Source organism: Carassius gibelio, chromosome A2, assembly GCF_023724105.1.
Source record: "Carassius gibelio isolate Cgi1373 ecotype wild population from Czech Republic chromosome A2, carGib1.2-hapl.c, whole genome shotgun sequence".
In the NCBI taxonomy this organism is placed as follows: domain Eukaryota; kingdom Metazoa; phylum Chordata; class Actinopteri; order Cypriniformes; family Cyprinidae; genus Carassius; species Carassius gibelio.
This window is the reverse complement of record NC_068372.1, coordinates 9,316,278-9,388,366: the sequence shown is the minus strand read 5'-3', so window position 1 is coordinate 9,388,366 and position 72,089 is coordinate 9,316,278. Positions and strand designations below refer to the sequence as shown.

At 35.8% G+C, this 72,089-nt stretch overlaps 5 protein-coding genes across 5 annotated transcripts; 3 read left to right on the top strand and 2 right to left on the bottom strand.

Moving 5' to 3' along the window:
* The first annotated feature begins 15,786 nt into the window (after nt 1-15,786).
* LOC128026167 (schwannomin-interacting protein 1-like) lies at nt 15,787-24,212 on the top strand. The gene is made up of 7 exons (XM_052612979.1): nt 15,787-15,939; nt 17,500-17,618; nt 21,755-21,872; nt 22,016-22,216; nt 22,361-22,484; nt 22,823-22,916; nt 23,033-24,212. The coding sequence occupies exons 1-7, from the start codon at nt 15,910-15,912 to the stop codon at nt 23,121-23,123; spliced, it is 777 nt and encodes a 258-aa protein (XP_052468939.1). The 5' UTR covers nt 15,787-15,909; the 3' UTR covers nt 23,124-24,212.
* Nucleotides 24,213-30,530: 6,318 nt separating this feature from the next.
* LOC128026161 (thioredoxin domain-containing protein 12-like) lies at nt 30,531-34,873 on the top strand. Its single transcript, XM_052612966.1, has 7 exons — nt 30,531-30,699; nt 31,217-31,277; nt 32,202-32,254; nt 32,592-32,665; nt 32,770-32,839; nt 32,934-33,017; nt 33,985-34,873. Exons 1-7 carry the CDS (start codon nt 30,597-30,599, stop codon nt 34,062-34,064), a joined length of 525 nt encoding a protein of 174 aa, XP_052468926.1. The 5' UTR covers nt 30,531-30,596; the 3' UTR covers nt 34,065-34,873.
* Nucleotides 34,874-35,975: 1,102 nt separating this feature from the next.
* LOC128026156 (PDZ domain-containing protein GIPC1) lies at nt 35,976-49,778 on the bottom strand. The gene is made up of 6 exons (XM_052612952.1): nt 49,229-49,778; nt 40,313-40,498; nt 39,605-39,785; nt 38,984-39,102; nt 37,730-37,811; nt 35,976-36,978 (listed from the first exon to the last, which is right to left on the bottom strand). Exons 1-6 carry the CDS (start codon nt 49,493-49,495, stop codon nt 36,827-36,829), a joined length of 987 nt encoding a protein of 328 aa, XP_052468912.1. The 5' UTR covers nt 49,496-49,778; the 3' UTR covers nt 35,976-36,826.
* Nucleotides 49,779-50,158: 380 nt separating this feature from the next.
* On the bottom strand, nt 50,159-54,235 carry LOC128026151 (dnaJ homolog subfamily B member 4). Its single transcript, XM_052612938.1, has 3 exons — nt 53,758-54,235; nt 52,718-53,295; nt 50,159-51,177 (listed from the first exon to the last, which is right to left on the bottom strand). The coding sequence occupies exons 1-3, from the start codon at nt 53,966-53,968 to the stop codon at nt 50,944-50,946; spliced, it is 1,023 nt and encodes a 340-aa protein (XP_052468898.1). The 5' UTR covers nt 53,969-54,235; the 3' UTR covers nt 50,159-50,943.
* A 9,217-nt stretch (nt 54,236-63,452) lies between these two features.
* Nucleotides 63,453-67,862, top strand: LOC128026149 (coatomer subunit epsilon-like). Its single transcript, XM_052612925.1, has 10 exons — nt 63,453-63,619; nt 63,811-63,873; nt 64,160-64,260; nt 64,934-65,086; nt 65,178-65,231; nt 65,456-65,537; nt 66,562-66,717; nt 67,230-67,298; nt 67,429-67,503; nt 67,630-67,862. The coding sequence occupies exons 1-10, from the start codon at nt 63,518-63,520 to the stop codon at nt 67,675-67,677; spliced, it is 903 nt and encodes a 300-aa protein (XP_052468885.1). The 5' UTR covers nt 63,453-63,517; the 3' UTR covers nt 67,678-67,862.
* Nucleotides 67,863-72,089: the final 4,227 nt, after the last annotated feature.

Below are 72,089 nucleotides of genomic sequence, written 5' to 3'. Positions count from 1 at the left end.
CAAAGCGGGCCAGCTGGGGCTAGGAGGGGTTATGAACAAAGGTGGAGTTTCTCCACGTCTGGAGAGTGTCAGCCATGGATAATTTCAGAAAGATAACTCCAGTATTAAAGGCTTTTTAAAATAAGTTCAAAAATCACTCATAGGGCCGTTTCATAGTCAACGCATCTGTACGCATACGCGTCCCGGAGGCTACGCTTCGGCCGCCATTATGCGTCGGTGCGTAGCCAAATGTGTCGTCCTAGTTTTTGATACGCGACGTGCCGATTCACGCAATACTATGCGTTGTCGGTGGGGGCGACATTGCAAGTATTGTACATTAATTAAAGTATATTGTGTCTACAGAAGAAGAAGGTTTGAATGCAATGGCGGGCGAAGAGGAAAAATTATGCGAACTTATACGTATTCATCCATATTTATATGATAGTTCATCAGCAACAGAATACACTCCTCCTCAGTTGCCATTGTGATCTGAATATCACGCGACCCGACTCTACTAATATCACCCGACTCTACTACCCCCTGTTGTGTGCGCGGTGTATTGCATACACGCATCACCCGTGACGCTTGCGTTCACTGTTTAGACTATGAAAGGGAGCGCGTCGCTCGCGTTGCTTGCTCGCGTTACTCGCGTTGACTATGAAACGGCCCTTAGCAGCAAGTGTTTGAAATAACTTGATCCTATGTGGATTATAATCTCTAAACAAGGCTGAAATATAAGTGACGTAAAAGACTGTGCACGCTAAACATTAACGTTACCATGGTAAACATGGTACATGCAACCAGGAGAGATCAGACATCAGCTTCTTATTCTCTATCACAATTGTGTATTTATTTAGTAACATATTTTATCCCGTCATAAGTCACGTCTCAAGAATTAGCTCCGCGTAGCATATTTCATCAAAATATAATAATGATTTTTGTTCGGGAGCTTTTAAATATAAAAAATAGAGATATTATCATTCATTCTAAATTTGAAGTAGGCTAATGTTCCTGTGGCTACAAATAAACAGAAACAGACTCGACTGAATAAGCAGGCTTTTTCATAAGCGTGAAAAATAAATAAAATATAAATAAGTATTTCTGTGTGATAAATTTTGAGTCCTGATAGATTAATTCATTATGATCAATGTATCACTTATTCTATAGTAAAACATTGATGCTTTTGATTTTGAATATTTAACAAAGCATGCAAACAAACAGCCGCTTTTATCATGTTCGTGTGTGATCGCGCATGTTCCAGTGATTTATTTCTTATTCGTTTTCTGATAACTTCTCTTTGTTGGATGAAATGATGGGGTTTCGTGACGTTGTTCTGAGAAAGGGCGTGTTTTAGTGACGCGCAGCGGAGCTTCAGGCCCGAGATGGGTATAAACCAGGGGGCAGGGTTTCATTTTTTTTGAAGCACCCCTAGGCGCCACCATTGGCTAGCGGACCCCCACCTGCTGTTAGCATTCCATTGACTCCCATTCATTTTGGCGTCACTTTGACCGCGAATAACTTTACATCTGAATCGTTTAAAGACTCCATTTTTCCATTAATTATTTCTAAAGAAGCACTAAAATGTATAAAAGGCTCCATTACCTTGTATCTTACGTTATGGTCCCATAGGAGCAGTTTTTGTAAAGAAAATAGGCAAGCGATTGCGTCTTAACCAGCGACTCTCTGTCGCACAGTAGAGAAATTATTGTGTGGACAGGAGGAGAAGCTCGCAGACAATCTTTTACTGTCTATGAGGCTATCGGAGGGACGTGGAGGCATAAAGTCAAGGGAGAACATTAATCAGAATACTTAACAAAATTTGCTCCTGTTCACGCTTGCCTTCTCTGCAAGATTCGGTGGTTGATTCAGATTTTCTCTTGGCACAGCGGTTAGAAGACTTACAGGTTGCTCACGTGACATCTACGCCATCAAGCTCAGTTTGAGTCTGCGCAGTATGCCCGACCCCCAGGAAGTGCGTGCTTCTAATTTACTTCATTTTTCTCCGTTGCATCCAATGGGGTCGCTGTGTCCATTTCTTTTACTGTCTATGGTATAAACGGAGGTCGGAGCCAGCTCCAAATGGGCGGGTCAGCTCCAAGTGGGCTGTACAAACCTCCAGAGTCTTTTGATTGGTTTATTTAATGTCACGGGGATAATGCACACTGTGAAACACCCCCCCCCCCCCCCCCCCCCTCCCCCCAAGAAAGATGACGTCAACTTCTCTAGGCTTTTCAGCATCAAGAAAGATGAGTTTGAAGGGGTAAGTTTGTTTAACAGTTTTTAGACTTGTACAACATATTACAAGTTGTGAAAAAGTAGTGTATCTTGGCGGTTGATGTTTTAGTCTTGACGTAGTTAAATCATGATTATAAGCTCATTGTATTCAAGTTTGAAAATGGGAGGACATTCATGTGCAATTTTTACCTTCAAAACTCATATTTACGATTATTCCGAGAGCACGTGAAGAAGGCAGCATTAATAGCACAGATAAATTACATCTTCATTGTGTCTCACCATTTGTGCTAAATATTTCTGCAATACATATTACACTACAGATTATGGGCACTGAAGACCATAAGCAGGTATTGTGACTAACGTTACATAAAGTATGTATTGATTATAACTGCACTTATATTTAAACGATAAATTCAAACTTTTAATATAATTGGTACTGTGTTCCATGAGAATGAGTCTTAGTTAAAACTCTTAACTGATTATGCTTGACTGTAACAAAGCTGGTCATTGTTTCAAAACCTGCTATTATATTTTTAAAATGTTATCTATTTTTACGTGTAACGTTAATCCAAACAAAGTAATGCAATTGAAACATTTGGTTTAATTACCAAATTCATTTTTCAATTTAATGCTCATAACAGTGGATATATGAGGATAACTGCAGTGTGCATTACCATGCATTACATATCAACAGTATAATGTGTAGAATTAATTTTGTCATTGTAGGAAAAACAAACAAACAAAAACATTATGTGTAAACTTTGTGTTACAGAAAGTTCAAGTCTGGGTGGCCAAAAGTTACATTTCTGTGACCTGGTTACCGCCTCTCTCTGCAAACACAAAGTATCACTTTCCTGTAAGGTTTTTTTTTTTTTTTTTTTAATGCATCAAGATGTGCAATTTATTGTGTCTGAAGATTTTTGACTAATGTGTGTGTGTGGGTGGGTCTTTTTGTGGATAAATTATGTTCATACTTTAAAGGTGGACCTTTGCAACAGCGCTTCTCCCTAAAATTGCTCCAGGGGTATGGTCAGAGACTGTCCTAAATGACAAATGTTGGAAAGTAAATGACATTACATTCTGTGGACGTCTCACATAAATGTGCTTTGTACTATAGTCAATGTTAACTTGTCAACAGTGAATTATTTTAGGATGTCATTGGACTGAATGTTTAGTGACTAATGACACTTAATTCCAGTAAAAATTATAATCCATAGCCTTGGAGTGAAAGCAGCCGCAAAGTGTTCCAATGCTGATAAACATCAAGCAGGCTTAAACCTCCTTAAATATCTGTTCTACAGGACAGTTTGGGGTTGGACAGATTTTATTATGGTTTTGAAGTCTAATGCTAACCAGGCCTTCATTTATTTGTTCAGAAATGCAGTAGAAACAGTCATATTGTAATAATATTGTACAATAACTCTTTGAGGCAACTCTTCTATTTGAGGCAGCAGCGGATCTACCCCAATCATCATTAACGGGACCTAATTGGAGAGAGTGAGCAGCTTCAAATACATTCAGATGCCATGCAAAGAATAGCTGAGCACATCTCCAGAACATCTCTCCCCTCTCTACAAGACATCCACACCAGAAGATGTAAATCTAGGGCTGTTAAGATCCTTAAAGACCCCACACACCCTGGAAATCTACCGTTTCATCTGCTACAGTCAGGCAGACGCTTCTGCAGTCTGATGGCAAAAACTGAGAGGCTCAGGAGGAGTTTCTTCCCTCATGTTATCAGACTACTAAACATGGACATTAAACACACTGAACATTATAGACTGGTTGTTTAGGGCTACCCAATAACTCTGCAAACTGCACTTTTTAACTATGCAACTCGATCCTCACTGCACATTGTTTACATTTCTGCACATCATCTGTGTAGCAGTTTCTGTGTAGCATCTCTACAAATAATCTGTGTAGTAGTTTAATATATTGTGTATATTTCATTATTTGTGTTTAATTATCTCTAAAAAAAATTCCTTTTTATTTTTTCTGTTTCATTATTTGGATTTAATCTTCTCTTATTTTCTTGCACAGTCTAAAAAGAGTATGCCAGACCTACATTTCACTGCTTTTTGTATGTCATATAACAAATAAAACTTGAGTCTTGAATGGTGTGGAGCGTTACCTGTGATTGAGTTGGTGATAAAAAGGAGATGGGAAAAGTAGTGTCTTAAATTGGACTTAAGTACCATTAATGTTTTCCTCTTAAGTCTTGGAATGTTTTTTTTTTTTTTTTATAATAAATTTTTGTAGTACTTTTTTTTTTTTTTTTTTTTTTTTACAATTTTATATGTAAAATGTACTTCCATGTGTGGCCTTTTGTAATGTTGCTTCACCTAGAGCCAGGTAGTTCTAACAATCTAAACAAATCACCCTCAGATTTCAAACTTGCATTAAAGAAAAGCATTAAAAACAAACAACATACAGTAAACATTTTATTGCTCTAAATTACACATCCATTTTCTTGATACTGATATAATAAAAAAAAATATCATTTAATAAACTTCAATGTTTGCAGTTGTCACAAAATTATATAACAAGTACTTGTTAATAAAATTTTAACTAAAATGAAAAACAATAAGTCTGTTCCAAGACAATTCCAAGGGCCCCTGGCTGACAGGGGGCCCAACAAATAGGTAAAAACTAATTTAACTTTTTTATTATATTATACACTATATAAGCCATGCTTTCACATCTCTAGTTCGATTCATTTGGTCCGAACCAAGGGCAAAACAATTATACTTTGTAGCATTTTTCAGCTTTTTTGGTTCCTTTTCACAACACATTGATTGCTTTGGTCCGTACCAGTTGAAACGAACCAAAATGCAGTCACATGACAACATCCAGATCACTCATTTGCCATGACGTATTTCGTAAACTGCTTTTCGATTGGTCAGAATTTACGGGTGGGAAAATTCCAACATAAGAGACGAATAGGCAGCAAACAACATGGAGACAACACAACTACGCGGGCTGGTTTTGTCCCTGGCCATAATCTAGTACATTATTTGTATACACCACAATATGCAAACTACATTTCTATAATGAAGCGCGGATGCGGCTTGAAAACAACGTTCTAATGTACTGTAATCGGCGAGCGGGAATCGCTCGTAACTTCAAGCAGGGCGTGCATTGATTCTTCTTAACTCTGACATGCTCATGGTTATCTGACCAAATTTCTATGAGGCTCCGCACCTCCTCACTACTCCAAATTTGTCCACAAGCTACCATGCTAAAGTGCAAACTGTCAACAAACACTTCCTCATCCTATAATGCACAACGCAGCTGACTACGGCAGCTTGTTTAGTCCAAAAATGATCAGTACTTTTTGCAGTTGGGTCTGTTCGAGGTCGGATCACATTCTCACCATAAACGAACAGCTCCAGAGTTCATTTGAAAGCGTACCGAGATCACCTCTTCAAGCAGGTCTCGGTACGCTTGTTTGGTCCACTTTTAGTCCGCACCCGAGTGTGATTGCTGCTTTTTCACCTGCCCAATCGAACCGCACCAAAGGGGGAAACGAACTCTGGTATGATTCAACCGAACTAAATGCAAGTACTCCTCGCTGCAGACTGTAGCGCGGCGACGTCACGTATATACGTCACGTATGTACGTGACGTGTGTTTACCGCGCATGCGCAGTAACGTATATGTATTTACCGTAAATGACTGACTGTCATTAATGCGCATATCCAGGTTCATTTACTTCCGGATGTTCATAAGCTATGTTGGATATGAGATATTACTTTTGTTTTCTTAAAAAATTGCATTTAAATTGCTTTTAATTGTTAGAATGCTTTGTCAAGTCAAGTCAAAATTTATTTAAATAGCACCATTTATACAGACAAGCTGACCAATGTGCTTTACAAAACAATAAAATATCAAACGACAAACAGAGCCAAAAAAATAATAATAAATAAAATAAATAAAAACACAAGCTACAAGTTATTAAAGGCAATTGAATAAAAGTGTGTTTTCAAGCGTGGGGTAATATGTTCACGTTTGCGAGTGCCTTTTCGAAGTCTCGCTGTTGCATTTTGGACTATTTGAAGACGTGTTAGAGTTGTTGAATTTATTCCATATGAGAACTACAGTAGTCTAGTCAAGATGACAGGAATGCATGTATCACCCATTCAAATCCATTCAAAAGCCCTCCCTCCCTCTAAACTGTTTGATTATTTCCTGCATTTTTATTTAAAATAAATGCTTTTCTGATGTGATTTGACATTTGAAAAGGTAGGGGAAAAGGCAGATTCGTTTTACCATCTGCACTATTAGAGCCGACGACTATACTTTATCTGTTGTAATTTTGACTAGCTCAATAAGAAATATAAGGTGCCATTAAAGTGTAATATTACAATATACACAGTGAAGTAAAGTGCAACAGAATGTATTGTAAGATACTACACAGATATTACAGAATAAACTTTAATTCCGTATAATTTTACCTCAGATGAAACATGGTTAAACACGGTTGTTTTTTCCCGTCTTTTTTACACCTTATTGTTCTTTAATACTCTAACATTTTATTAGAGTTTTCTTTTTTAGTATGCGCATCGTTTTAATGCACGCACGACCCGAAAACAACTAACGTCATCACGCAAAGCAAATTACAAGCGCATGCGCGGTAAACACATACATGACGTACATACATACATACATACGTACGTGACGTCACCGCGCTACAGTCTGCTACGAAGGGTGTCTCACTAAATGAGGCAGGTGTGAAAGCACCCTTAGTTGCAGACAGTCAATCAATGCACGGCGCGCTAGCAGTGTTAATTTTGTTAACGAAGACAACGACGAGAAATATCCGTTAACGAACATTTTTAATGTTACTAAGATGAGACGTTGATGAGCTAAAAATAATATCTGATGACGAAATTATGACTAAATTTATGCAGCGTTTTCGTTAACTAGACGAGACTGGACTATAATATTATTTGAGGACTATTGGACATTCAAAATGCATCCTAAGGATATTGTCCTTCAAAATGTGTGTCCCTGTCATTGGCTTGCGATCAGATAAGTCAGTATAGCAGCCGCAGTGGATGGATAGACTATTAAAACGCAACTAGCGATCTGAAACAATGGCCTCAGCACCGAAGTAGTAGGGATGAAGTGACATAACGACACGTTTTTCCCGGGAGTCACAATTAGTGGTCGATTAACTTAAATTTTAAGTTTATTGTGTAGAGTATCTCATGTAAATACAGTAGGTTATGGATTAAGTGAACGTGAACAGGTGTGTGGAAACTGGAAGTGTGTCAGTATTTAGGCTAATGCATGCCTTCCGTCTGAAAAGGACAGCATTCCAAATTAAATACCTATGTCATTAATTTTAACCAACAAAAGACGTTAAATAAATGTATACATGTTAAATAAAACCTACAGTATCTGAAAAATGTTTTTAATTTGTATCTCTATTGTATTTGTCTTATTGTGCTTCTTTAATATATATATACATAAAAAAAAAATAAAAAAAACAATGTAATACAAACATTTTCGAGAAACAAGTAATCTGTACATTTACATAATAGGTAAGATACAAATACATTATGTAGCTGTGTATACACACCATGAGTTCAACTTTAATTTCGTGAATATGGAGCATTAATTAGTGTAATTAATTCATTCTCCAGACCCAAAACAAACACAGTTTAAAATCCACTGGCTCAGTTTAAATTTATAGTATAGTAACAATAGCAGTGTATATCTTATTTGCATTTGAAGTTATATATATATAAATCCTGTAAACATATTAAAGGTAATATTTGGATTTCTTCGGTTCTCTGCACTCTTACCACAACCGAATTTGCACACACAAGCAAGGCCGGAAATCCAAGATGGCGGAGATATGCAACTAGCTCATTCTGGCCTCCTGATACAGGCCCAAGGCTATGAGCCCTACCCAGGCAGCAAGGAAGTCGACCGGAACTTGAAGTCGGCCGCGTGCCGCCATCTTGTAACAGAACTTCACTTGCGTTAGCATCCCATTGACTCCCATTCATTTTGGCGTCACTTTAATCTGAGGCATTTAAAGACTCCATTTGTCCATTATTTATTTCTAAAGATACACGACAATGTATAAAGGGCTCCATTACCTTCTATGTTAAATTATGGCCCCGTAGAAACAGTTTTTGTAAAAATAGGCTAACGATTGCGTCATAACCACTCGACTCTCTGTCGCACAGTAGAGAAATTACCGTACAGACAGGAGGAGAAGCTCGCAGGCAATTAACTTAATATGGCGTACTGGCTTTACATTTTAAAATACTATACAAAATAATTAATCCGAATACTTACTCCTGCTCACTCACGCCAAAGAACTCCCCGCTCAAGTATAGGTCTCTGCAGGAAAGTAATGGGAGTTACCAGATCAGGGTGTTTTTACACCATTATACCTGATTGGTTGATGTAATACACTATAAGTACATGTTAGTACATGTACTGTAAAATAAAGTGCAACCCATATTTGTGCATTGAATTTAACGTGTATTTAAATTTATGTATATTGTTTGTGTATATTTGTTTTGAATTTAATGTGTATTTTGAATATTTGTACTTCAACATTTATTTGCCATGTGTTCCACATGTTCACTCGTGAATTTTGAATTCAATATACGCAAATAAGTGTGCATATTTATATTAAATACTAGGCTCACCAATATTGAGTACATTTGTCATTTAAAACTTAACCTGTTTTTAAAACAGATGTATTGTTTTCTACTTAATCTGTATTTGAAAATTGTGTCTTTTATTTATTAAAATAATCTCATGGATAAGAGTAAAGTTAATAGTTAATAGTGTCTTTTCTTGTATTTGCATCTGCATTTCAACATGGTTTCATAGAAAGCTAAGCAAAGGAAAGTCCAAGGAGCATTAAAATCAAAGAGCATAAAGTATTTCCCTGCACTACACTCAGCGGTGTATATTTCACAGAATATTTCCCCCCAGCATAAACCCTTAACTTAAGAGATACCACAGAACCAGTCTCTACCAGTCTACAGCCACTGAAGACTTCTTTTGAAGCCTATAGCCAATTTTTTCTTTGTATACCTTTAACCACAAAATTCTATTGCAAATGAAGAAAAGTTTAATGCAGAGCTTTCTGTGGGAAGTGTGCATCACTGCGGTTCACAGACGCTAAAAATAGAACTTTCACCCTTTCTTTCTCTTTTCAGTAAATTCTGTTTGAAGTTCTTATATTGGAGTTATGCTTAACAGTTTACTACAAAAAAAAAATGATTTATTTTCTCAAATAGCACTGATAGATTACAGGGCCTTGTTGTGTATTCCACCAATATCATTATCAATATCCATTTAGCAAACTACACAATATTGAAAATGACAGTGTGATTGTGTAAAATAGCAGTAAGCTGAACTCAGTCACGTAAATGAAATGTTCAAAATGAATATGTATGTCTCTCTCATTGCACCTTTTCTGCCAAACCTTTTTTTATCTAGTAAATTTTTTAATGCAAAAACAAAGTCAGACTACAAAATCTTGAATATACAATGAAAAGCATCGAAATAAAATGTCAACCACCACATTGCATGCATCTTTTAAGCCAAACACTTTTATTTTATTCATTTTTTTTTTAAATGCTTATTTCAGGTTAAAAATCTTGAATATACAATGAACAGCACTGAGATAAAAAGATCAGCAACAAACGTATTAATAAAAAAAAAACTACAATTAAATAAACAAACAAATAATCCTTCATCTTTTCTCACTTTTCTCCCACTCTAGGCTTCAGAATGGGGTGAATCTGCAGAAGCACTTTGTGAATGACAGCAGCAGTGGCAGGGACAGTGATGAAGAGGACAGCAGAACGGTCTGTGTACCAATCAGGGTAACAATTGTTGTCTGTAATAATGGGTTTTTCAAAGTCTTGGGTTTTTCACACAATGGATCTGTGACTTTGGTTTAGTTGGCAGAGAAAATAACAATTTTGTATGCCATCAGTTAGCTGGCCAATACTCAATATAAATTAATTAAACTCCTATTATCTAAAAAAATAAGAAAGAAAGAGATAAAATGTAGTAGAAATAAACACATTTAGAATCCATAGAATTGGAGGACTCTTATTATGCTTTTAAGGACTTTTTAAGGACTTTAAGGAGAAGGGCGTTTCATTCCCCCCAACATGTAGAGATCGAATATTCGTGTTGTTTATCTGTTTTCTGTCCCTGAACGTAAAAACGAGAATGAAGCCAAATTCTTAAAATCTGCTCTTTTTTAATTTTTCTGATTTCAATATTATTCAGTGTCCATTTTCACTGGGTATTTTTAACATAGCCTGTATTAAACAAAGTGCTTCTATATTTTGGAAATGTGATAAAAATGATGTGATTTAATTCATCGTTTTGTTTTTGTTTTTTTCATAGTTCATCTCCCTCTGACCTGGATACAGGAGAGAAAGACCTGGGTCCACAGTCCAAGGGGAAGGGAAGTCCGGGGAAGTTGTGGCCTAGTGGTTAGAGAGTTTGACTCTTAACCCTAGGGTTGTGGGTTCAAATCTTGGGTTGCAATACCACGATTTGCCCTTGAGCAAGGCATCGAACCCCCAACTGCTCCCCCGGGCGCACTGCTCCGAGTGTGTGTTCACAGTGTATGTGTGTTCACTGCTCTGTGTTTATGCACTTTGGATGGGTTAAATGCAAAGCACAAATTCTGAGTATGGGTCACCATACTTGGCTGAATGTCACGTCACTTTTTCACCTTTCAAGGTGATCAGTAACTGTCCACTCCCGGGTCCAAGAGGCACATCCACTTCTGACACCAAAATTGTTGTGGCAAATAAAAAGTAAACAATTCTGAATAAGAGACAGATATACCATTTGTCATTGATGAGTTTTATTTTCTTGCAAACGACTAGCAGTCATACCTCCACAGGGAGGGCTTTCTTCCTCTCAGAATGCTATCTCTCTAGGCCAGTGTTGGGATTTGGTCTTGCTTATAATATTCTAATCTTGGGTGGAGGCCCTCCTGTCACATACCAACAGCCTTTTACAATTTCATATTCCAATAAGAATATGTGTGCCCTTTTACTGTTACACACATCTTAAAGATCCATAGCTGTTCTTTGTTCTGTTAAATCAGCAAAGAAAAATAGCCATGCAGAACATTAATAACACACCCATCAATAAGCATATTAGGGGTGCACGATAAATATCGGCCGATAATTAATGCGCATCTCGTCAGTAAAGCCGGTTCTCTAATCAGCGGTAAATTCCATCAGGTGCAGGATTTCACACAGAGCCATTTCTAACTGACAAGCTGCGCAAATCCATGTACATTATCAGCGTGGATTTGTGCATTTTGTCAGTTGTGCAGCTTGTCAATTATCGGCCGATATTTATCATGCACCCCTAAAGCATATCATATTAATAACATGTAATATTCCATCCATTCTGACCGAGTTCTGACCATATTAGGGGAACATCTGGCAGAGGGATATCTCAACTCTGAGCAAAGGATAGACTGAACTCAATTACCTGTGTCTGAGGAGGCACCCACCATCATTTCACCATTTGAACCCAAGAAGAAATATACCTGTGTGGGCATGCATTTATACTGAGGTAGAGAGAGATAAGAGTACAGAGAGTAAAGACCGAGAACACAGAAGGGTGGAGGGAAAAGCACAAGGGGAGCAAAAGGGAGGGTAGAAAAAGGAGGGAGTGAGAGCACAGACAGGCGAATTCACAGAAATATTCTGCAGAGAACGTGAAATAGTCTGACAATAGTTAAAACCCAAAATAATTAAACTAAGGAAAACTGGAATAGTTCATACTTGATCTATCACAGAATGCCTTTTCCGTTACTAATACCATACTTCACAGATTTGCATGATTATCCAGATTTTGTTTTTTCCCTGTATTGCAAGCTTCAATCTATAATCTATTGCACTATTCGCTTGTTAAGTCTGACGTCACGTAGCAGCGCTTCCGTGTCCAAACGCTCTGCTAATATAAACTCATAATGTGATAGAATACTAGCGAAAAAGTTATAATCTTAACATTTAACTCCATACCGAAGTCCCAGATAGCCAGACAATGAAAATATAAATATAAAAAATATATATATAGTGTATACAAATGATTAGTGTTTGGGATGCTGTGAGCACGGAGACTGTAGTGTACACTGTAAGTTTGAAAGCGTGGTCCAACTCATGCATCAATTTATAAGAAATATTTGGGGGAACAAGGTTTACCATCAACACTAGTCTCAGCCTCAGACGTCACACCCACAGACCATTATCTAAACATCTGATGCATATGGGACACAAAAGAGGAAACACTTCAGGAGTGTCGAAGTCGTCGTTGGATTGTTTGAATTCTTTAACGTTCCACCTGGAAACAAATATCTTGTTCTTTTCAAATTGCTTTCAAGCTTTTTTAAACCAGTTTGCATTTTGGAAATGCACTATCATATTTCATAACAATATTAACTTAATTTGACTTAACATGTTCATAAGTGGTTCTAAAACTCCTTTCCAAATTTTTTTCACAAGATGCATTTTTGCTACTAGATTTCTTGTTGTTATAGCTACTTTGTTATATTACAGTTACACTGTTCCTCTATCAAATGGTTAGTCTGCAGATGCAACAAGCATTATCATTATTGTCTTAGTCCAACTTATCTCTACTGTTTTTCACAAAACCAATTATTATATTACTTATATCCCAATGCCCAAAAATGTTTGTTCTCTAGACATCTAATGTCATGCATCCATTTACTGGATGAAAAATAAAACTTTTCTTCACTACTCTAACCAGCACCTCTTTATTTTCCCGTCCACAGCCTGTGTTGGCTGACTTTGTCTGTTGGTTATCTCTTGGCTCGTCTAGATAATCTATTGGAGGTCTCCAATAGATATGATTTTTCACCTAAAATAGGTCAGGAAGAGCTCTGGGACTGACCCTCCAGTTTGCACCCAATTCATTTTTGGTCCTTGAACCCGAGTAGATGGTCCCCAACCTCGAGTTTTCTAAACTCACTATTCTTTTCTACAGATTTCAGTCAGCCAGCACAGTTCACTCTCTATTCCAAAACAGAGAGTGTGACAGTGAAGGGAGGGTTTTTTCCTCTCATGTAGTCTCTCAGAAAGTTATCTCTCTAGGCCAATGCTGGTATTTTCAACCACATTCTTGGAGTTGCTTATCATTTTCTATCCTTGGATGGAGGCCCTCCTGTCACATACCAACATGCTTTTACCATTCCATTACAATTCCACAATACAATAAGGATTGTGTGTGCTCTTTTACTGTCACACACATCTTAAAGGGATCATCGGATGCCCATTTTCCACAAGTTGATATGACTCTTTAGGGTCTTAATAAAAATAGTTTGGTGTAGTGTAAAAAACACTTTTTTTTTTTACCCTGTCAAAAACAGCCTTTTCAGGGCAAGCCATTTTGTAGCATTTTTCTTTAAATGTTAATGAGCTCAGTTTACCCCGTCCCTCTCTTCCAAGCTGCTCTTCAGGGAGTTTTTTAACTTCAGCTGCATTCATCGTAAAACTTGCTAATTATCACATTATTAGAAAAGGTGGTTTGCAAAAAATTGTTAAAAAAAACTAAAAAGCTTATACTCATTTTTTGTAGGTTAATAAAATGTCTTCCACAATAGACATCCTGTCTGCACGGTTTCATTAGAGATTAAAACTTTGCAATATAGACTATAACCAGAGTAATCTTTATTTTGTTTGTTCAGTGGGAGAATTCTGGTTCAGTGGCAACTAGGGCTTATAGAATAGATTTAGGAGGAGAAAACAATTTAGAAAAACACAGACTGGGGTAATGAATCTCAAGTAATCATTAAACGAAGAAGGTGTTTGACCTTTAAGTTGTGCCATAATTTAATATTAAATTTATGAGGTTGCAGCTCAGTGGTCCTGACATAGCACAAGTTGAGCTTTGTTGAGGTAAGCTGCCAATTCATTAAGTTGATTGAATTTGAGCACATAATATCTTACAGTTTGTTGTACTAGTTATTTTATGAATCCCCCCCCCCCCCCCCAGACCTTTTTTTTTTTTGTTTTTATGTTTATCACAGGTAATGGGGTAGCTGTTCCCCTCAGTGAGTTGCCATCTCACTGTGGATCTACCATACCCACTTATGGAGGTGTTACCTATGCTACCCCCTATGAAGGATGTGGTGTTACACAACAGGTATTGCTTTCTCTGTTCCATTAAGTATGAGCATAGAGTAAGGAAGACCAACCTGAGTGTTCATGTTGTCTTTCAGGGAGGGAGTTATGTGATGCATATGCAATGGCAGGGGAACCGTGCAGTCATTTCTTCTACTATGACCTCTACAACTGCAAATGAAACCTTCCTATACCTCATTCTCCTTCATATGACAGATTCCGCTGCCTCCCCTTTATTCTTAAAATACATTTACTCTACAAATAGCTACAATGCCAGAACCATCTGAAGCACTCAAACTTCCTCCTAATGGGTAACCTGAAGTGTTTCCACAAGGGTTATCCCACATCCCAGTCAGCAGAGGATCCTACAACAGATTCCCACAAGCCAATCCAGAAGCCTCGATTTCCAAAGTACCCCCATATGTTTTGGCCCAATCATCCTACAGCTAAGCCAGCAGGGAAGCCTCCATCAGGTGCCCAAGCACCAAACCACAAGCCTCAATTTCCAAAGTACCCCCCTATGATTTGGCCAGATCATTACCCTCATCATGGCAGACCAAAGCCCAATGAGAAACCAGTTCCCACCACCACATCAGCTGCCCAAGCACCACCTGAGAAGCTTCAACCTCCAAAGGACCCCCATGTATTTTGGCTGTTTTACTACCCTGATGACCATTATCTAGTCAGACCAAAGCCCACAGAGAAACTAGCACCAGCCATCCCCACTCCTCCCTCACCAGGTTCGCCAATAACCCAGAAACCGCAACCCCCATTGTACCCTGGAAGTCTATATCCTTAGTATGGCCATTACCCCAATTATCCTCTTTATTGAACAATATCCAGTGCAGCCTCACAAACCCCCTACTGCACCACCTTTAACCAACACTCCTCAACTCTGAACTAAAACTGCAGCTGCTGAATGCTAAATTTCTGCCAACCAGCCTCCCAAAGAGCCCCCACCCCCCAATACTATAAACCACCCACTTATATACATTTTGAAAAAGACCCCTTTGCACTTAAATTTGTGGATTTTTCAGATTTTGATCCCAAATCCTTTCCATGAAATTTTAACAAGGTTTAAGGATAGCTATTTAGAATTAGGATAGTAATGTGCTGCATGTGGCAAAAGATTGCCTCCTGATTGAATTCTAATATGGAGTGACTGCAATGTGATTCCTAATCTTTAATTTTATCCTTGTTCTCTCAAACATTCAAAAAATCATCAAACATCCTTCGTCTTTTTTTATATTTAATTATTTAATATGGGCCATTTATGTATCTGGTGAAATTGTATGTGAAATATTATGTGAGTTTCGAACATCTAGTGTGAAATTAATGCCAAAACACATCTAGTTTACTGCCTAATTTTATTTTGAGTGGCTGTGTTTCTTTGCAAGATGCTTGTGCTCCTCCTTTGCTTGCGCTCTTTTCCTCCTCCCCCTTCCTTTCGTGTGTGTGATGCTGGTCTCAAGGGTGTAGCTCACACACTGCAGTAGAAGGTAGGGCTTGGCTGCTGCAATACAATGAGCTGAAAGATGGTGCACCAGGAAAAATGTGTTTACCAGGTAAGACAGGTCAATATATCTTGTATTGTCTTAAGCACCGTGACATCGGTGTGCCTTATATGAATGTGTCTGTATATCTACATTTGCTTTTTTATTTTTATTTATTATAAACATATTTATGGTGCTATAAGAATTTCCTTCTGAGTGAAGGATGTTAAAAAGCCTGTAGATTTACTCTTGAAGAAAATGTGCTGCTTGAAATAGAATTGATTTCACCCATTCCACACAAGGTCATGTTTTTCATTTTTTTGGATGGCTGCATTTGCTTAGCATTAACTGCTAGTCTAGTGGCAACATCTCATCCACTAATGAAAGCAATCAAAGCTGTTAACATTTTTCAGAATGTACAGGAAACCTGGTTTGCAGATTGTTAATATTACATCACGAGCTGAGTTATTGATGACACTGGTGTTACGGGTGCCATCTGTATCCTTTTATCGAAATGTTAATATCAGTGGAACTGGCCTGCAATCAGCCTGAAAATGGAACATGGGCAGGAGCGTAGAGAAAAATAAGTGTGTCTATTGATATAGGAAGGGAAAGCTATTGACTTTCACCGTAATAAGCCTTATTATTATACTGTTTTTATTTTTTATTTTAAATGTTAGTCATTCTGAGCACCAGTAGGCAGCTGTGTTGCCATGGCAATAAATTGAGTGTAGTATGAAGATCTGAGAGAATATTTGATTCTTGCCAATATATAACATCACATCAGGAATGGTTGCACAGTTATGTATTTCCCCTCTAACAGAGAATGTTCTCAGAACTTTAGCTTATATTCCAGCAAGGATCTCTTAAATTTACAAATGTCCTGCTAGTAACATTAATATAGTGTTTGTACAAAGTTATCTGTTTTTTTTTTTTACATTTTTTTTACATTTTTTACATTACAAACATTAACACAAAAACATTATGTATCGTTTACGGAACTGTTTTTCAGAGGTGTTTTAGTTGGATGTTTTTTGTAACGTTTTTTTTTTTTTAAATGGTTTCAAAATGTTCAGGGAACATATCAAAAGTAACATTCCCATAATGTTTGCAAAATAATAACAGGAGTGTTTGCACATTTTTTTTAAATAAGAAAAAAAAAACACGTTTTGAACACTAAAAACATTTAGAAATATTATTTTCATAACGTAATGGGAATGTTAGAAAAACTCTTAGATCATGTTTTTTGTTAGTTAGCTGGTGTTTGTGTTTGTCGAGCGCCTGTGCTCTTCCCATGTGTTCTGGTTTTTCTCCTTTTTTTTCACTTCATCTCTGTAATTTGCAGTTTATTGAGGCAGCAGTGATTTTGACAGAAGCACAAAATCTGAATTTATATCATACATTCCCAACCAGACTCCGAGCAATAGCTTCTCTCTTCTTTCCACACCGATACCTTCATGCCCTTGAGATCCAGCACGTTATTTAAACGCTGTCATGAGCGTTCAGTAGCCGCTGTACGTAGCTGTATGAAAGTGGATGACATCTATTTTTAAATGCCACATCAAATATTTCTGCAGACTGTGTCTGTGAGCATTCTCTTCATTTATTGAAGTCGACAGTGTTTTTTTTCAGGCCCAGAGGAATGAGAGGGAGTCCATTAGGCAAAAGCTGGCCCTTGGCAGTTTCTATGACGACGGACCGGTTACCTTTACTGGCTGCAGCAAGAGCAGCAAAACCTGCCTGTCCTCACGGTCAGTGTGCACTTGTGTTCAGTGGATTGGGGTTGTGTTTTATGTAATTGTGACTATTGGGGGGGAGGGGAGAAAAGGGGGGATGACACTGTATGCACTTCTGGTCAGAGCTTTAGTGTAAGTGAGTGTTTTTTTTTTTTTTTTTTGGAAATAGTCTCTTATGCTCACCAAATCAGCATTTATTTGGTTAAAAATACAGTAAATGCTGTAATATTGTGAAATATTATTACAAATTAAAATGACACCTTTCTTTTTATGTAATCTATCCCTGTGATGCAAAGCTGAATTTTCAGCATCGTTACTCCAGCTTTGCAATCACAGGAATAACTTACATTTAAAATATATTAACATGAAAAAAAAAAACAGGCTAAATTGTAATAATATTTGACAACATTACAGTTTTTACAGTATTTGTTATGAAATAAATGCAGTCTTCTATCAACAACATAAAAAAAATCACAATTATTCCAAACTTTTGACAAATAATGTAGCTACTGGTAAAAAGAATAAAAAAAGTGAAAAATGTTATAAGGTTGAGCAGATAATATTTTTGGTGTTGTCCCATTAGCCACCAGATGATGAAGCACCATTTGTCCAGTGTGTTTCATCATGAGGCACTTCAGTCTTTGTGGGCTGGGCTTGTAATCGTCTCACTGTATCATTGCATATCAAATGTATAACTTGAGCAGTCAACCCCATTTCTCACTCGACATCTAAGTGTACTTTGTTTTAATGGTTTGATCAAACAAATGTTTGACAGAAGAAAAAAAATCTTGCTTTGTGGCTATTTTAGTCTGTTGTGCTTATTGTTTAATATTTGGAGAAAGAGAGTCTGTTGACTTGACACATTTTCTCAAAAATAACATAGGGAGGGAATTTAGATATTGCTGAGGCAAAGATGTTGTGGAGAGTGAAAACGTCAGCAGTTAATCTGCAAAAAAAATCTTTCTGCATAAATATACTCCTTAAGAGATCAGTGTCGATAGTTATCACTTATAAGTGCCATATATACATTTATATATATATATATATATATATATATATATATATATATATATATATGAAGAGTTCAGATGCAAAAGCATTTGAAATTTTCATCTAAAATTAGGATTTTTATCAGGCTCCTATATTTATGTTCAGTTATTTCACTTTAATAGCCTGGAAAAGAAATGACTAGGAGCTTGATAAAATTCCTAATTTTAGATGAAAATTTCAGATGGCACTAAACTTTAAACTTTAGGTTTTTCAAACTGGGGTAGGCCTAGAAAACTAACATAACTATATTGGTGGACTAACATAAGAAAGCTATCCTAAGCCATGAGATAGAGATGCTAGGACAACAGCCAGACACCTCTCAGAGGGCAAGAAGAAGATCTCTGGTACCAAGGTCAGGAAGGACAGGGCTTCTCACTGGTTAAAATGCAGTTTCTGCCCTTCATCCACCCAGAGACTGATCCCTAAGGTTCTGGTTTGTGACTGCCATACAAATTCCTTAATTCTGAGCCTCTGGCTCATGAGGGAAAAGGAAATAATGGATACCAAGTCCTGAGTCTCCAGCTTTTGAGGAAGCAACAGATAGAACCATGTTCTGAGCCTTCAACCTGTGAGGAAAGAGTTACTCTGTGTTCAGACTTTAGTGAGTGACATGACATACAGCCAAGAATGGTTACCCATACTCAGAATTCATGCTCTGCATTTAACCCATCCAAAGTGCACACACACAGCACACACCATGAACACACACGCGGAGCAGTGGGCAGCCATTTATGCTGCAGCACCCAGGGAGCAGTGCCTTGCTCAAGGGCACCTCAGTCGTGTTATTGCCGGCCCAAGACTTGAACCCACAACCCTAGGGTTAGGAGTCAAACTCTCTAACCACTAGGCCATGACTTCCACCTTCAGAGACTTATTCCACGACTTCAGAGTCTTGTCTCTTCAGAGAGACAAAGCAGATTGATGAAGTTTAGACTCTAGCCCTGAGAAGCAGAAGACACACAGACATTTGCAACAAGGTTAAGCTCTGACGAGCAAACCTTCACTTCAAGGTATTTTGTTTGCAATTCCAGACAAGGACCTTCTGCACCTACTCCAGGGCCACATCTGTGTGTTCCAGATGTTAGTACCCTTTGGTGCTCCGGGAGATCAGCATCCTCCAGCACTTCATGTTCAAGGCTGTTGAAACTAATTCCTGCTCCTTTCCCCACTGCATTGTTACCAGCACAACCAGTGGAAGAAGTCACCACCACTAGACTGCTCACTCGAATATCACTTATCCAAACCTATTCCAGAGACTCTATTGTTCTACTATTGAACTGAATGTAAAGAACACCGTAAATGGGAGAATATGACATTTAAACAGAGAGTCTGATATGTTGACTAAGGGAATGAAAAGCGAATACATGACAAATAAATATGCCTGGTATAGTGCTAATTTTTTTTTTTTTTTTTATCTGTACTAAACATTGAAATTACTGTATGTACTGTAGAGTAAAATTATTATTTTTAATGCTTTCTCTTAATAAAAACAGAAGCCTCTTATCATTGACCACTTACTTCATATTATGAAATTTTATTGCATCACAAATCCATGGACTGGCTATGGTTTTTAGTGTGAGAGTTGCTGATTAAAAAGAGCATACAGTATTTTCCTGCACTACACTCAACGGTGTATATTTCACAGAATTAACTTTAGAAGAGATACCACAGAACCAGTCTCTTCCAGTCTACAGGAGTAAACTCTGCCACTGAAGAGTTCTATTGAAGCCTATAGCCAATGTTTCCTTTGAATACCTTTAACCACAAAATTCTATTGCAAATGAAGAAAAGTTCAAGCAAAGCTTTCTGTGGGAAGTGTGCATCACTGCGGTTCACAGACACTAAAAATAGACTTTTTCACTCTTTCTTTTTCATTTCAGTAAATTCTATCTGAAGTTATTATTTCAGAGTTATACTTAACGGTTTATTGCACAAAGAAGTTAATTATTTTTTTCTCAAATAACACTGGTTATTAATCAAAATGCATTCTAAAGATTATAATTTAAGAGCCTTGTTGTGTATTCCACCCCATTGCAAATATCTACAATATCCATTTAGCAAACTACACCGTATTAAAACTGACAGTGTGATTGTGTAAAATAGCAGTAACCTGCATTGTTGTGCATTAGTTATGTTAATAACATTTGCAAAATTATTTTTTTATGTCTCTCACATTGCATTTTTTTTCTGCTAAACCTTTCTTTTTGAACATTTATTTTTATTTGTGCAACAACAAAGTCATACTATACAAAATTATTAATATACAATGAAAAGTGGCTAAATAAAAGACCAACAGCCAATGGCACATCAGTTACTATATGTAAATTATTTGTATTTTATTACTATTTCTCTCGGTATATATATATATATATATATATATAGCATCAACATTACAATCTGTAAGGTTATTAGCAAGAATTTAGCTAAACTTATCCAGCCACTCTTTACAAAAACCTTGTTACATTAGCTAAAAGTCCAATGCCCATAATGATCCTAAATGATTAGTAATTGTATATATGCGTTAACAAATGATGGATAGTTTCAACTTTAGATCAATCTTTGCAAAAACATGATCAAATGATAAATAAATGATTAGTAAAGATGTGTGAATAGAGTAAATGCCGGTCTTTCATGACACTTTTTACCATCGAGTTGACTGCTCATAAAGGTATTAATGATTATTTAACATTTGTAAATACTGAATAGTTTCCACTTTAGTTTGGGTACTGCAAAAACATAAATAAAACATGAATAGATCATTTGTTAAGATGTGTAAATAGAGGTCTACACAAAAAACAAAGACCCACAAATGAAGATCATATGAACTGAAAATGTACTGACATTTGTAAACTCAAATGCTAATCATTGGGTAATAGTAAGTTCATTAGTAAACATTAACAAGAACATTATTTCATATTTTTAGGTATGAGAATATATATTAACTAAAGAGTTGTTAAGCATTATATAATGTGTGTTAATGATTTATAAATGAAAGTTATTATAAAGTGTTACCAAATCTTGCATGTACAATGAATACAGTGAAACAAACTTTTAATTTTGAAAAATACAAAATAAAAATTCTCACTGCACTCTCACTCTAGGCTTCAGAATGGGGTGAATCTACAGATGTGCTTTGTGAATGACAGCAGCAGTGACAGGGACAGTGATGCAGAGGACAGCAGAACAGAGACCAGCTTGGACACCCCATTGTCACCTATGGTATAAACCCTAGATTTTTAACGTATATAAAACAAAGTGCTTATACATTTTGGAACTGTGATGATAATGTGATTTACTGTTTTGTGTGTGTGTGTGTGTGTGTGTGTGTGTGCTTTTTTTTTTTTCGCCCTGTCTCACTATAGAGTAAACAGAGTTCCTCACTCTCTGACCGGGATACAGGAGAAGAAGACCTGGACTCAGAGGATTCAGAATTCTGGCGGCTACAGCGGCGGCTGCAGGAGGAGGCCCGTGTGGCTCTGGCGTTGGCCCGTCCCATGGCCCGCATGCAGGTGGAGGTGGAGAGACAGATTCAGCTACACCGCAGGTCCCCCGTGGCAGACCTGGTCAGTCAGACAACAGTCCAAAAATAGCGTTGTATTGTTTTATCCGCCTGCAGGCTGTAAGAGCCTTCACTTCATCTCAGAGCACTTGCTAATAAGAAAAACTAAATCAATACATTCAGCATCACTTAACTTTTTATGTTACAGTTACCACATCTGCCACACATCAGTGAGAGCCTAATGAAGAGGAATCTGAGGCCTGCGGACCTGAGGGACATGAGTCTTGGACAGTTACAGGTCATCACCAATGACCTACACTCTCAGATACAAGGTAAAAGCAGCAGACAGAAATATTCCAACTAAGCAACCAGTTTGCTATTTTATTATTTTCTGAGAGTTTTTTTTTTTTTTTTTTTTGTCTGGGTGTACTTCAAAAAAAAAAAGTTAACAGAAATAATGCAAAGATAACAAGAGCAACATTACATTTTATATATATAGTATTACAGTATTACTTTATATGTTTTACACATGCTCTTGTAATGTTTAGTCATGTTCTTATATTTACTTCTTTTTCTATGAAGTTATATTATGCAACAACCAGAAAGACAAAACTCTTTTTTTCTAGTAATGGCAGTGACGAGGTTGATTTGACTTGTAATTGCGGTGCAGGTCTGAATGAGGAACTGGTTCAGCTGTTGCTCATGAGAGATGAACTACACATGGAACAGGATGCCATGCTGGTAGATGTGGAGGATCTAACCAGGTCAGGCTGTGACCCTTTTAAATGCTGCTTAAAATAGGGCTTACACAGAGGTTGGGATGAGTACATGCAAAAAAAAAAAAAAAAAAAACATTGTTTTTGTTTATGTTTTTGAACAGGCATGCACATAGCCAGCAGAGGCACATGATGGAGAAGTCCCTAGCCAAAGCAAAAGCATCTTGCCATGGTCGCTGTGGTTCTCCATTTTGAGTCAAACAGCAGGGTCCAACCACTTGTTTCACTATACAATGAAGCAGTGTACTCACGATAGATCCTTTTTATAGATGTGTGTTTTTGCCTATGTTCCAAGCTTTGTGTGGATGTATGTTAATTATACATGCTGTACGTGTTCATGCATGCCCGCACCTTAGCTGAGGGTTACACACTCCCCTCTGAGAAAATCCTGTTGATCCTTTATTATGTATAAATAAAGAAAGAATCATCAATCACTGACAGGCTGGATCTTCTCCCGTGCGAAATATCTGCTGGTTTCATCATACTGAACAGACCATAATAGGAAACAACTCTAGTAGAAGGCTGGTTCACCCCAAAAGTCATGTAATTCAAACCCTTTTTGAAGATTTTCAATGAATGTTTCGGAAACGTTTTGTCCATGCGATGAAAGTCGATGGGGATGCAAATCAACATTAGACCCCAGTGACTTTCATTTTTGAAATATGTGGTTTTCCACAGATGAAGGAAATGCATCCAGGCATCTCAGCTAGTAAACTGCTTCTCTGTGCAGATTATTACTGGATTCGCTTATCAACCCTCTGCAATATCTCTCTTTAGGGATGAATACGTTTACTCTAGTTTACTCTGACGCAGTGTTTGCACTGGCTGATGTGCTGTGCATGGAGCTCTCCTACCTTAAACATAACCAAAAGGGAATATTAGGGTGATGTTAATGTTATATTTGTTTGACACTGCCTGGTGTGGTGGTATTTGATTCTTGTGTTCACAATGAACTATTAACGTCAGTCTTTTAATAATGTCGATTTTATTTACATTTTCATCCAAATGTGGCATTTGCTGTTTCACAGCTGTGGATGACAGCATGGTTGAATTGCTGTATGTATTTGTGCACAGAACTGTGAATGGAAATTAGGAACAAATAAATGACCTAATATGTGCCAGTATGACATGTAACGGTTTTCTTATTAAGTTCCAACTGTTCTGCAGAGTCACAAGATGAAGCGCCAAACAAGTGTCATTGTGGTCTGTATTAGGTCAGTCCCACAAACGAAACCTGTACAAATGAAAAATGCAATAAATAAAAATAACAGTGTGAAAAAAGTACCCATCGTTTTTTTTTAATTCACTTATCTGATTTTTGTATCTAAGTTTTCCACAGTGACTTTGTGGAAATAACACTTTGTCATGAAATGTCAGCATATAGAATCTGAACTGAGAGTCGAGTAGAGTTACATTCACTTCCTTTTTGTGGCCAGTCTGGCCAGATTACTCAAAACACTCCACTGCGCTCCCGCTCTCTCGCTGTTACGCAGGCCAAGAGTCCAGCACCACAATATTACATCATTTTTAGGAGATATGATGTGTCAGCTCCAGCAGATGATCACAAATAATAAGGAAAATAAAACAGTTTAGTTGTTTTTAGTGGGTTTTCCACTCTTGTTGAACTCTGTAAAGACTGCAAACCCAATAATATGTGAATGTATATTAAATGTCATAAAAAGAGAAAGAATGGATAAATACATAATACATAAAAATGAAAGTAATTAATAAAAAAAGTCACTTTCTATAAATGCTAAATTTCTATTTTAATATTCCCAGTATTTATGATAATATGTAATATTCATTTCTATAAATGTAAAACATGACACAGTGAAAGTTTGTTGTTTCATGCTCAAATATGGTCAAATTCAGAGGAAATGTGACATTATTTCAGATTAAAGGAATTTAATGCACGTTAAACTCAATCAATATGTTGATTAAAAATTAAGTTAAAAATTATAACTTGTTCTTTGTTTTCTTAAGAAGAAGAAACCAAAATCAGGATTACAGTAAAGCACTTAGTAAATGGGGTAAAGTTTTAGATGAATTAAAATTAATATTGTTTATTTTTAGAAAATCTGTTTGAATCATTGTTCTCACAGTCATCTTATGATTTAACACATTAAAAATCACAGCAAAAAAAAAATCAAAAAATCAAAAAATAATAGAGAGAGAGAGAGAGAGAGAGAGAGAGAGAGAGAGAGAGAGAGAGAGAGAGAGAGAGAGAGCAGGCTATTTTAAGATTTACAGATTGACTAACTTCCATTTTAAGTGTCTTTTTATTCAGGGGGGAAATAGCAGATAGCCTAAGGGAAATGCTTTCAGACTGAGTTTAACTTGGAATATTTTTTACGTTTAAAATGTTTTACTATCATAACATTCAGCAAAATTCCTTCAAGTTCTTACATCACGAGATATCTTCAACGCCCAGTTTTCTTTTAAACCTTCTTTAACGTGCTTCTGTGAAATGTTTGTATGACTGTAAACGAGAACACAACTAATTTAAAAAAAATGCATGAAATTGATAGTGATAAAAGGGGTTTTACTAAATAAGAAGGTTCTTGATTCTTATCCTGCACACACACACACACACACGCACACACACACACACATACTGTAGTAGCCTACTCCGTAGTACAGTAGTAAATCGAAACGTGCGTTAATTCCCAAGCAAGCAGTGTGTCCTAAACTACAGAACTCAACATCTGTAATACCACGGAAATTACAAAAACACATGGTTATTTTCATTTTAGTTAATAGCAACGCGTTTTGAAAAGGAAACTCCCTTATCTCCAGATGATCTATAAAAGGACAAATCCTGATCCTTAGCATTAGAAAGTGCAACAGTTGAACGCAACAATGCGGTCCAGCGTTTGCAATTGTGAGTATTTTTATTTAGCTTTTCACCTTTTTAATCTACAAACGATTTCGGTGCTCTATCCTGTTCATTTCAATTCATTTTATTTATAATAAAATAAAGATGCATCATATTAACATAATGTATTGCAAAATGTGATGCTACAGATTTGCTCGTCAGCATTGTGTGCTTTGCTCTGCTGTGGAGATGGAGTATCGGCGGTCCGGTCGGAGCGCGTGGATCACCTTTGCGCCTCACGGGAACGTGCAACGAGCTTGCGCGCTCACTGCTCGGGAACGTGTCAGCGGTGCTCGAGGTGGTGAGTGTCATTCAGTAAAGCAACACATATACCTAACACACACACACACGGTCTTAAGTGTATATTATTCTCTTACAGAACCACTTGTTCAGCGGTTTTGACTGCTCACAGCAAAACCCAGAGGTGCATCTCAGGAGGCAAACAGTGTCTGCTTGCACACCACAGGTAAGAGAAGAGAGTCACGCTAAAAATGATATGATGATGCTCTCCTAATGGAGTTTACGAGACATAGCGCATAAGTGGACAGGGCAAGAATGACAAGTCCACTTTTTTCTTTTCTTTTTTTAAATAAGCATCAAGAGTTTAGGTACAATTTACATATAACCCTATGTATAACAGAATTTTAAGTAGATTTTATATTTATTTTTATATATGCATATTCATAATTCTTTATTCATTTTAAGGATACATTTTTGCATTCACTAAATGGTCCTGAGATGTGATGAATAAGTATAAACAATTACAAATATTGAATAGTCATAAAAAAAAAACTATATTATTTTTACTACTATTACTACTACTACTGTTACTACTAATAAACGAAAATAATTAATAACAATAATAAAGTAAATTGTTGTCGTTTAAAATAACTATTAAATATGTCTTAAAATACAGCTTCTTGAAACTATAATAGACTCTTGTTTGTGAATAAAAACAAAAACAAAAAAAACATTGGGTTTATTTAAAATTATCTTGCTTAATTATTGTCAGTGGAAGGCATTGAAAACAGAGTTGCCTCGGTTTAATTTATAACTAAACCTCAGTATAAGTTTGCTCATAAATATAACATGCCATTGTATTTCAAAAATCATTATTTATTACATTCCTTTCTTCATCATAGCAAATTCTTGAATGCTGAATTTCAGCGTAATCAAAACATGTTTCTCTATGTTTTCCACCCAACAGAACTCCGACTGCGCTCCCAGTGCTGTTCTGAATATTGATGAGGTAAACGTACAATCCATATTCCCAATTCTTCAGTTTATTCTTCGGTTTATTATTGTCTTTTGTCATTTATATTGCCATATATCTTTGTAGAATGAATGCCTACATAGTATTCTGGAAGATCTTCACTACTATCAGGAGACATTTAGTGCTTACTCGAACCCAGAGCTCACCAGAAGTGTAGTTAGGAGCATTGATGACCTCCTGCAGGTAAAATAAGCCAGTCAACCAAACACAAACAGCTTTCTCTAATTCCTCTTAAGTGCAAGGCTCTTTTTCACTCTCTGTCTATCTCTCTCTCTCTTTTATTTTTTGTACATTGTAATAGAACTGCTTCTCTGTCTCAGTGATGGACATCTCTCCGGCCAAGGTACAACAGATTATATTTATTGATAATAGGCATGTAATGTTTTGAGTTCTTTCTTCTGGTCTCTGTGATCCTATCATGTTTAAGTATGATTATGTATTTTTCAGGTGTCTATAGATCATCAAAAATCTTTTCAAGAACGACTGCAGCTGTGCAAAGTCCTAAAGGGTTTCAACCTTCGAACAATAACAATAAACCGTGTTTTCAACTACATTTTGTCAAAATAGCAAACTAAGTTGCTACAGCCCAAGCACCTGTAGGTTTTCTGTTCCAAAAAGCAATGATTATTTATTAGTAAGTTATTTATTGTATTTAAACATTATTTATTTATGCAATAATGTATGCTATTTTATTTTTGCAAACTTCTGATTTGTTTCTTGTTGTTTTATTAAAGTTGGCAATGCACTTCAGCAAAACCTTGTTTTACTAGTCATGCTTTGTCTTATACATAAAATATAATTGGTTAATAATACAATATATATAATTTGGTCTTATATACTTGTGATAAAATGGGAGTAAGTCACAAGAGGAAATGACTTCAACATAGTCATATTCCTAAACTGAAACAGTTTTGTGCATAGAAATGATTACCTAAATAATACAGACGACCAATAAGGAAAGTGATTATTCAGGCTACCCTTTCTTTCTAAGATAGCCTCATTTAAAGATATGATTATATTACCAAAGCATTGTATATTATAGTCTGGTAATTTAGTAAAAGGTGTACTAATTTCCATTCTTAATACAACTAACATATATTAATTCCTCTCTACTTCCCTTTACCTTTCTGAACTGGTAAAAATAACTGGCATTTTGCAGTTTCATCATCAGTGCGACCAAATATTGAGAATTTCTATTTTTCTTTTGGTTTCATACAAGCCAATGCTTAATGACCACAAACAACTGATGTCATCACATAAGAGGAAGTTTCCAGCCACTGGATTACTACATTGTAATTTCAAGAAACATTTTCTTAGACAAATCTTAGAATATTCTTATTTCATTTCAGCCAAGGAAAGTGAGGAAAAAAGTGGTCAAAGTGCTAAAAAATATATAAAACGGGGAATTTAGTGAGAAAATTAATATGAACACAAACACATGTCTCAACTGTGTTTCTAAATTTGTTTGAGGAGTTACACAAACTAACAGTCTGAGTGTTTCTGGCACTGATGTGTTCCACATCAATCTGGAACAAGTTCATACTACAAACAAACAAGTTTGAAATTAAGGTAGGCACTTGAGGTTCGGGGAAATTCCACTCAAAAAGACCAAAACAAATCATTTCAAATAATAAGGTTGCATTACAAATCGTCTGTATCCGTCGATTTAACAGAATAAGCTGCACGTTTTCCTTCATGTTCCATATTCAGATGTCAGTAATGCTTGGTATTTTAATGTGACATGGTCACAAAAATATAAACAAATAGCTCTTTTCAGTCTGCTGTATTTGTTTCCTTCTAAATATATATATTTTTTCTTTCCCCTTTGTATTTCACACGGGGCCTGTTCTAAACATGTAAAGGCCCCAGGCAAAATTCATGTTAGGGGCCCCCACCTCCAAATAAAAATCACCTGAAACAAATATCATTCCTAACCTTTTTATACATTTCTTTGTAAATGAATATTTTTTTCTTATACAGTGCCAGTCAAAATTTAGACACATTTCTATTTTATTTTCTATTTTTTATTTGTTTTATGATTCTTAAATTCAATATATATATATATATATATATATATATATATATTTATGATAATGTGAAACATGATTACAATTTTAAATAATGGTTTTCTATTTTATTTTACTTTAAATATAATCAATTAATGTGATGCAAAGCTGAATTTTGAGCATCATTACTTTAGTTTTAAGTGTCACATGACCCTTCCAGATGATGATTTATTATACATTTTAAGAAATAGTTGTATAATAGTTAATATATATATATATATATATATAATATATATATATATTATAAACTGTGATACATTTTTTCAGTAGTTTTTGAATTTATTTAAAATTTGTTTAAAAAATTAAAAAATATAAATATTTATTTAATCAGTTTAACACATCCTTGCTGAATTTTCTTTGGCAATGTATATACATTAATAAAACTTTATCTAAGGTAATCTCTATTTTTCTTTGTTAAGGATGTTATAGCCATAGTATTATTATTGTTATTATTATTATTATTATTATTATTATTATTATTATTCAGTAATTTGTATAGTAATTTATTCACAGTTCCTGAATACCACTTTATTAAATGCATATCAGTGATTTTATCATTTTTTTTTTTTATTAATTTCTTTCCTAGCTGGGTATGGGCAGGATTCCCCCCTACCATTTCGATATTATTCATATTAATAATATGAAATGTATTGCATTGTTACCTTTTATACCAATCGATTGAAAGTGCAAGACGATCGCTACTGAGCAGAAAATAATCAATTTCTAGTTATTTGAAACTGAAAATAAGTGTTATGTTAGACAAGTGATGTAATCATCAACAGAATTTAGAAAGCACACACATCTGATATGTTAGAAAATACCAAATTCCTTGCTTTTACTTTAGTAGCTATTTTGCCACTCCCGACGCGATGTCATTCATTGACCACGCAAATCCAAAGCGTCGAGTCTGAAGTTTGAATTGTGGATATTCTGGATACAAGGATATTCTGGGTGGATAGGGAAAATTTGATCAGAAGGAAAACAAAGATCATATTCAAATTAACACATTTTTTTATATATGTATGTATTATTCCAGTGGAAGTAAAAATAATAATTTTACTTTACTTGTACAGCTTATTTATTATTATTTTGGGAAAAATTCACACACATAAGAAGAAATGGTCAGGATCCAAGACAAATTTAATTAATTTTCTTCAGGAGACAAAGGACTACCGCACCAGTTTGGAGAACACTGTAGCAAAGAAGACTTGTAATATTTTTCACAAATTTGACAATTTTGATTAATGAATCAATGGTTTGATTTATGTTTTTTTTTTTTTTTTTTTTTGTAAACTGATGCATATTTTGTTTTCGTAAAATAAAATAAAATAAAATAAAAAATGACGCATCTGACGCCATCAGCGCGCTACTGTAAATCGGCGGGATTTAAGACCCCGCGGGTTTCTACCCGGATCCTGGCAGGCAGCTCGAGCTCAAGGCTAGTGACCATCGGAATGAAAATGCCGTCGTCTTTATTCAGCATTGCTCTGGTTTCTTTTATTCTGGTTTTTATTGCGTCACATTTCGGAGAGGTGTTAGCTGATGACAAAGGACGAGGTAAAAATTTTGTATAAATTTAGACATTTGAGCAATATTATCCCTATAAACACTTGCTGTGGTAGACCACCGGCTTCTGACCGGAACGCGGATCTAATGTAACACCCGATTGAGCGAACAAAAACTCAGTAACGTTACTGTCTCAGTAAGGCTAAATGTCCACTGCTAATATGACATTGTACCTATTCCCATATAGGTGAAATAATATGCTTTATTAAGTGATGAGCTCATTATAAACCTAAATATATGGGATTTTGCAGCTGCAATTAAGATTAGCAACGTTAATCATAAAAAAATGATCATATGAGTTATGTATTTTTACTGACCCGCCTCTGACATTGCATTGTCATTGTGTATTGGACGAAAGACCGTGATTAATCTCTGATCACAGGCGCGTTGTTGCAGATCTCTTTGTTCAGTGGTTGTAGTCGTGGCTTGTTCCAACAGGTACACTTGCACCTCACCGGATGGATCATTTTAATATCTGTAATATACATGGATGTTTGTATGATTTAAGGATTTGGTGACCATATTCACTGGAGGAGCCTTGACGATGGGAAGAAGGAGGCTGAAGCAAGGTACATCTGGCTTAATCTAGGTTTTCAATATCCTCTGTACTTTGTAACATTGTAGTTTATGTGTAGTTAATTCATTTCTATAAAAGGTAGGCCTATACCAGACTTTCAGAAATATAATCAGGTCAAGTCCAGGCACTTAACCCTGTAAAGCCTTCTGTATCATATTTGTATCAAACTTTAAATGCTCTATTAATTAAAATTATCAACATGATCAAAACTTTGCTGAAAAAAAAAAACAGTTGTATACAATCTACTACATGCCTTCTGTTACTTGAATGATATTAAACGTGTGTGTGTGTGTGTGTGGGTGTAGTTGTTGTTGGTTGTTGTTTTTTGGCTGTGGAATCTTTACAGATTTTTATAAAATAAAAGTTACAGTAACTTATTTTGTTTGTAATATTTCAAAATTAACACTAACTGGACTGAAGTTTATTTGATTATCCTTTTTTTTCTTTTATCTTGTTCTAAAAATCTCTGCATCATCATTGTATTGCATTGCATTATATTTTTTTACCCCCCACAATAAAACATACAGAGCTTTGATCATAAAACTAAGCGTTTGAATATCATCTTTCTAAGACATATAATTGGAAGATATGCAGTGATTATATATAAAGTATTATGTAAAGGATAATGGTGTATCAAATGTGATACTCAATAGAGTAACAAAACAAAAAATCCTAGCAGAATAGAATTACATTAGCCATTGTTCAGTGAGGGCAGGGCCGTCCTTAGGGGGGTGTAGCTGGTGCGGTCACACTGGGCCCTGCGGTGAACGGACCGAGGGGGGCTCCACGTCAGCTAAAGACGCCTTGAGTGAGGGACTGAGTTGCCTTGAATGAATTTGACATCTGCAACGTTTTCGTTTGAATGGAATGTTTTATAAGTGATTTCCAAATGTAATTCTGATCTTGTTCTGTCCAGTGGGCTCCCTCTGATGGTCATCATTCACAAGACGTGGTGTGGAGCCTGCAAAGGTAGATGCTGCTTGAGTTTCTGGACAGTGTACAGATTAATGATATTCTGCAGAAGATCCGGAACTTGTGTTCAGTTCGTCTTGATAAAGGCTGTACTGCTAGTAGATATTTTCGTGGAAACCATGATAGATTTTTTTCATGCTTATTCGATAAATAGAAAGTTGAAAAGTCAATTTTTTTTTCAAAATGTAAAAATCTTCACGGTCACTTTTCATCAATATTATATTTTTTATCAAAAAACTTGTGAGCGGTACTAATTTATGATGTATGAAAGGCTTATTCTTCTGTTACCTTGAAGTGTACAGATGATTTATGATGTTTAAAAAAATATCTTTAGCACTAAAGCCCAAGTTTGCTGAATCAAAGGACATCTCTGAGTTGGCTCACAGCTTTGTCATGGTCAACTTGGAGGTGAGGAGCTCTTCTTATTTACTTAATACATTTTACAAAATACATATTGTAGATGGTTTAAATAAAAATATTCTCATTCCATGTCCCTCTTCGTGTGGCTGTAGGATGAAGAGGAGCCAAAAGATGAGGCCTTTATTCCAGATGGCGGTTACATTCCAAGAATACTTTTTCTTGGTAGGTCATAAACATAAACAAATGGACTAAACAAATGCACTCGTTTGTTTAAAGGTGGACTGACTTTTTTTTCCTTTTTTTGTTCTTTGGTAAGATCCCACTGGTAAAGTCCACTCTGAGATCACAAACAAGAATGGGAACCCCTCCTACAAATACTTCTACAGCAATGCAGATCAAGGTAAGATATTCTAAGAAAAATGTCATTTAAAAGACACATAAATATATAAATCTATATTTTATTAATTAATTATTGCCGGCCACTTTTTTTCTTTTTTTCATCAAGTCAAACCAACCATCTACAAGTTAATCACAACATTACAAACATTTTTTTGTAGTAAAGTATTTGAAAATCAGACAAAAAACAAAAGGTCCAAGACTCTGAAGTTACTGCTTTAGTGAAAGAAAGAACTACAATCACATGAACCATTGCAAACAACAAATTTAAAACCTTGGAGAAATATAAAACAGTCTATTTAAAGTGGTTCATTGTGTGCATATAGAAACAATATATTAAGTTAATTGCAAAATATGCATATATATTCAAATATTTAACTTCTGAGAGTGCGGGAGACCAACTTGATTCGTGATGCTTCTTGGGAGTGGGCGGAGCTCAGCGCTTGTTTGGCACGATTCGATTGCTTCAACTCTGTGGGTATTGCAGTTTTTCACTAGGGATTCCACTGTTCAACACGATTATTTAAATCAAGGTCAATAATGTCAACTGAAGACTTCAATAAAAGCATGCAGCTTTGATTAACAACCTCAGAGTTTCTAAGTTATCGTTAAAAATTAATTTCCCTATGGAGAAAACAAATGGCATTTTTACTTCTTGAATCTGACTGTTGCATTCTATGGAATAGGAACACAGAAGTTCTGACGTAACACATTTTGCAAAAATATTGTCATCACAATTGAGTTTATAAATGCATCATAAACAGTGCAGTGTATTGACTTGATTCTTGTCTGAAATTACTTTTTTTCACTCGCTTTGCTTCAAATAGCAAACTTTCCAGTGGCAATGCAAAACAGGATTGACTGTGTGTAGTCCATTCTAGAGATGAATTTGGAAAACAAATGAGATTTAATGTGCATTGTGAACAGAACGACTGACATCTAACTTGACCACATGTTTCTTTCGTGTGCAGTTGTGGCTAGCATGAAGGAAGCTCAAGAGAAGCTGACTGGTGATGCCTTCAGGTCCACTCACATCGGGGATGAACTCTAAGAAGGACAGAAGCAGCATGGAAAGATCTCAGACAGTACACTGCATCACCTTGCTGGGCACATTAGATCCATCCATCCATCACAAACCTCAACTCCTGTCATTTAATTTGATCTGCTATAGCACAAGACAAGCTTCAAAAATGAAGGAATTTATAATGCATTTACAGATTACATTTCAAGGTATCGCAGCTTGCTTTAGATTGGCTTTTTACTTTGAGAACCAAAGCATACTTACTGTCCATATCACATAATGGGTGCTAAAAATCAATATTTTTTTTTTCTTCATCTTGCATTTCATTAGTTCAAAGCTGACATGTCCATATTGATTGTTCATGTTGAAAACATTCAGCCCTCTTGACTGCATTCTTAAGGCACTCCACGTTTTTTTGACTAAGAAACACGCCAGTAAGACATGTCTCATGTGCTTCCAAGCCATATCTTGCAAGCTGTGGTAAACTGATCCAGTTACACAGACACTTACATGAAGAGCCTTATAATCCCTAAACTCTACCCCCCTATGAACGTACCAGTTCTATTATGTTATTAGAAATTCTAATAGGGTCTCTTAAACTTGCCATGTCTTAGTCCTCGATATATGGAGTCGCCTTTAATTTTAAATAGATTTTTACTATTGTAAGTAACTTTAATTTAAGGAATATAATGTGAGCTGCCACTACTTTCTTTTTTTTTTCTTTTTCTTTTTTTGGGGGGTCTGGGGGGTTGAAAGGGAATTGTCTGTTTTCACCCTATTGTATTTTGTACCAATATGTAAAATGAGACTACAAATAAAGTTGATATAAAATATTGCAATACAGTTATTTCAGTATCATCTTACAGAGTAGAGTGACCAATACTTAAATATTTTATGGTATTTGATGCATTGTGTTAAAACAGGATTTAAGCACAATAGAGATTTTTACTAAATTAAGTTGACAACCCATCAGTAAACACACACACACACACAAAAAACAACAACAAATTAAAATGTGTGCCATATAAAATAATTCCTAAACTACCATTCAAAGGTTTTTTATTTTATTTTTTAAATATTTATTTTTCAAGGATGCATTACATTTACCATAAGTGACAGTAAAGACAAGTATACTGTCACAATATTTCTATTTTAAATGCAGCCTTGATGAGTTTTAGACTTCTGCAAAAAAAAAAAAAGTTAATGACCTTGCAGGAAGGAAGATCAAAGTTGGCACACCACAGCTCGAAACGCAGTTGAAAAATATTTCTGCTCTCACCACAGGTGACGTTTCGAGCCTAAAAGCTCTACATCAGACGATTGGGCTCAAAGCGTCACATGTGGTGAGAACATCACACATATTTTTCTAATTTTGGAGCTGTGGTCTGCCAACTTTGATCTTCCTTTATGCAACTTTTTGTAACTGAGCACTCACATTGAGCTCTTGGCCTATTGGATGTGCACACTTCAGGTGTGATTCTTCCTAAAATAACTTACAGTCCCCAAACTTTTTAAGATTATCAATTATTATTTATTTAGATTAAAGATGTCCAAAGCCCTAATTTTTATGTAGTGTTTCCGATCCTTAGGAGGAAATTGCATCTTTGTTTTATTGGTATTAATTAAATGATAACTAGTAACAACTGTTATATTTAAATACTACCACATTATGGAGCAGTTTTGCCTGATAGGGCTTTTACACAAAGCACAACCTCATGATTAGTGCTACAGCAGGGGGCAGTCACTATCCAGATTGTCCTTCTGTTCCACTGTCAACCTCCTATTGGTGGTGTTTGCAGAAAGTCAAACCCCAGTGCAAAAACACCCACAACGAGCATGATTCAGAATCAAATGGCATATTGCGACTTGAAATATAAGAAGCAATCTTACCTGATGTTGTTAAGCTAAAAATAATACAGTGAATTAACATTCACAAAGAAATTTAATGCATCATTTTTTTCACCTTTAATAAATGGAAGAAAAAAAAAACTTGACAAAACTTGTGATTTGAGCACAACAGAGATTGTTCATACATAAATTGACAACACAAGAGTGAAGGCACACAAAAACATACATCTATCATACAAAGTGATCCCTTATGGATTGTATTTTACAATAAAACTAATAGCAATAAAATCAACCATGTGATATCAATTCATTTCTGATTATGTCTGGTTGGCACTATTTTTAAGGTTACATGACTTAGTTTACAAACTTAATGTTTTTATGTTCATGTGTATATTTTGAATTGTCTATAATGTGACAATCAGCTACTGAAGCTGCAATTTTTCAAAAGTTTCATCACTTTATTAAATAAATTACAAAGTCTAAAATAGCTCTAAAAACACAATGGATGTATCTCCATAATTCTATACAAAATTCTCTATATGCAAAAAGAGTGTTTCAAACATCACCCTTTCCCTTTTTCTTTGCAATCATAAACTCCCAGCTTCACCTACAAATGCAAAGCCACAGAAATAAATTCTCTAGATAAATTCTTCTCATCCTGAGAGGTCAAAACCTGGTGCCTAACTGCTGTTGAAGCTCTTTGAAAGACTTGAGAAAGTATTATGTGAAGAAAAATACAGTGGGGATATTTACTATTATTTTTTGTTTATTATTTATTTGTAAAAATATTTCTTACAATCATATCAGTTTAAATGTTCAGCATGCTAGCTATAAACTGCATTAGTCTGAACAGGATGATCTTGATTTCAGCTCAGTGTTTTATGGTTGGTGGGGTGTGTGTGTGTGTGTGCGTGTGTGTGTGTGTGTGTGTGTAGCAGCAGCATTTAAAACCGTCCCTGTTTAGCGTCACCGATGGCTCCCCAGACGTCGAACACAAACTCATCTGGGAAGGCAAAGTCACCAAGAGCCTGGTCCAGAGCCATGGCAAACTCATCAGGGTTGTTCTTATCTCTGCCCACCTCGACCATCGTGGCAGCTGTGCAGAAGTGAGGAGGAGGAGGAGGATAAAGTCATCCCGTTTTGCAATACTCAGAGCCTGACACGTTAGTAATATTTGTTACAGTGACAAACCATTGCAAAAGTCACTTCGGCAACCGGATTTTGGTACAAAACACAGTACCAAAATAATTTAATATACTGTTGTTTTGTATATTAAATATTAAATTAACTTTTTGTTTTACACATAGAGTAAGCAATGTGGAAAAAATACTGTATGTAGTAAAAATTTATAAAATGTACACAACCATTTAAAACTCTTCTTTTTAAAGAAATTAATGCTTAGTAAGAATGCATTAAATTGATCAGATTAAATAGTTTTGAACCTTCTGTATTTCATTCAAAGATTATAAAATATTTTTTCACAATATTAATTTTTTTTCCTGCATTTTGATTAAATAAATTCAGCCCTGGTTAGCATACTTTAAAAAAAAAAAAAAAAAAAGTTTTTTACTTTTGAATGGTACTGTATTTTGTTAAAACACACTTTCATAATAAATAATAATAAGCATTTATCTGCATAGCACTCTTCATACAAGACATGCAGCCCAATGTGCTTCACAACATACTGTATAAAGTAGTCATAAAATAATACTGGCAAATACAATTTCATACAATATCAATATAAATAATACTCAAACTACTTTAAGATGTTCACAAAGTAAACTGTTCATGATAAGATATCATCCTTGCATGACATTCCATGATGTGCAACATTACTGAAATCTCACCTAATTCAGTGTCTCGAATGCCCATGTAACTCTCAAGAAGGTCATCCACTTTCTTCACTGCCTTCTCTTCAAACTCTGTGGGCTGTGGGGTAAAAGAAAATCATTAGATGTACTCCTCAAGTGAATGTCATAACTCTTAGTTCACCCAAAAATGAAACTTAGCCCATGAATTACTCATCCTCAAGGCAAAGGTGTATATGTCTTTGATCTTTAAAACTGTTTAAATGAATCAGTGTGTGTTAAAAGTGCTTCAGTCCAAAAGAAGTGAAGTAAAGCACATCCATCCATAATAAACAGTGCCTCACACAGCTCCAGGGGGTGAACAAAATCCTCCTGTAGCGAATCCATCCGTTTTTTTGTAAGAAAGATAACCATATTTAAAACATAATAATAAATTTAATCTAGCTTCCGCTCACCATTGTACACGGAAGCAGCTCTGGACAAATAACGTAGGACGTCGGCGTTGCGCATGTGCCGTTCAGAAGTGAGGAACACGGAAGCGCAGCAGAGAGATCAAAACAAATCAACGGTCACGAATTAGAAGTACAAAACGAGGATTTGTAAAGAAAGAGAATGATTTCCCTTTGCTAAAGTAAGGAAACATTGCTTCCTTTGCTTTGCTCCTGTTAACAAAGGTTCTTTTTTTTTTTTTTTTACGAGACTCATGCATGTGTGCAGTGCTGACCTCATACGTCATCAGCCCGGAGCTGCTTCTGTGTTCAACTGTTGGCGCAATCTTTAAAGTGATTATTACGTTTGGAATATGGATATTTTGTGAGGCACTTTTTATTATAGATGGATTCACTTTATTTCACTTCTTTTGGACTGATAAACTGATTGAACAGCTTGGATGATCAGGTCAATTAAAGTCAATTATTTAATATAAATCTGACTGGATTCGTCTGAAAGAAGGAAGTCATATACACCTAGAATGGCTTGAGGGTGAGTAATTCTAATTTAAATTTTGGGTGAACTATCCCTTTAATACTGTCAGTGGCCATGTTGCTAATTTTATTGTATATGGAAAAATGTTTCTACCATGGAATATGGAATGAAAGATCATTTCTGAAAGCTCAGAATTTTTGCTGGACAATTTTTTATTTTCTGAATTCTTAATTTACATCTCACAGTTCAGTGAAAACGGCAATGATTTTAGATTGTTTTTTCCTCACAATTCTGTTTACTCTGTGTACATATCTCTGTGTTTATTGTAAGATATAAACTCAGAATTTCAACATTGAGAGACACTGTTACCATCTCCTCGACTGTTGCAGGACCCTTGGAGCGCAATCTGAGGGTTTCCCTGCCTGTGCCTATCTTGCCATCTCCCGAGGATTTGCCTCCGCCTCCTCTTGACCTTGGTTCAAGCATCTCTGCCAAGTGAAATTAAATCAACATTTATCAACACAATAACATTTAATAGATCACATGATGCATAGAAATATAGTGCAACATTAACGGTTTTAGTATTTATTAATTCAAGTTTTTTTCCAAGCTCTTTTGTTGCAGTTTCCTTTGCCACTTCTCTGATTGGTGGAGCTCTCTTGAGGATTATGGGATGGGTAGTTCTTCGTTGGGAATTCAAAAATTAAACATTTTTCTTTCAAAATGAAATTAAAATCATCAACACATGGCTTCTTTAGAAGCAAATACCATAATGTATCAATGTTAGAGCTCATGAGCAGTCTATCGTAAAAGATGTATACTTTATTGTAAAATAATTCTGTATTGAGAATATAAATGTGATTTTCACTTCAGAAACTGTTGCACTCTACTGTCTAGATTTTATTTATTTATTTTTACATACATCAGTCACACACAACGTTCTAAACCCAGAATATCTCGAAAAAATTTCAACAAGAATGAATGACAAACCGAAGGCTTTCATGGGCTCCACAAGTTTGATGCTGAAGGCCTGATCCTTGGGCAGCTCCTTCAGCATCCGCGCCACCTCATAGTGCCGCATACCCACGATGTTCTTTCCGTTAATGCATTCGATATGATCTCCCACACAGATCACCTTTACTCCATCCATCACACTGCCCTCTTTGATACGCTGCCAAAAACACAGGCACACTTCATATTTACTAATAACTTAAAATAGCAACTGTGCAAAAGTATTTTTGGTGTACTTTAACTTTAACCATTACCTGGGCTTAAAATAATATGTATAGAGAATTCAAAAAATGAATCTAAAACACAATTAACACGTCGCTTTAAAGATACAAATCCAGCGTTTTAGAGTATTTCAACATGTGATCTTACAATCACAGGGTGGCATTCTTCTAACATCACCTGAATTAAATGATTAACTTCTCAATCAAAGCCTGGCCAAACATACCCGAAAGCAAACAAATGTTTTTATTTGTGCAAAGGGATATCTTACAACTTATAGAAAGTCATAAAATACTCTCGAAGCACTGCATTTTACTTTCAAATACATGCAAATCATTATCTGTACACGGGCAAAGCTAGTACTACTAGCTATGTGCACTAGACGTAGAAAACTAATTATTGCACTGCTGAAAGGGCGGCATTCCAAAATAACACCCTGTTCTAACCGAAGCATCATTGTGAGTCTACCTTTATGAAAGCGTATCCAGCTCCATTGTCTGTGATGGTGAGCCCAAGTGCCTCCTCAGCTTTGTACACCTCCACCTCCTTTTTGAGGCCTTTTATGTGAGCGAAGATGAAGTCCTCCAGTCCTATCTGCCCTCCCAGCAGCTTTTCCATATCAATTTTGTGGGTGTTGAGTGTGCAAAATAGGATCTGTTACAATACATAGAGAGGAGAGTTGGCATTTTAAAGTCAGAGAACAATGAGAACATTTGCAAATTTATGCAAATGTGCTACATCTAGTTTATCCCACAGTTGGATATATAAAATGTTCATTTGTTGTATTAGTAAATGTTTAAAGGGATAATGAAATCAAATCATTCGTGACACTTACACAATAAAAACATACTGCATGTTTCAAAACTCAAAACCAACTCCCCATTTTAAGGGTATGTCAAAACTATCCTAGTTCACACAAATCTGCATTTCCTTACCATCATAACATCTTATGCTCATGTGCATTTGTTCTTTGACCATTTGTGAATAATAATAAAAAACAATTTGACAGAATATATTGTAGCATTTTAAGAAGACAAACTGAAATAAAAATCTGCACTGAAGTATTAAACACTGAAATATACTGCACTGAAATATAATTTTTTCTCCCACTTATTATTTCCATCTCAAAATGTTTGTGAGCAAACACGATGCTCAGGGAATGCAAAAGTTTTGCTTGAAAATGCAAATGCATTGAAATATTATTTTATTATATTATTCCTATCTCTTTTTTTTTTTTACATCATTATCATCTAATTTCATCATCATGAGATGATATTTAAATGTTCTTGGTTCCATTGCAATTTTGCACTCCCCAGATAAACTTTGGACAACACTCTATTTTGACATTTTACTACTGTAAGTGCATGTCAACTTCCAGTCATTAGAGTATTAGCAGACTGTCTGCTTAATAATGTTAACTCTTTATTTTGATGGTCCCAAACACACAATCTACTGACTATGCAACTTTTTTCAACTTAATCTACTATAACCTAACAGTCTACTAATACTCAAAGCATTAGTTAACGTAGTTACAAGCTATTTATACGAAGTGGATAACTGAAATAAAGTTTAACCACACTTTGAATTCACTCAAAAATATTTGCTTTCTCCTAAAAAAAAAAATTTTCTGGGAAGAAGTCCAGAAAAAAATTGCCTTTTCTCGCAAAAGATCTGCATTTTCTCGCTAAAATGTTGAATTCCCTTGAAACTTTGCACTTGCTCACAAAAGCATTATGATACAGTTTTTCCTCCCACGTCAAATGTATTTATAAGACAGAACGGAACACTTTTGCAAAAACACAGTTTCTCATGGGAACGTATTAATTCATTCTCCAAAATGTATTTTTCACCCTGGTCATTTTTGTTATTGGAAATATTTTATTTTTTTGCTAATGTCCTTTAAGGCCTCAATGACCAGCATAAATATTACCTTTCAGAACACAGAGAAGCCATAAAGAAAACTGCAATTACCAATAAAATTTCCTTATATGTAATCCAAAGGAATGAAAAGAAAATACATCTGGACTGTACAGCTCCCTAAATTATCTCCTATAAAGCTGCAAAACATTATTCCAGTACAACACAAGTAGCAATTCTCTTACAGATAGCATATCCAATAGGACACAAACAAATAAATAAACATAAATGTAAAAAAAATCCTGTAGAAGTTTCAATTAGGATCCTTTTTTTTTGGATTCCAATAGATCCAACAATGATTGCTTAGCTTTGTAACCAAAGTATGTACTAAACTAAGTATTACATATGGTTTATCCAAAAACCTGATTAATTTGTTAATGTTTCAACAACCAGTTACCGGTGTCATCACAACAGGTTTCACAACATTTCCATTTCACGGAATTTCCCCCATAATCAATGCAGAAAATGTGAAAGAAGAGCAGATTAAAGGAAAGGATGAATTCCATATAAAATAATAGTTTTTTTTTGTGTACATCTATTTAGCAAAATTACAAACAAACAAACAAAAGATGATGCATCAATAAAAGTCTTGCAACTAATTAATGTTGTATAATTAAAAACTGAATTAAAATGAATGCCATATACACATCATAAGACTAATACAAATATGCAAGAATAACTTGCTGTACTATGAATGTGAGACATCTGCGGTCTACACTGGGCCTGCATCACAGGCCATCAGAACAGCGTTTCGTTGACCTCCAAATGCAGATATCCACACAGACAGATGGATTCCCCCTAGTGTCAGTCAGCTAGGAATCTGGCATCAACTCTTTCAGTGTGACTTTCTGGCAGCAGCAAGGAAACCTGAAACCTGGCAACCTGAGACACCAGATTTAAAAGTTCACGGATGAAGTGTCAGGCCATTCATTCTTGGTGAAAACTAAACTTCTCCACATTAGTATTATATAACAAGTCAAGAAAGACGGAGGTATTTCATTTGTTCCATGATAACTTGATTGTAAACGTACAAACACGCACGTTTTCTAAGGACAACCTTTGGACGCAATGTTAACGAGAGATGCAAGAGAATATATCAGTCCCTATCAGCTCTTTATAACAACCTTTGATGGTGCAGCCAGTCCAACAAAGATGACTTGTTTTCTCCCCCTTTTGTGCACTGCGGGCACTTTGGACACACATCAGCTGACATGCATACAAGACTGTTGCCCTGGTTACCGGGCCTCTCCACAGGCCCGGATTAAGAGGGAGCTTTTGTCGGGACACAAGGGGGGGAAGGAGAGGGCGGTTGGCTACTAGACGGCCAGCTTTGCTTCACCCTGGCAGACTGGGAGGCAGATCTTTGCCATATCTGTGGGTGGACACAGACACCTACACTGTGCTACCAAGGCTGCGACTGACATCATTCTTCCTCTTACACATTGCACGTTTTTAGAGACACAGGACGTCCTCAGCAGCTACGCTGTGATGTACCCGCCCACCTCCTTCAACTGGCAAATGTTTCACCTTCGATACAAGACACACCCACTGACAGCACTGCAACAGATAAGCAGGAAGTGAGCTGAGCTGATTAAAAAAAAACTATTTTGTCAGCTAATATACAGGGTTATAAGTAAACTATTACAACACTTCTGAAGAAATAAAGTGGATTATGGGACAAATATCCATTTGTGGTCGGACAGAGAGGCCCGTTTCTTTGGCAACCAGGTGCTATTTTGGGGTCTTGGCAGGGCAGTCTGCTCTAATTACAATGAATGAATGAAAGAGCTGAGACTAAAGATTAAGCCGGCATGAATATTGGACTAAAAAAAGAACAAACGTTATGTATTCGGGGCTTTGAAATATTAACACAGTTTACCAGGAAAAATGCTGAAGCAGCAAGGTTTAACACCACGCGGACATGTTTGTAGATTAAGTGAAGAGAATCTTCAAATCATTCATTACAACGGCTGACTAACAGCTAGTCTCATCAACATTTCTCCATAGGTAACCATTAACATAGGTGAGCTAAAGGAAGCTTTCAAAACTTCCCTGTTTACACCCTGTGAATGAAGAGTGAGGATCATGCAAGTGAAATTCTCTGATTTTTTTTTTTTACATACTTGCTAACATAACAGTTGTTAAAGTTAACCAAAAAATTACATTTCTGTCATGTATTCACACTCATTCCAAACCTGCATGACTTTCTTGCATTTCTTTCTTTCTAAAATTTAGAAGAATGTTTCGGATATTTTTTTCCATACTACGAAAGTCAACTGGTATTTATATATTTATATATATATATATATATATATATATATATATATATATATATATATATATATATATATATATAAAAAAAGACACTGAAGCATTTTTTCAAAATAACTTGTGTGTTCCACAGAAGTCATTCAGGTTTGGAAAGACATGAACAACATTTTCGGGAGAACTGTAATACTGTGGTCAAATAAATGACTTGTCTGCTATTTTTTCTGTATTTCATAAAGTAAAGGTAACGATCCCATCTGATAAAATCCCATCTGATCCATATGATAAAATGTGTGTATTCAAAATACACAGACTGACGCCTGAAGTTAACAACATTACCATCTAAACGGGTTTCCATAGAGGTGCGACTGAAATTGTGTCGTGTTTGAACACATTCCATTCAGCTGACAACAGCAAGTACACACTTGAAGGACAGGTTACGACACCGATAAATTCAATTCCTTATAATGACCCCGAGTAGGATCAACCTCTGTTTTCAGTGTGGGTGACAACTACTGCAACATAATACGACAAGCATGTAAATGACTTCTACTTGAAACTGTGAGATCAAAATGGCTAAAGACATTCTCAAGAAAGACTATTGAATCATGGCCATTGGAACCATTGTACGTGGGTGGGACAAGACCAATGTGCACATCAATATTGCATTGATTTTCTCATGCTGAACACATAATTACTGTATTTTCATTACTGTAAGGGTAGGTTTAGGGCTGGGGTAGATGTGATGGGTAGCATTTTTTTTGTTGTCACCTAATGTTTCAATGGGAGAACACCGCCACTCCAATCAATTCCACTTGAGGAATGTCCTATTAAATTAAATTCCATTCCAAACTCCATTTTAGCTACAGCCTTGACTTCCACGCTGCTGCTTCCTCAAATCCATTCCACTTGACTCATTCAGAGTCCATATATTAAACTCCATTCCGTGTTTTCAGTACTTGCACTCCAGAGACACAGCAAGATAAACAAATGATCTATGCATATCTACCACTCAGGTCGGTCTGGCTGTGTGCTCACGTACTGTCACTAAACAAGCTGGTATTTAATTGAACGTTCATCATTTTTCTGCCTGTTGCAGTCTTTGTTGCAGCACTGAATTACAGTTACACTTACACTATGTTGTATAAAGCTAACATGCACCAGTAAACATTTTCTGGAGGAGGACCCGCCCACATTTCTTTAGCTTCTGAGGCCCATGTGTTGAATAATTTATGAATCAATGCTTTGTAGGGTATAAAAGTCAATATAATCCTTTGAAAATAAAAGTCAGTATATCCCCAAAGAGTTTACTCAAGGCTTTTTTTCAAGTCAAGTACAAATCAAGTACTTGAGTAAAAGTACAAAAGTAGGCTACTTGATATATTATAAAAACATTCCTCAATGTACTGAAATATCAGTTTCTGTTACGGATGATTACTGGTCATTCAGGTGTTCAAACAAGGGAAAATAAAATATGCCATTTAATATATAAAAATAAAGAAAAATAAAATGTGTGTAAATGAGTGGTGTCATTATAAAACCGTGTTTACATTTTGAGAAGAACGCTATGCAAACATACTACTTTTATTTGAAACTGCTACAGGAGAAGTGCAAACTAACCCTGACTGGATCAATGAAATGATGATGAATCTTTAATGGCCAATATGCTTCAGTTATCTCTTAGTCGGGAGCTGTAATGTTAGTAAGTAACTGATGGTGTTTGTTGATGGAATATTTTTTATGACATGACTAGACAAAAATGTGTGTAGTGCATAACGAGTAATTAAACATTTTATTGATCTTAGAAATATCCAACCCACCAACACCACCAGCTACCTCCAACAGTCTAAAAAATGCTGCGTGAAATATGGACAAAACCCAGCGACTGGGTTGTTTTTTTACTAGAAGTTGGGTTGAATGTTTAACCCAGCCTTCTGGGAGGTTTTATTTAACTCAACTATTACTTAAAAATGACTATATTACTTGCTTAAAATGAACCCAAAATAGTTTGGAAATGAACACTTATTATATATATATATATATATAATTTTTTTTTTTTTAAAGGCTTATAATATTTTTATTATTGCTGCCTCCAATCATGTTTCAGATTTTTTATTTTTATTTTTATTTTTTTACCTGTTTTGGGCGGTTTTTAAACCCAGCATTTTTTTTTTTTTTTTTTGAGTGTAGGAGGTAGCTGGTGGTGTTGGTGGGTGGTATATTTCTAAGATATGACTAAACAAAAATTTGTGTAGTGTACAAATGAGTCATGAAATATTTTTGGTCGATTTTCCAATAAAAAAATACATATTAGCTACTTTCAGTGCCACAAAACTGCAGTTCCAAGTCTTTAATAAACATTAAAATAGGCTTTTTTTAATATAAAATGCTTTACTTCCTTTTAAGTTTGAACTTCCTGCCGGGCTTTACAAAATTCACCTCATTAAACACAACAATATGGAACCGCATGCCTCGTCACTGAAAAATTCAATACTGACATAGCTGGAATTAAGTGTTTAGTCAGATTGCAAATGGTTACAAAGAACTGGTCTCGTATCTACAATGGATGATCCTGTCTATGAAATATTGCAGGAATTTAAGATTGTACATATCCTCACTGGAGGCCATTGTTACTACTACAGTTTACATGAAAGTGTATTCTGATGTCACACAGAGATATACTGCGAGTACCTGCCACACCAGTTAACACTGAAGCTAATCAGCATTATATCTAGCTTTTCTAAAGCAAAAAAGCCAGCATGCACAGACCAACCCTTTGACAACTTATTTGAATTTTAAAATAACACAAATATTCACTGCTGCTTTTTTCTGTCTTAAAGGAAAACGCATTGGTCACAACTTGTATCTCCATTAGCAATGCTACATACTGTCCACTCAAATAGACTTTTAGCGCAGTTTTAATATGGATTTCAAAGAGGAAGTCAATGGAGATTACACTACTGGCTTGCTCAGAACATAAGCAGTGAGAAAAGAAAGTTAAATGAACTAGTCAAAACACACAGCAGTTTGAAGGCCCTGAAGCAAATGTTCAGTCTAGTCTAGATAAGCCTGCTTTTTCAAAGACAATTGAGGACTATCAAAACAATCAACCAATTCTCCTGATCGATTGATCCTGCAAAACATAGAAAGCAAAACCAACTGTTGAGCAGACTACGCAATGTCCAGACAGCAGCACCTGCATGCAAATGCTAATCAAATTATATGTTAGCTCCATTAAAGGACACTTCAGTGAAGTCACGCAATCCAACATGTGCAACAGAGTTCAGATGTCATAGTAATAAACAGACTTTGACCAGTGAGGTTCAGCGAAATTACAGATGAATGTCTTTTTACTTGTGGAAACCAACTTAACTCCAAACAATGAAGACGGGGATGTCTGGCTTCAGTCTGCCAGTCACTTGACAAAATGAGTCTCTTTGTCACATTAATTTTTCATAGGAAGGTAATGAATGTTGTACGTGCGTAAACATGTTAACAGAGGGCAGTCTAACCTAATCCACACTGCCCTTTTAACCGTGTATACTTATTATCTGGAAGCTGACAAGGGGAAGGTTTGAATGCCTTGGGTGTTACGATATTGGGAGTAATCTGAGTGCACCAAAGAATCCATTAAATATGACAGCTTTCTAGTTATTGCTTAAATCCAAAATAGTAGCCACTTCATTAGCTAAAAAAAAATCCCATCCCAAAGTTCTGGTAAAGACAGCACTAAAAATCAAGAGCCAACACATGCAAAAGAGTATTGAAATGCTGCGAAGTATGCACTACTCTACACTCCCTCCGTCCCTGGAGAGGTCGGAGCGATTTATCATCATGTGTTAGGGTTGTGCCCAATGTAACAGGATGTGAGGGACTTCCTCTGAGGACCTGCAATGTTCCTAAACCATCATCTGCGAATCCATCATACGAACATGCATATAACTAAAGGTACATTTATAAAGAAACTGTACTGGATATCAGCAATGGTTAAACCGCACAAAGCCATTAAGTGATTTACTCTATCAGAATATAATCAAAACCATCTGTTAGCTAACCTTTAAACCACTCACACCTGATAGATCTGACTGATGCGTCTGGCTAAAAGACTAGTTACTAGTCCGACTGGTTTTTGGGATGAACCCCCTTACGTGTTTTCAGCAGAGCATTCTAAGAAACTTTCTGATATATGAGAGGCCAGACAACACCATTCACTGACACTCTAAAAACTAAACGTTTCAGTTGCAACCAATAGGATTTTTAACACCTGGTGCCTTAGGAGAATCTTTCTGTATTCAATACTTTTTTCATTTTCTATGGATTTAGAAAGTATCTATGCACTGCTTTAAAGCACCCAGAATCAAAAACACTGAACTCAAAAGCTTACAATGCAACCCAATCCTGATAAAATTATTATTATTTTATGGGGTGGTGGTTTTGTGTGAATTTGTACGACATGATTTGTAATGAAGACTATACAAATTCATACCAATAAGCCATCAATTCACCAAAATGTAAAACAGTTTATGAACTGCAATGAGAGTGTTGGCATTTCACCCCATGATTTTTATTTCAACAACTAGAAACTAAAAGTGATTTATGTGATGCTTTTAAAATCATGTTTATGGGTCAGTGTTACACTACTTATCTTTGTTGTATGCACTATTAGTAACTTATGTAAATAACGCAAATAATACAACAATAAACTTGAAAACACCTATGTTGCACCACAAAGACAAAACCCAGGAACTATACAAACAGTGAAAATGAATGGGTGGGGTGTATTTAAGTATTTACTTAATTAAATTAAGGTTTAGGAAGTATTTTAGAACATTGAACTAGTACGCTAGTATGGATATATATTTCTAAGCACTTAGCACATGCATTTTAGATTTTTTTTAATCACTTTTAAAATACTCCTATTTGCCACTGACCATATAACATTTTTATAATTTTACAAAAAGTACCAATTTCAGAACACAACTATAACTCATTTCTGAAAACCAAAGATGGTTATCATCAGAAGAAGAAAAAAACAGCCCGCGATTTTCAGTTCCTTGTACCCAGAAAGACGCACCTTACGCAAACACCAGGCACTGTAGTTCACAGAGAGCTTTTTGATTTGCAACTTGGTTTCTGTAATTTATTTCTGACTCAAGTTCACACGGAGATTCTGAAATATGTTGAACAGTTGACATTTACCTCATCAGGACTTAAATTAAACGCTTCTGCTATTTTGCTGTACAGCTCTTTGACGTTCGTGAAGCCCTCGATCCTGCCCGTGGGACTCCCGTGCGCGAGCTGCGTGTGAAACACCAGTTTCGGTCTCATGCTGGCAGGCGGAGGAGGGAGTCCGCCACCGTTCACCGCGGGCTTCCCGACACCTGCGTGTCCGCTGACCTCCTCGTTTTCCACTAAGTTCGAGCTTTCCCTCGACTTGTTTTTCTTTTTTCTGAGTCCCAAAGGCATGCTCGCTCCTCCTGTAAATCCGTAGGTCGAATTAAGTACACGGGAACCGGACAGCTAAAGCATTGAGGGACGCAAATCAACCTGTTGAACCTGTCCTTTTTGTTCACCGCGCTCGTTCCCACTTTTCAAACGCGATCCGGGGGTAAAAACGGTAGTATTCAACAGGTAGCAGATTAGAAATAGACGGTATGCGGATCCACAGTAAACTCTCTTGACGCTGAGGCACAGACAGACTCAATGGCCGAACGCACGCGCGCTACAGGATGCCGTGACGTCATCCAGCAACTCATTTACCTGGCTCAGGTGTCAATTATTATTATTTATTTTTTTTAAACTCCAACCGGTGAAAGCAGATGAAGATACACATACGCCTGGAACGTTTATTATACCATAAATATTACTGTATATACACTTTCCTCACCAAAGGCAGATATAATCAATATCCATTTTGAATTTGTAATAGTCTATTTCATCCAGCACTGTGTGAATATATATATAATAATGAGATTTTTAATATCTTGTTTATGCTTTCAGAAATCACGGTCATCATTCTGATACGATGACTAATTTTAACGTTGCCGACGATTTTGGACCTCATTTCCTTCATGTAGTCTGATTTTGAACATGTGGCGTCCTCTGGCGGATATGTCAAAGAATCACGTGTACAGTAGTTGAGGATTCTGTACCTCCTATATTTTATTTATTTTTATGAAATCTATCATAAAAGTTTATCCATAAATTTCAAACACAAGACACTAGGTGAAGCCAATAGAATGGAAATGTAAAATAAAATTATTCTAACAATGTAAACGCTCTCCTTAACTTTCCATGAATAAGCATGGTGTGCTATGAACCCACTGCACACAATTCTTGGTCTCTGTCAAAGACAATTGCATTATGTGAGTCGTTGCTCACATTAACAAGGATCTGACATATCAGCTCTGAAAAGGCATTAGTTGTGTCTCGCTCAATGCTTTAATATCGCAAATGAAGGCTAGTATCCATGCTACCATTACACAGTTCACTCCAAGCCAATCATTTACTAAAATTACATACTTTGGATTTAGAAAGAAGAACAGTACGCGATCTGTCAGTACAGATGGGATCTACTTGAAAAAGGCAAACAAATAAATCTGTATATCTTAGTCTGTAAAACACTGGTTTCAATGAAACATTTCCTACTGCACAATTCAAAAGAAGCATAAAAATATCATAACTTTGCAAGAACAAAAAAAATATTCAGACACAGATTGCACTTTAAGTTGATACTGTCACTGACATAGGCATGCAACATAATTCATATATATATATATATATATATATATATATGATAGATATATAACATTACAAAGATTTAGATAAAAAATAGAAATTGCACATTCTCAAAATTTGATTTGTCATATTAGTGGACTGAGTTGTTCGTATAGAAAAGTCTGTCCAAGCTCAATTTATGAGGTCGGTAAGTGTCGTTTGAGGACATCCTTGGCATTAGATGGCAGACTGTCAGGAAAGTTCACATCAAACTCCACAATGAGGTCCCCTCTTTGTTCGGGGTTCTTTGGGAGAGGCAGTCCTTGTCCAGCAATGACCTTCCTCATGCCGGGTTTGATAACATCCGTTATCTTCATATTGCACGTATTACCGTCTATCGTCGACACGGTGACAGAGCTTCCACACAATGACTAGGATCGAAGACAAAACAATTGTTAGTAAGATAAGAAATATTAGTAACTCTTTACAATAATATTTATTAACAATAGTCTGTTACCAAAACAACTTTAAATGTTTTAATACTTGTTAGTATAAACTGTTCATAACTGCAATATAAATAGTTATAAAACCAGTCATAAAAAGTTTTACATTTTCATCCCTTTATAAAAACAATGAGTGACTAAGTTTTATGTATGCCCGGTGTGAGCTGATTATTCTGTATTTGAATTGGACCAGCTTTTAGATACGCATTCATTTTTTCAGCCTCTCATGCTATTCATGCACGTCTTGACTCTCAGTTTGTTCTTGAAACTTTCTTCTTCTTTCTTCTTGATAGTATCATGTACACATATAGGCCTACCATCATTTCTATTCATTATACTGCAAATATTGTGTGCAAAAATATATCCAACTCTTTTATTTTCATCAGCTGCATCCCATCCAACAGCCTAAAAGCATATCTCATTGGTTTTGACAGTCACTCTTCACAGTCACAGAACTGTCTATCAATGATTTCGCCATATATGCACATCTTGATGGCCCTGTAACAGTTTGAGTGGGCGAGCTCCTTTTCTGGCTTCTCACAACAGATGATCGAGCTCATATTCCTTCCTGTCCAAACTGCATTATGTAAGAGACAAGATTTCACACAAAGAATGTAACATTTTTAGCTAGGCAAATGTACAAAACTGTGCCTTATACAAACCTGCACAGATTGATAGATCTATAGATCTATAAAAGTGTTAATCACTTTAAGACACAGAATTCTACAGTAAAATTAAGTTAACTGGCAATTTAACATTTTAAACTGTAATTCTAACAATCTGTAAATTAACCTACCATAAATGGTGTAAAATAGATTGAATTTAGAATTAATAAAAGGTATATACATATACATGTAGGCCTAATTTTGCTGAAAAATACTGTCTAAAGGACTTTTTTTTTTTAGGTAGAAATTATGCATTATCATAATTTACAAGGTGACAATCTATATTATGTTCAACAAGACAACATTTGTGAAGTCAGACTTATCATTGAATAGACAAATAGATAGATTTATAGGCCTGCTGTAGCTTAAATTACCATATATGGTTGAATATTATATTGCATGTATTTTTACTGTAAAATTACTGTTAAAATATGCTTTTGGAAGTAAAAAAAAATATGAATGATCTAATTTAGGTGAATATCTATGTATTATACCCTCAAAGACAACAATCTATGTAGATAGATAGATAGATAGATAGATAGATAGATAGATAGATAGATAGATAGATAGATAGATAGATAGATAGATAGATAGATAGATACACTTTTACAGTCAGATGGATAGATGGAAAGATTGATAGATGGACATTTAGAGCCAGATAGATAGATAGATAGATGGATGGATGGATGGATGGATGGATGGATGGATGGATGGATAGATACTTTCACAGTCATGGAAGGATGACAGGCAGATAGACAGCAAGACAACACAACAGTCAGATGTCAGTCAGTGGTTTCTCTCACCTGGCGCAAACTGACCCGGACCGGGTACACTATGTCTGAGCCCTCTCGTCGAAAGTGGGCGTGAGGCTTGTCTTTGATGACAAACACGATATCTGCAGGAATAGTATTAGGCGTTTCGTCACCCTCGCGTGGAAACGTGATTTTGGTTCCCTCTTTCCACCCACGCTTGATCTCAATAGTGAGGATTTTGTCCTCGGTCCTCAAGGTCCGCCCGTCCGGGTTCAAGCGCTTGCGTGAGATTTTCATGCGCTTTGTGCACCCGTGGAACACCTCCTCTAGAGACACCCGGAGCTCGTGGTGGATCGCGGGGTCCTGTTTTCTGCGCGGAGGGCCGCCCTGACCGACGTGCCGCTCGCGTGGAAATCCATTTATGTTAAAACTCGTAAAAGAACCAAATGGGTCACTTCCATCCACCTCCATGTCATCGTCATCTCGTCCATTGGCTTTCCTGCCAAAAAATATCTCGAAAGGATTGGCTCCTCCGAAAAACGTGGCAAACGTCGCGTGAGGATCTCCGTGGAAGGTGTAGGTGAAGTTGCCTCCTGGCCCGTCAGACACCCCTCCACCTCCTTTAAGCCCTAAAATTAACAGATTTGACAGAAAACATGTTTTATCTCCGAGAGAAAAAACTGAGGAAGATTTAGGCCACCCACAGGCCTCATGACTTCAGTTATAATACATCCCACAGCGGTACTCATAAACACAAATCAGACTAATTATTTCTAATTAAAAGCGACATTTATATATATATATATATATATATATATATATATATATATATATATATATATATATATATATATATATATATATATATATATAGCTTTGTTTCTAATTTTAAAAAAGGCCTTGATTGAGCACAAAAAAAAAAAAACTAACTTGACTCCTTATGGGCAACTTTGCTTACTAACGTTACCTGAGATTCCGTTTTCATTACTACAACATTTATCCTACATCTGAGATATTTAACAGATAAGAAGGATTGAGCATTCCTATTTTCGCTGTTTATTTCGGAAAATACAGAGATGAAGTAAACCTACCCTCTTCGCCGTGCTGGTCATATATTTCTCGTTTCTTTGGATCACTAAGAACTTCATAAGCCTCCGCGACCTCCTTGAATTTCTCCTCCGCGTTGGCCGTCTTGTTTTTGTCAGGATGCCATTTCAGAGCCTGCTTTTTGTACGCCTTTTTGATGTCGTCGTCTGATGCTCCTTTCGCGATTCCCAAAATTTTGTAAAAATCTTTGCCCATGTTCTCCTGCGCAGACCCCGGTCGGCGCCGCTTCCCGAGGATTCGTCAGTCTCCTGAAAGAGAAGTGGATGGAAGCACCGTCGTGGTGTTTACGGTGTCGAATCCTGCCTCTTTAAACCGCGATACAGATGACCAGTTGATCCTGTCGTGTCTGTTTGGAGGCGGTTACTCAGCACTAAAGATCTTGTGTTATTTTACCCTCTTTAAATAGCCATGGCTCCCTCCCCTGTACCACTGCAGCTCTGGAATCACAGTCTGCTTTCTAGAACGTAATAGCCGAGGCACGTCATTTCCCATTTCAGATCAATCTAAATTCACTCAAGCACGAGTAACGATGTCTATCTATCTATCTATCTATCTATCTATCTATCTATCTATCTATCTATCTATCTATCTATCTATCTATCTATCTATCTAATAATAAAACTAAAGAATAGGCACCTCAGTGTCATATAAACTACTTTAAAACTGTTCATTTGAGTTTTAGCTAGTAATCAAAGCCACTATGGATGCAGACTATTAGACGTCATTTTCTGAAAATAGATGGAAAATCTGAGATAATGAAAGGCAGCACTCCAAGTAGTTCAATCCTTCACTGGCAGGTGGCAGCCTGCCAATGAAAGATCCAGTTGCCTCCCCATCCCAACCCTTCTCACCCAGCCCTGCTTTGCATGTTTGAAGTAGGCCTAATCTTTAAAAAAAATATTAGATAACGAGTCTAATAGGAATACAACATAAAGAAAATAACCTGAAATAACCAGGCTTGGCCTGTGTAGCCCATACTGACTTAACCTTTGTATGGTGTTCGGGTCTGTTGGACCCATTTTCATTTTTTTCAGACTCATTGGCCTTGGCTTATTTTCTGTGAAGAATATATATCAGAACACATTTTCAATGAAAACACACTGTACACCCCCCCTACACATTTACATTACACACAGGATGTTCGAGTCTAATAAAAGGCTAATAAAAGTGGCTAATAAAAGTGTGGAAACTGTAGGTCCTGTGCAGAGATGGGCATAAATACATGGAAATGTATTTAAAATATAAATACAAAATACTGTGTGGAAAAATGTATTTAAATACAAATACAGTATTTTGTATTTTGAAAATACACAAAATACATGTGAAATTGAAGATTCAGTGCAGGTATCCCTATCAGGCTGAAATCTATCTGGGCCTATTCTGAATGCCAAAAAGCATTTAGATGTGTGCATAGAAACTTTAGTTTTAATTTTATATACCTTTTTCCTTCCCCTGCAGTGTAAGAAATAAAAAACTACAAAAACTAACTTTTATTATGTTTTATCACCATCATTAAAAGCCAATGTGACAGACTGGCGTTCCAGTGTGGCCCAGTTCTGTTTGTTTCACAATCTTAAAGTATCTGCCATCCAATATTGCTGACCTGACCCGCCCAGTTGAACTAGTTGATGGAATTTCGATGGGTGATACGACCAAAATCTTAATTTTACTTTACAGTAACAATATATGGCATGGTTTCACAATTATCAATATCAGTTTTGATACCACTGCAAAAACTGAATTTCAAACTCTTTTGATGCTTTTTTTGTGCAAGTAGTATAGTAACTTTTATATTTGTTTAATGTAAAGTTTATTTGTTTCTATATACATAATTAGAAAATATAAAGTTTATCTAAAATATATATTTTTTAATTAGAAATCATTTGGCACAATTCTTTTGGTGAACAATAAAACTAAAAGTGTGGTGTATCTTTCATCATTGTCCTCACAAATGCACACAATCACTACACTAAACTGATGTAGACAGACAGTGATTAACCTAATTATTTCATCTCTACATAAAAAAACATTTGCATAGATGGGTAAACACAATCACAATTTGGAAATGTGTCCGGCTACATTTTCATAAAGCACCATGTTTGTTAAATTTAAAATGATTACATTTACAAAATGAGCCTGCATAGCAGAAATAATGAATAAAGTAATGGTCGGTGTTTAATACAATCGTTAATTGAAATAAAATAATTAATGAATTAAAAAACATATATAACACAGTATTGTTCACAGTATTGTTCAAGTTATACATATCTTATCATATTAATATGTTTTGTTCTAATGTCACAAGTCACAAATTCAAATTTACTGGTTTTAACTTGATTATTTGGTTAGGGTTTAAGAAGTGTACTAAAAAACTTGTTCACATGTGTCATCAAAATGACCCACAACCTAATCAGTTTACGTGTGAAGAAATCCATTTATTCACAAACTTCTCACGAGACGAGTGTTTGACATAGACAGTATAAGAGATGTTTGACAAATTATTCTGCAAACTACTTCCTCTCATCGCTGCTTTTTCTACGAATCTACGATATTGTCATATGTTATCACCCAGCCCTAACATGCAGTAACGTTAATGATTCAAACACATTTGACAAGCTACTTTATTCAACAAGTAGCACATCCTCACTTTATTCCAGAAAAGTTGCCGATCCAAGGCTGGTTTGTACAGCTGCAGCTCACATGGATGAATGTTGGGGTTGGGGGGGAGGTGCGTGTCTGGGGTCTGAACTAGTTGATGCATGAAAACAGCACCCTGATAAAGAGGTTGACTGGCTCAAAGTATTTTGAGTATTTTGAAAATACAAAAATACTCGTCTTAAATGTATTTAAATACAAATTACATTTGATTTTTTCCAAAGGCTTTAAAATACAAAATACAAAATAGTATTTTGTATTTCAAATACGTATTTTAAATACCTGTGTACCTTTACTCTGTCGTCCTCCTGTCAGTGTGTGTGTGTGTGTGTGAGTGTGAGTGTGAGTTTTGTGTTCAAGCACGACCACCGTCTGCTCTCACATTCCCGCACATTTTACCCTCTGTCTTGCGGGAACCAATCTTTCTTTTATCATACTCTATCCCAGCTGCGATTTGGGCACGGGACACAATAAATAATAATAAATAATAAGCTTTGCCATTGTGGTGAAAACTTTATGTTATTGGGTGTGTGTGCTTTTTTATATGGTTTATGAGGACACAAGTGTGTATAATGGGTATTACAGTATAAACATGGTTTATGAGGACATCTGCCCCTGAGAAAAATCAAGGAATGAGAGTTGTCCTGGACATGACTCAGAGACTCAGTGGACACAACATCACATGTGACAATTTTTGCTGACCATGGTGCGAGCGATATGGAAAAACAAGACAGAGCTGCCACGCCAACTGCTGACTACAAAAAAACAGACCTGTCAAGTCTTCCAAGTTTGTGTACAAAGCTGACACGTCCCTGGTATCCTATGTGCCAAAGAAAGGGAAGACTGTGGTACTCATAACACTGCACAGGGATGGAAGAATCTCTGGCCAGGAGCATCAAAAAACAGAGATCATCATGGAGTATAATGCCACAAAAGGAGGGGTGAATACCATGGACAAGCTGGTGACTGCCTACAGCTGCAAAAGGAGGACCTTACACTGGACATCTCAGCGTACAATGCCTTTGTCATCTGGATGGGACTGAACCCAGACTGGAACAGAGGGAAGCTCCTAAGCGTCTGCAGCCATCACGAGGAGGATTCAGGAGGAGAATGGTGGTGCCCCATGCACCCGACCTACAGAACTACCATTGGCAGAGCCTGAAGAAAGTGTGTTATGCTGTTGCAGTATAGTATCTCCTTTCGAGAGAGAGAGAGGTGTTAGTAAAATTCCTGATCTATTCATTATTCTAGGTTGCAACCAGCAGCAACAAAAAGAAGCGCTGCGAAGTGTGTGGACCCAAGATGGAGAGAAAAACACAATATACATGCATCAAGTGCAAGAACACACACACAGTAAAACTCCATGTTTGTATAGACTATATGTAAAGGCAATTTGTTCAATGGGGCTGATGTGTTATAGACTGACATGGCTACTGTATGTGTTCAGCTTGTGTTGTGTAAACTGACCTGAATGGGTTAAATTTCTAATGAAGTCAAATAAATAAAAGTCAGTAGTTACGAAAAACCTTGCTTCATTTGTAAATTTGTTGAATTTTTCAACTCGTATCTTGATTATAATTTTGTAATTTTTTTTTTATGTCATTTTAGTAAAAAAAAAAAAAAAAAAAAAAACGAGTAGCACTTTAATTCCTAAATGTGATCTAACAAAGGTAAAGAGAAAATATTAACCATATATGCTGATTATATTGCTTGTAATCGGGATGACGTAAACCTCTGTTGATTATTGTAACATAACATTTTTGATTGTGTTGAATTAACAAAAAAATGAACACCACACAAGGGTTAAACGACCCGCGCTGCTTATCCATATAATAACAAACGCCACAGCTCCATCTGCTGGTGGACATCGGTATAGCGCGAGAGATGCTCGTTCAGCTGGACCACGGCATTGTGCTCCATCCTCTGACTCGGCGTTATCAGAGTACATAAGGTAAAAATTACAGTTCACCACAAAAATAAACTAATAAACTTAAATAAAGCTATTTCTTTTACGAATCGTAACCTCTAAATACGAACATTTCGTCATTACGTTGGATTTCCGATATTAATCATGGGTCACTTCCGTGGCTTGTTTGATAAACTCGACAATAATTATTTATATCTACCGAGGAGCTGCAGAGGGAAAGGATAGGTGTGGAAGCAGTCTGTGAAAAGGTTCAAGGAAGACTTCTTTGTGTGTAATTAAATACAGAGATGTAGTCAAAAGTCATAATTCTTTCATATTTAGGCTAACTGGATTACATTACTGTCAGTAAATATAACTGTCTTTTGTTCAGGCTATCTTGCTCAAATATGACCAAAATTAGGATGGATTGTCTAAGCTATAAGAAATTTCTTATTGACATTATGGACAGAGAGAAGAAATGGAAAATAGATTCCCATGCCCTTGACAGAAACAATTGTGGTAAGCTGTCGGTGACAAATATCCATATTTTCTATTTAAAACAGCTTTATTTATTAGATTTGGTCTTCGTTTGGTGGTGTAAAAGGTGCTCTCAGCTCACCAAATAAAGTATCAAGACCGTGGCACAACTTTATATATTTTTTTCCTTTGATATATTGACCTGGAGGATATAATCTCTCTGTTTAAGGAATTAGGTTTGGTCATATCAAAACCCAACTCAAAGCGTATCATTCAAATGTAAGAGACTTGATGGTGCTGCCTTCACATTTGCAGTTTACCAAGTAACAAACATCAAGATCACTTTATGTTTGAGTTGGGACAGGAAGGGGTTTCGGTAAACCTCCAAGAGACTTGTGCTATCTGACAGTTTAAGTTAAATGCATGGCATTTTTAATGAAGCTATTAATCAGAATATTAACATTAAATTCTGATTGTCATCAGGATGGATGAAAGACAACTGCTTTCAAATACAAATTTCTCTCTAAAAAAATAACCCACCCCCAGTGCCATCTCACATGTGTAAGATAATTAACAAAAATCAGCAGAATAACACAAACAAAATATTTCAACTCTGTAGATCCATCCAGGAGTTACTGTTTGTTCCCTTCTCACCCAAAAGTGATTAGATTGCCTCAGCAGACACTAAACCAGTGGAGCCATATGGATTAATTTAATATTGCCTTTATGTGCTTTTTGGAGCTGCAAACATTGTCACCATTGACTTGCACTGTATGGACCTTGAGAACTAAGATATCTGAAAATTGTTGTGATCTGCAGCAAAGTTATACATGACATGAGTAAATGATGGAAAAGCTTTTAGCTAAATTATTGCTGTAAGATTTGGCACATATACATTTAATCTGCACTGTTCATATCAGGTTTATTAAAGAAAATTGTCTTTTTAGGTGTTTGATGTAGGAGAGAGTCGATCTATGCCTGTTGAGTTAACCCAGCTGGAGACTGATCTGTCTATCTGGGGGAACTTTATATTGGCTGCAGGATTGGCAGATGATGTGTCTAGAACTGTGACAGCACCTATAGACCTGTTAAAGACACAACTTCAGGTAGTTTTTGTCAGTCATCTAAATTCACTTAAATGAGTTTGATTTTAAAATAGGAGGAAATAAATGCATGCCAGCGCAACTAAAGGTACTCTTATGGAAAATGATTTGCAAGATGACAAGAATGAAGGCAAAGTCAAGGCAAGGTGAATAGGATAAAAATGTAATAGATATCAAAATTCCCCAGTTGATTGGTTGCATTATGAATTGCAAAAACAAAAAAACAAAAACAATTAAAAAGATACAGTTTTCTGAAATGTAATTTTTTTTTAAAGCAAATGAGACATGGTATAATTAAATATGTATTTTTAGAACAGAACAACCAGATTCCAAATTCTTGTTTCTGTGTTCTTGAGTTTAATATTTTTACAATGTGGATTTTGGATATCTCTTTTTAGCATAAATCAGAAGATACTGTCCACGGCCAGAGAAAAAGAAAATTTTTGCTATGTTTTCAGGAACAAAATGTTGAATTAAATCAGGAAAGTGATAAACCCCTCTTTAAAAACATTTAGAATAAGATAGGAATAAAACTATAACGTTTGGTGCATGTAAGTGCTACTGAATTGAAGAACTGGAGAATCAGTGCAAGAGGGGGGAAAAATAATTTTGAGAATCTCCTTCAAAGATATGTATTAATTAAATTAATATATTAATATATATATATATATATATATATATATATATATATATATATATATATATATATATATATATATATATATATATATATATATATATATATATATATATAAACCAGATAATTATTTGTATATTTTTTTTTTAATTTTTTTTTTTACAGATTTTTAATTCTGAAAATAGTAAAAAAAAATACTGATAGAGTAGACTGAGTAGTTATAACACATTTTATACACAGTATATATATATATATATATATATATATATATATATATATATATATATATATATATATATATATTGTCTGCATGTCATCTGCAGGGCTCTGTAATTTATTGTGTGCATTTGTTATATTGCTGCCATAGAACTGTGTCATTAGTTTTTTTTTAACAATATGCAAACTGAAAAAAAAAAAAAATAATAAAAAAAAATAATAAAAAAATAATAAAAAAAAAAAAAAAATATATATATATATATATATATATATATATATATATATATATATATATATATATATATATATATACTGTGTATAAATTGTGTTATAACTACTCAGTCTACTATATCAGTATTTTCTTTTACTATTTTCAGAATTAAAAATCTGTAAAAAATAAATAAAAATAAAATAAAAAAAATAATAATAATTCTCTGGGTTTTTTTCTTCAAAGAACTAAATACTGAAATGTAAGTTGTTAGAGAGATGCAGTGAGCAAAGTTTCAATGAGCCAAAAAAAAAGAAAAGAAAAGAAAAGAAAAGTAAAGAAAAGGAGAATAGAGACTAGGAAAAATCTAACTTGTGATATGACAACATATTTCTGAACATTTTGCAAATAAGGAATAGTTCTCTCAAAACGAAAATTTATTTCTTTATTGGAATACAGCTGGATACATTTAACATTACTTGAACTTTGTTATTATTAATTGTGTTTCTAAATATAAGGACAGAGCAAATGCATGTTTTTATTGTAATGTTATAACCAACAAATCCCTGATTTTCCTGTAGTGTGTTTTGGGACAATTTCCATTAGGTTTAGTTGTTTTAACATGTCCCGAAAGAAGACAACAAATTACCAAGGGCCATTTCAGTTTCCATTAAAACCAATACATTTCCCATGTTATAACCATTAAAACTCTTTTCTGCAGGGATATAGGCCTATAACCAGTGTTGGGTATAGTTACTTTGGAAAGTAGTTAGTTAGGTTACAACGTTACCATCAATTAAAAGTAATCAGTTATGATACAGCGTTACCTATTCATAAAAGTAACGCGTTAGAGTACTCATGCGTTACCAAAAATTAAAAGCCGTTTGCAGCGGCTCACACACGACACACGACAGACATAGCCCCCGGCCCCTTTAAATGCACCTAGAAGTTGTGACTCCCGACAATGAATAATGTCAGTCATCCGACTAAATTAACACTGCAGAATAACAATAACAGGATAGACAGTCAGCAATCGGCTATTCCACATGGCGTTTTATTTATTTATCACAGAACATATTATTAATCAAAATTCGCACCTAACGTTACCCAGCCCGGGTAGCCTAGGCTACTGTATATTATGAGCACCACAAGATAACTCCTGATTTTTCTTTAACTTTAAATGCAGTTATCAAAGTACAAGTATGCTTACTTGTAAACACAACCTTAAACAGGCTTGCAGATTTAAATCCATTTAGAAATGATGAACAACCAGCCAGCCGATGATCTAACAGAAATTAACAGCTGCCTGTCAAACAAAAATGATAACAAACCGAATTAAATCCTTCACTGCCACACAGGCAAATGACAAATCGCTTAATAGCCGAACTAATTATTATTAAAGTGTCACTCACAGTCACAAGCCTAAATTCGCTTTAACACAGTCCTCTTACATTTACTCTTCAAAGTAGTGATTAAAACGTAGCGTTAAATTTGAGGTAACGTTAGAATTTTTGGCGGTCGACAGAAGCTTTTCACCAAAGCAGAGTGTGCATTTTACCGTTATGTTCTTTTCTTTTTCGTTGACAAATTGAAAATAATGTGCGTACTTCCATAAACCAAACGCTGTCCTCTCTGCTATCTTGCCGGGAGTTCGAAAAAAAAAAAAAAAAAAAAAACCCACACACACACAGGGTCAGGCGCAGGGCACAGACGCATCACAGCCATTGACTTTACGATCACAGAGCTTCGGCTCCGCTGATACTGTACATCCGCAGGTGGCACAGTAGACCTAGGACTACTGTCTGACAAAAAGCAGGCTGCAGTCGGGATTTTCCTTTCCTTAAAATAACGGATTACTTTTTTTTAAAAAAATAACGAAGTTACTGATTACTTACGCACGAAACTAACGCGTTAAGTTACAAATTTCAGGAAAAAAGTAATTAGAGTACTCTAACGCGTTACTTTGTAACGCGTTACCCACAACACTGCCTATAACAATTTCAGTAAGCTAAATTTGAAATGATAACATTACTCAGTTGCAGAAACAGGCTTCCTATTGTGACAGGACACCCCATAAAACTTATATAAAAAAGTTAATTATAGCCTACTCCCCCACTCTTTCTTTCTTTCTTTCTTTCTTTCTTTCTTTCTTTCTTTCTTTCTTTCTTTCTTTCTTTCTTTCTTTCTTTCTTTCTTTCTTTCATTCCTGTGGCAACCCATAACAAGAGCGGGAATCAAAAGAGAGAGAATCATTTTTCTGATACAGTACCTTTCACACAAGACAGGGGCCAGATATTCAATAATAAATAAACATTTGTTTTCATTGTTGCCTGTTGCCATGCAATGAGTAGTTGGTTAGACACATACTAAAGCTTTATTGATTAACGGTCCCTCATACTTTACTCTGTATGCTAACTAACGAAAAAGCAGCAGTTGGTTATTCGTAGCGGTGCCACAAGAGGACAGCATCCACAAAACCGGATTGAATTCATCGAAGCCTACGTGGCCCAAGTGACGTCGGCAAAGTTGACGTTTCACAAACATGGCGTCGCAGCAGAATGAAGTGGACGAGCTGTTCGATGTGAAAAACGCGTTTTATATCGGCAGCTATCAACACTGCATCAACGAAGCCCAGAAAGTAAAGGTGAGTGTCCTGCAAACAAATACTGTTCATGAGACGAAAGCATTTCCTCAAAGAGTTTTAGGTTCTAGAGTATGTCTGTTAGCAAGCGGCTAAAATATTATAGCTCCTATATATCACGTAAGTTACCTGTTTAAAGTCTGTTATTAACAAATGACAAACAACCACATCTAATTGTTTTATATTTGTTGTAGACATCAAGTCCAGAAAAGGATGTTGAGAAGAACATTTTTCTTTACAGAGCATATATTGCTCAGGTAAGTTCATCAGTCTGTTGTGATACTGCTGCTGTGTTGTTTTGATGTTGTTCGGAATAATCACCTGTAACGTTACAAATTTAGATTGAGCTGCATATTATTTCTATGTAACTGTCAGGTACAATATATATTCTCTCTCTCTCTCTCTCTGTCAATACAGCTACACAGCTGTTTCCTTTTAGAGCAACAAAGACAGTGAAGAATGCCATTTTTATATAAAACTGATTAGGGCTGGTAACTAAGTGATCAATATCTAGGTGGTTAACAGTGATGGTTTCTGTCTTAGAGGAAGTATGGTGTGGTATTGGATGACATAAAGTCTAGCTCCTCTGAGGAGCTGCAGGCTGTCAGGATGTTTGCAGAGTACCTGTCCAATGAAGGCAAGAGGTTTGTGCAATCTTACTTAAAAAAAAAAAAAAAACGTATAGCCTATAATTAAAAATGTTTAAATGTATTTTAGCGATTTGTTCTGTATTTAAATGAATCCAGGGTTTCTGTGTGTCTTTGAAAGTCTTAATTCTCTAATCCACAAAATACCTTAACAAGGTCTTACATAAAGTTATGGCATTAAATGTTTCATAGACTGCAAACAAATGAATCTTCCTTGGTTATGTTGTTTTGTTTTCCAATGAAAATATCTAAACATCAAGATACTTTTTCTTGAGATACAAATTGAAGATATGAAGTCTTGTTGAACAAAATTAAGTGAACCTATGAGTAAAACAACAACAACATTCGCCATCTCATCTCATTTTTATTCAGAAAACAAGACATCTAATTTTGCTTCTTAAATAAATGTATCTCTTTATAAAAAATGTTAGACGTTTTTACTGGAAAGCAAGACAAAATACTGAGAGAACATCACTTTTTACAGGTATTGTAAAATGTATTGTTATTTACACAGTATATTGTATATAGTAATGGAAAACTGTTGGAAGGTGTATGTATAGTGATGCTAATACAACTTGTTGTGGGATCCTTGGACATTTACCATTTGTGAACATATTAACATAAAATTATGCATTGATTCATAAATCTCGTGGCCCATTCCTTTTCTTAGGGATGCAATAGTGGCAGAACTGGACAAAAAGATGGCCAAGAGTGTTGATGTTTCCAACACAACATTCCTGTTGATGGCAGCTTCCATCTATCTGCATGAGATGAACACAGATGCTGCACTACGTACCCTGCACCAGGGAGAAAGTCTGGAGTGGTCAGTTTCTGGAGGCTTTCTGGTAGTTTCAAAAAATTGTTGATTTAATCTAACGCAAGTTGCTCACTGTCATTTTGTGTTTCTCGTATAGCATGTCCATGACTGTCCAGACACTTCTGAAGTTGGACAGAGTTGATATGGCAAGGTATTTGTTTTTATTTACTTATTCTTTTTTATGATTATTATTTTGTTTTGTATGTTGTGTGTACAAATGGCATATGTATGTTTTATTTCAAGAAAGCATATATTTGACAAAATATGTTGCTTAACTTCAGATTTCTAGCTATAAATATAAGATTAAACCTGCTTTTAGTTAATGGCTTTAAATATATTATTGTCATTGATCTGCATTGCTCATTGTCTCAACAGAAAGGAATTAAAGAAGATGCATGACCAAGATGAAGATGCTACTCTGACCCAGCTAGCTACAGCCTGGGTCAACCTTGCAATTGTGAGTATTGAAGTAAACATGAAAATATTTTTTTGGAGTCGGCTGCCTGCCAGTTTCAGGCCATCAATGAGTGTCTCTCAGCCCAGTTTTTGCAGTTTGTTCTGGACCGTTTGCACTAGTTGGACCACCGTCAGTGGCTTTTTGGTCAATTGAGCATGTTGAAATGAAGTTGGAGACGTTGGTTGTGAGAAATCATTCTTATGAGTCGTTTAGCTTAGCCAACCAGTGCATGAGAAGAAAAATAAAAATGTCAAATTCAAGAGGGCATACAGAGAAGACTGTAGACCAACTTATCAACATGATTCCCATTTAAAATAGTATGCAAGTTCTGCTCTGTTTATGGATTGTATATCTGCAAATCTATATCTGGTTCCATTTTTTTTGTTTCTTTTTTTTTTCTTGAAAGTAAATAAACACTTCTGTCAACTGCTGGTATGAAAAGTTATTTACTCTGATGCAGATTTAGAAAGTATGAGACTGTCCCAATACTTAAACTTGCGGTCTTGGGTCTTGAGCACTTGTCTACTTACAAGACATATTTCCTGCATTTGGCACGAGTGTTCAAGTGGGCGTGTAGAACTTTTACTTATCCAGTTGAACATACTAAGTATGGCTAAGCCATTAGCATTGTAGAAATCTTATTTTCACATTTGTTACATTGCCCTTCAAAATAAACTTCTAAATGTCAGTTCTGAAGTCCCTCTAATAGATGGCAGTTTAATAATTGTGATGCTTGTAGTTAAGTGAGAAAATCGCTTGTAAATGATGTCCAAAATACAAATACTCGTACTTTTACAACCAAATCATATTTAATATCTAATTAATTTAACTTAATTAATTTTTTCTTAAAGCATTACATTTTTTTAGACATGTACAGTTTTGTAGTGAGTTGAACAGTGTGAAATGATTTTGTTTTTCTTTTAAAATCGCTGGGTATGACTGTTTGTTCCATTTGTATTTTTTGTTTTTTGTTCTTTCTCATTGACTGGGAATGTGTTTTTTTTTCTTTTCCTTCTACCAACAGGGGGGAGAGAAATTGCAGGAGGCATTCTATATCTTCCAGGAAATGTCAGACAAGTACTCGCCCACACTTCTGCTGCTGAACGGTCAGGCTGCAAGTCACATGGCTCAGAATAAGTGGGATGAGGCTGAGTCAGTACTCCAGGATGCTCTGGACAAAGTAAGAGCCTGGATTTCAGCACAGCAAGCGGCAAAAAGTTTTGTCTTATTTGACAAGTTTTACAAGTATAGATTGACTCCTTGGTTGAATCCAAGACCTTCAAGCCTTTAATCAGTGTTCCTGTAGCTCAAGTGGTAGAGCATTGCATTAGCAAGTGCAACGTTGGGGGTTCGATTCCCCGGGAACACATGATAGGTAAAAATTGATAGCCTGAATGCACTGTAAGTCGCTTTGGATAAAAGCGTCTGCTAAATGCATAAATTTACATTTTATTTAATTGTAAATGTAATTTCATTTACATTTTTTATATTTAATCGGAGCTTAATTTTTCTGCTAGTCTCTGTATGCATTGACCTATACAAGGTGGCAAATTGATTGCCTGGTTAAAAACTGGAATTACTATTGATATTGAAAGCAGAAGTCATGAAGATGTGCTGCATATTGATTATTCAATTAATTGGTTTTGGTCCAACTGTGGTGAAATGTCATGATTTGTCCTTTGTCTTCTATAGGACAGCAGCCACCCGGAGACGCTCATCAACCTCATTGTGTTGACACAGCATTTGGGCAAACCTCCTGAGGTGAACTTTCTAAACCTAAATCTTCTCAGAAGCAGTGTGGATGTTAAGATTAAAACGATCTGCATGCGGAGGAAGCATTAGTTGTGTAAAGGAGAGTAGAGATGTTCATAGTTTCTTTGTTTCTGCACAGGTGACAAATCGATATATGTCTCAACTGAAAGATGCACATAAGTCACATCCATTTATTAAGGAATATCTTACTAAGGTAAGGTTATTTAGTGACGGGACACCTTTTTCTGTTTTTCTTTTTTGAGAACATTGTGAAGGCATTATTTGAGTAACTGTGAAAAAAATTGGTCAATTTAATAAAGATTCTGTTATGTTCCCACAGGAGAATGAATTTGACAGGCTTGCCATGCAGTATGCCCCCAGCGCCTGAAAGAACTACAGTCTTAATTGATGTCTCACAACACAATATTATTTTTCCTCTTTACACTTTTTTTTTTTTAATGCCTTTAAACAAAATAACATTCATATGTTTGAAATTTGCTCTGTCTTTTTGGCATGCCCAAAAGCTATACAAACATTCCTGTATGATGGTTAAATAAACATTTATCAAACATAGTGTTGTGTTGATGAATAATCATTTTGTGATTTAAATTTTTTTTTTTTTTGTTTTGTTTTTTTTTGCAAAAGCTGTGTGAATCAGTTTACCTACTGCTTGTCAGTTCATACGTGATGATAATATGGAGCAACATTAAACCGTTATCAATGCATGCTTCTTTATTGAATGGATTTATGATCAGCATTATACAATATTGTTTTATATATTTTTTTTTTCTTCTTTTTTTTCTCCTTATTATAAGCAGGAGGTGATATATGGTATTCCTGGCTCTGATCACAGGAAATGTTCTGTAAATAGATTAAGACGTTCTTAGAGTAAAACGTTCTTTCGCGATTAACGGTCTTGAAAAAATATATGCTGTGAATGTTATCGGAATATTAATATAACATCTTTATGTAATTTTTTCCCCCTCTAACATTCTCATAAAGCTATTAAAACATTTTTTAAAGAACATTTATATAGCATTCTGTCAACTTTAAACAGCAGGCTGGAAGTAGCTACTAAATGTAATTAATTGCATATTTATTTTGTGTGCATGAGTATTAGGAACAGTTTATTTTATTAGCAAAAAAGAATATTTCAAAATGCAATGTGATCTTAATTGTAGAAAGAACAGAAAGAGTGGGCACAGTGCTGACTCAGTTTGTCCCAATGAAGGAAATGACATCTGTTGTTGTTTTTTTCTTTTATATAATAATAGTTTATAAAGAAAAATCTGTCATATCATAAGACTGTCTAATGTAATTTGATCCTATACTAGTGTGTGAATAAGTTCCCTTGTTTTGCTGACTTCTGACTTCTTGTATGCCTCATTCTTCACTGAGAAAATACAATGTTGGTGTCATCAGTAAATGTGATGATGTGGTTGCTGAAATGAAAATGCAGTCATAAGTGAATAGTGAATAGCCTGATGTTTAGAGAAGAGACAGCAGCTCTGTGTACTACAGGTGATCTGAGAAGAAAAAAAGAGATGAAAAAAGACTATCCTTTATTTGTTAAGGACAATATTTAGTTTGCTCAGAATGCTTGCAGGTTGATTTCTATACCTTTCTACCCAAGACATTATTACTACCTGTTCATTCTAGTTAATTACGTTTTAATGGATGTAAATGCAAAACTGGGTCCAAACATCTGAGACCAGAACACATTTTAAATATCACATTTTACATATGGTCTCAGGGTTTTGTACTCCACAGATAGGATGTGCCCTACTAAATGTGCTGTCATGGCAACAGAGTTGTAAAACTGAGTATTTAAAAGGTTATGAGTTGGCTCCATTCATTTCCATTGTAAGGGTTTCAATGTAACCCACACTTAAAGCAAAATGAGTGACAAAGATTTATTTTTTGTGGTAATCGACATTATACCAGAAATGCTGTTGATTCAACCTATGTACTGAACCTGGAAAAGTAACCAAACACACACATACTCTATATCATAAGACAAAGATGACTAAATGACCAAGTGTGTCACATTTTAAGTACTTCTTTTATTATGTTTACTATATTGACCATCTGGAGGCTGCCTGATGGAAAGTCTAGTGCCAGGTTTGAGATAGATTTACTCAGCTCTTTGAGTTTTAGGACCACTTTTGACATATTTATAGTGTTGAAGGTGGAGCTGTGGGCAATAAATCAGTACACACATCCCAGTATATGTATAAACAGTAGGGCTGTAGTACTCGAGTCCGGTCTTGGACTCGAGTCCGGACTCGAGACATTTTTCTGTCGTCTCGGACTTGTCTCGGACTCGTTGAATTTGCACTCGGACTTGTCTTGGACTTGGCCATTGGACTCGCCAACTCTTCTAGTTGGTCTCGACCGAGTCCAGCAAAAAAATTAAATAAAAAAATTCTCCTTCAAACCAAAACCACATTTGCATGATGTCGCGACTGAAAACGTGTGGAAAACGCTAGGCGCGCCGCTCTCCTTATTTCCAAAGCACTCTGTAATCTGCGCTCGCGCTCCAGTGGCGTCTGCTGTTGCTGGGCAACCATGACCCGCTCTTCATGATGACGCAGAAGTTTCAGCAAAGAATAAATGGAATTCCAGCACTTACAATCCCTTTCAGTAGCTCTGCTAATAGATTCATTTAAAAAATGGCTATCCTTGTACAACTATGATCATCTGTTTCTCCATCTTGCCTTAGATTTCAGTATTGTTCCGGGAAAGGATGTGCATGACCAGTGGTGCACTTACTGCGACCTGAAAAGTTTAGATGTTTCTAATTTAATTTTCTACCTGTTAGATTGTGTTTTATTTACGTCTACACCTAGATAGCCTTTTTTTTTAATCAATAAACGCGTATTAATGTATAGCATTATGCAACAATTACATATGTAAATTTTAAAAACTTTATATATGACATTACATATTTACATTTTCATGTAACAGCCAGTATTTGTATCTGTAACAATCACAAAATTTTTCCTATCTGCATTCGGATACAACATCGTACAGTTACTTGATAAGACTGTTATGACTTTTTATATATTTTTTCGTAGTTATCACTGAACAAGTATGTCGTGTTAAACTGAAATAATTATTAATTTCTAAAATAATATTTATCATGCAAGCAGAGAGATGTCATGACAAACGTTTAGTGATCATTTGAACACGACTGAATCCATTCAATGCACACATTCTCATTACGCAGAACACTTTAAGCCAGTCTTAATGTTAATGAACTTCACTAAACAGATGTGTGTGTTCCGCGCAAACCAGCAAAAGGTAAATATGCAAACATGTAGGACAAGTAGACAATGTATCCGTATCTAAGCTGATTATTAGCATACTCTTGAGAGAGAACTGGTTTGGTTTTTGAGAGACTGAGACGCGCAGCGCGGCTGTTTGATTGGTGAGCGCGCTGTGCTTATTCCATTCATTCGTATCATATCGTGGCCTAAGCTTTCAATATTTGCCTTTTAAATATATACAAATAATATAACGTGTAGCTATGATGTATTATTATAGGTAAAATTACTCTTGCACTGATTTCTGAGAGATGCACAGAGAGGCGACAACAATGCGGTGTTTGATTTGCGCTCTTTTCACTCATAAAGTTTACATTCATTCACTTCTGGCGCTGATTCCCTGGCTCACCTGTTATCTAGCAAACACCAGACTCTGTCAGCTTCAGCCGAGTATTCAGGCAGAATTATTCCTTGAGCGTTATTCGTTTTTTAAGCCATTATTCGTGCCATTCCGAATAAGGTATTCGGCTTCAGGCACAACCCTAATTATTACATTACATATTTTATTTTTACATGCAACATAGATAACAGCTCCACGCAATATTGTAATTCTAAAATTCACGTCGTACTTGCAAACACTTTGTGTGAATTATGGTTAATGCATGCTGGAGTAGTCGATTGTTTCCGACAGAGCTCGACTAGTCTATGCAAGCACAAGCACAGTATGACAAAAATTTCGCTGTATTTATGTGGGCATGTCCAGTATTGCCAAACGTATCCATTCTAGCCTTGCTGCACGCATTTGTCATATCCCGAGCTTTGCGTGTGTCTGTGCACTGTGCCAATTAGGCATAGTCATATACATTTTTGACCACAGATATAATGTCAACAAAAAATAAAGTACATACAAATTATTTGACCTTACAGTTCCAAACTTTGTTTGTTTATCCAAGTTTAGCTCCCAGGGTCGAACTGGGGGTAAAACCAGTACTCATTAGCAAGGCCCCAAAGGAAGAGAGGGCCCTTGAAAAGTATGAATCTAAAATATATATTTTTTTCCTGGATATTTTCATGGGTGGGGGCCATGGGGGCCCATCAGGACTGCCTATGCATAGGGCCCAGGATCTTGTTTAACGCCCCTGTTAGCTTTAACCCTAATTATACACACTTGAACCTAATCAAGCTCTTACTAGACACACTAATCTTCCAGGTGTTTTAAGGCCAGTTGGAGCTAAACTTTTCAGGACATTGGCCATCCAGGATGTAGTTTGGAGACCCCTGTCCTACAGAGTTGTCACTTTGCACATGCTTTTTGATCATTACAAATAATAATGTAAAATTATTTTCTTAGAATAGGAGATATGCTTTCTCTCGCATCACAAACATTATCAGTAGTTAAGTATGTGGTCTTGAAGAGGACCCTTTTTTCTTTCATTTGGACTCGGTCTTGGACTTGGACTCGAAACTTTTGGACTTGGACTTGACTTGGACTCGAACCTCTTTGGACTCGGTCTTGACTCGGTCTCGACTAGTC

Excerpts from the sequence above, each read along its gene's own strand:
- LOC128026167 (XM_052612979.1), top strand. The coding sequence starts at position 15,910 with ATGGTGCACCAGGAAAAATGTGTTTACCAG. Across the intron at positions 15,940-17,499 it reads AGGAAAAATGTGTTTACCAG|GCCCAGAGGAATGAGAGGGA; the intron begins GTAAGACAGGTC and ends GTTTTTTTTCAG. Across the intron at positions 22,217-22,360 it reads GGTCCCCCGTGGCAGACCTG|TTACCACATCTGCCACACAT; the intron begins GTCAGTCAGACA and ends TTTATGTTACAG.
- LOC128026161 (XM_052612966.1), top strand. The coding sequence starts at position 30,597 with ATGAAAATGCCGTCGTCTTTATTCAGCATTGCTCTGGTTTCTTTTATT. Across the intron at positions 31,278-32,201 it reads AAGAAGGAGGCTGAAGCAAG|TGGGCTCCCTCTGATGGTCA; the intron begins GTACATCTGGCT and ends TGTTCTGTCCAG. Across the intron at positions 33,018-33,984 it reads CTACAGCAATGCAGATCAAG|TTGTGGCTAGCATGAAGGAA; the intron begins GTAAGATATTCT and ends TTTCGTGTGCAG.
- LOC128026156 (XM_052612952.1), bottom strand. The coding sequence starts at position 49,495 with ATGCCTTTGGGACTCAGAAAAAAGAAAAACAAGTCGAGGGAAAGCTCG. Across the intron at positions 37,812-38,983 it reads CTGCAACAGTCGAGGAGATG|CCCACAGAGTTTGAAGAGAA; the intron begins GTAACAGTGTCT and ends TTTACCCCACAG. Across the intron at positions 36,979-37,729 it reads CATTCGAGACACTGAATTAG|CTGCCACGATGGTCGAGGTG; the intron begins GTGAGATTTCAG and ends ACTTCTGCACAG.
- LOC128026151 (XM_052612938.1), bottom strand. The coding sequence starts at position 53,968 with ATGGGCAAAGATTTTTACAAAATTTTGGGAATCGCGAAAGGAGCATCA. Across the intron at positions 53,296-53,757 it reads TGACCAGCACGGCGAAGAGG|GGCTTAAAGGAGGTGGAGGG; the intron begins GTAGGTTTACTT and ends TGTTAATTTTAG. Across the intron at positions 51,178-52,717 it reads TCCGGGTCAGTTTGCGCCAG|TCATTGTGTGGAAGCTCTGT; the intron begins GTGAGAGAAACC and ends CTTCGATCCTAG.
- LOC128026149 (XM_052612925.1), top strand. The coding sequence starts at position 63,518 with ATGGCGTCGCAGCAGAATGAAGTGGACGAGCTGTTCGATGTGAAAAAC. Across the intron at positions 65,087-65,177 it reads CAGGGAGAAAGTCTGGAGTG|CATGTCCATGACTGTCCAGA; the intron begins GTCAGTTTCTGG and ends TTTCTCGTATAG. Across the intron at positions 67,504-67,629 it reads TTAAGGAATATCTTACTAAG|GAGAATGAATTTGACAGGCT; the intron begins GTAAGGTTATTT and ends ATGTTCCCACAG.